Raw genomic sequence first — 71,890 nt, 5'->3', positions numbered from 1 at the left:
AACAATGTCAAGCCGAACCAATGCCAGCTCGAAATACATATTTCTACAAATAGTTATTAATAACGCAAACAATTGTCAAAAACAAAATGTGGTCATAAAAATTTTTGAAAATCTCTCTGTGCTTCTGCAACTAAATGATCATCATCCCATTCATCTCGGTAGCTCTCTGGATGGTCTCTTCTATTCTCTGCAGCTGCCTCATACATCTGCTTCCTCCACTCTTCCACGGCGGGGTATCCGCATTCATGGGCAAGCCAGTCGAAGTACTCAAACTGCAACATTGGAAAGCAAGTGGGGTCAGAAGACCTGCAAAATGTTGCAAAAGGCCAACATTTTCCATGCCACTGACTGGGTGTTCTCTGCATTCTCATTTTGATGACAATCTAATGGTATGTATATTTTGATTAAAGTTAACTCATGCTATATTTTCTGAAAAAAGATTCACTTAATGCTATATATTAGCCAGGATAAGAGCTTTAGACGCTCAGAAATAGAAAAAAACATGATCATGCACAAGATTTTACGAAATAACAGATTACCTTTGCTAATCCTAAAAGCATTCTTTTTCTTAACATTCGGTTTCCATTATTGAGAGTCCTCACAGGAAGAACTCTGATAAAAGCCTGGAAATGAATTTGCAGCATACTATAGCAATAGTATATCTCCTCCCCTTTTTGAAAATGAAGAAAGAAAGAAGGGTCGAAGTTTAGACTGCTCACAGTAGTCCTACCCATAGAAAAGATCATGAAAGAGGCAATAAGAATGGTACCCGAATCCATTTGCAATCCCTGAGACTCATGTCATTATCCTAATAATGCCAGGTTTTTCAGAAATTTCAACAGCTCAATGATTGTCCATATGCATAAGTACCTGAAATTTTGTGAGGTTATGTGTGTATCTTTTGGGCCATCCATCAACTACCATTTGCAAGTAAAAGGCTTTCACATCTTCCATCATTTCCTCCTGGGTTGGAAGTGCGATCCGTCCTGATAAAACACCTGCTACCCACTTGCTTTGCAGTTCAAACGTGGGGAAAGGGAGCACCTGGCACCAAGGTTATGATAATGTTCAACATTATAGTGCCTTAGAAGGAATCTCCAGAAAAAGAAGCAGAAAAATATCTACGAAGTACACCTTCCATGGTGTTCCTATGAAGGAAAGGCATGGGGCCAGCTCTGGGGGGAAAATGTGCTTATAGAGAGGCCCTACACGATTGTCATCCACATTCACAATACCATTGGTCTTGAGGAAAGGAAAACTATACCTGTACCTGAAAGAAAATAAAGAAAAGTGGAATATCATAAGAAAAATATCATCCAAATATTGTCCTTATGAAACTTATTTATAAGTGCCAGACTAGCATATCTTGAAATCACTGAAACAATATAAGATCACATGCTTAGCTGAGATGTGTAAGCAGCAGAAGTAAAACTAGCTAAAGCTTACATCATGCCACACTTTCAGCTTGTCTATGAATGTTTTTAACATAAAAACCGGTACATAAATTAGTGCATGCTTTTTCTAAGCACTATATACTTCTTCCACAATAACCATCATAATTTTTGAAAGAAAGAGGGTTGAGGCATGTTGTCAATATAAGTCAGGATTTATCCAGCAAAGAAAACAAATAGCAAACCAACAGCAAAACAAAAACAAGCATTTTGACAACTTTCAGCATGTTTTCACTTCTTGAAAATCAAATTAAAATGTTAAACAATGTGAACAGTCCACCATCTACTTTCTTTAATTTTTAAAGACTTCTATTACCCTCTGCTATATAATCAACTTTGCTAAGCCATCCCTCACCCAAAATTAAAGATTTTATAGGAATTGAATTCTGCAACAAATGTCTGTATGCATACCCAGTACAATGCATAATGACATCAACGTGGACTGAGCTGCCATCTTGAAAGACCACATGACCATCTTCATTAGCACTTTCTACCTGTGATAATTCAACTGACATTAGAACTTATCTACATTCAGAATATTACACTCAATGGACACGATCATCCCGATTCTCCCTCACGTGACTCACCAGGGGAAAGAATATTTACCATGGAATGAAGCCACACATTGCCATAACCAGGCAGCTTATTGGGAGTTCCGACAAGTGCTGATCTACTTGCAATATGAACCTCTTTAGCAGATCCAGAGATGTCCCTTGAAATGTCATGAGCACTAGCTGAGCTCCCAATTACAACCACCACCTGTCAAAAACATAAAGTGTCCGACATGACACTGGCTACAGTTTGCAGATCTTTTGGAGCTAGATCAAGATAGTATTATCTATTTAGGACAAAATTTGTCATACCGGTCAGTATCAGTATATACCGACCATACTGCACCGTATCGATACCGAACCGCTATATGGTACAGAGAACGTATCAATACTCGGTACGTCCTAACCAGCCCCTGTACCAAATGTACCGATACTATAATAGGATGGTACTGGTACGAGGTCGTTACCTAGATGGCAAACCTTGATCTAGGATGTTGTAATGACTTCTTATAGATGATTTTCCCCCAAAACACATTTTATAGATGATGTTTTGTGAGAGAATAAATCTTCAGGGAAATTTAGCTGAATGCATACTTGGTCAATGAATGGCTTTGGGACACGATAGTTGTGGCTGTGAATTTGCTTTCCGGGCCATGCATCAATACCTGAAAATATCACATATTACCGATCAACAGCAAGTTTAAGGAGCAAATCAGAAACCCTACAGTGAATATGGATAGATTATTTGTCCAGCATTACATATAAGAGCACTTCCTTGGAAGGTTTTGATGATAATAAGCAAAACTTTTGATAGTTCAAAACAATGAAAACATTTATCATCTTTTGTTTCCTTACCTCTCTAGGTGTATCAATGTATATTGCTAAGCAGCACTTCTAAATAACAAGTGAATTTGGTCAAACTGTGAGTAGGGCTTTAGAGGCGAAAGAATTTTTTTAAAAAAGAATCTTGTGGAAGACATAGCAAAAGTAATATTAGTGCCAACCGATATAGTAAAAGTCATAAGAAACAGCAAAATGGATTTAATATGAGAAACATAAATCAATGGGTAGTTGGATGTCATAAACACTGGCTTCAGTAACCCATAAAACAATTGACAAAATTATTATGTTAGGTTATTTTTTGAAATTGCATATATGTATATGCTTGTGCATGCATATGTATGTATATATAATGCATGGTACATAATATGCATTTAACAATAATGAATTAAATGAGATAAATGTGAATTATTTGCCACATATATCTTTAGCAAGCTTAGTACCATCAATTCTATCCACTCTTTACACAGAAGTTCTGGAAACATTGCTATAATTATAATAAATTAGAAATAATATGAAACTATGGAACGTCTTTGTCTACACTCGAAGTGGAAAAGAAAACTATGCAATGGCACACAAGAAGTTTTTTTTCAAGTGAGGCAACCAAAATAGGGTGAAGTACTCTACAAATAACAATTAGACGACAGATTTAATGACTCTAAACTGAAAAGATTTCATAAAGGCAGTTCATGATGAAGATGTAAAATTATCGACAAAAAAATTTCCTCAACAAGACAAGAGTTTTCTCGAGGAAGGAATATAAGTAATAATATAGTGACTCGCTGGGTTGCATGCGTTGAGATGCGACTTCAAAAATGAACGAAAAACAATACCAAATTAACAATTTTACCAAAGGAGGGGGAAAAAAATGAAATGGAACGTCTATGACACCTAGCTATTGCACCTACTAACGTTCCATTCTTAACTGGAATTGCCTAACAAGAAATAGTGAAAAAAATAATCCAGCATCGAAAGATAGCAGTACATTTTCATTAGACCACGACTATATAAGAGAGACAAGGACTCTATGGAAAAGAGTTAACAAGTTCCTATCAAAAATAACACCAATCATCACTAATATTTGTGATACCAGGATGTTCCAAAGTGAACTTTAAGTAATTTTATGATGTTCTAGTTAAAACAATTCCGATTCTCTCATCAGGGACAGGGGACACCCTGGAAGAAACATCCCAAATCAGAAACAGAGGTCAGAAATAACTTCACTTCAAGATTATTATTATGTGGAGTGCTTGTGATCATACTTCCTTGTATAACTAGAACGGTTTCATCAAGAAAAAAAATTATATGAAGTCTTAGCATTTTAACACGAGTCAATCTTCTGGTTATCCTTCAGCAATAACATGAAGTCAAGAACAGAGTAAACATCGACGGAGAAGGAAAGAGTACCAGGAATGTCGGCGACCCGAGGCTCCGTAAAGTGGCCATTGCAAACGACCACCGCATCATAGACCTCGCTCTCGTCACCTCCATCGCCGCCTCTGACCCTCCTTGACCTCACCGCCCACCTCCCGTCCTCTTCCCTCTCCACCTGGCCAACCTCCGTCCAGAACCGGACCAGCCCGTAGAGATCGAAATCCCGAGCGAAATCCTCCAGGTAGCGCAGCACTTCGGCGTGGCTGGGGAACCGCCGAGGGTCCCCCTCGCCGTCGTCGTTGCCGCGGCGGTGGTGGGTGACGAAGGGGTAGTCAAGGAAGCCCATGGACTCGCGGGGGAGGTTGGTGCGGAGGGACTCGTAGAGGCTGGAGTGGACGACCTCGCGGGCGGGGTCGAGGCTGAGGGGGTCGGACTCGACGGCGGGAGTGTAGACCCAGGTCCCGCCGACCGAACCGCCACGCTCGAAGACGACGACGCGGTGGCCCTCCCGCCGAAGTTCGCGTGCGGAAACGAGGCCGGCGGCGCCGGCGCCAATTACAGCGACGCGGCGGGGGGTCATCGGGGGGAGGGAGGCGGAGAGGAGGTGGCGGGGAGCGAGAGGCGAGGAGGAGGGCATGGCAGATAGAGAGGGCGAGAGACGAAGCGAGATGGAACCTTGGCGTCGCAGCGCCAGGGGGGAATAGCGCCAGGGATTGCGTCTAAATACGAAGGCGTCAAAAGGGGCAGGAGAGGCGTCTTGGTCCGCGAGATGAATTGTCCAATCTCTCCTATTCATCACCCCGAAAAAAGAAATGGTGAGCGCGGGGAAGGATGACCACAGACCAAACTCGTATTCAACGTGCGCGAGCAAGCTGGATGTGTTCAATCGATGCAAGCAAACTGGATGCTATGATGATTACGAAAGGTATTGGTGCATCATGGATCGTAGCGGCTGTGTGCGCTAGCAGAGAGAGAGAGAGAGAGAGAGAGAGAGAGAGAGAGAGAGAGAGAGAGAGAGAGCAGGAAGAGGCGAGTACTGTAGGAGAAGATATCAGAGGTGACCCAATACATTTAAAGGCCTAAGATAGATTCAGTGAATGAGATTTTTTTTTTTCTAATAAAAAATTTCAATAAATATAAAATACTTAAAAAAAAATAAGAAAATAAATAGCCATCAAGTATATTATTTCAACAGGAATGCATGAATGCAACAAAAATAGATAAAAACTGATTAAATAACTGAGATAATGCTTGGCAGTACTGTTTACCATGTCAAGCAAGAGCAGAATAGGAAAAGGTTATCCCATGGCACTTCATGGTCAAGGTAAAGGAAAAAATTTGGCCAGAAAGGAACCTCTCAATAAGAGAAAGTAGAGAGAGAGGAGCAAGGAGAGGCACCCCGGAGGGAAAAAAAGGTCGCCGGGTGGGGTGGGGATCTGTGGGGAGGTGATCGCCGGGTGGTGATCTGTGGGGAGCTTTGAGATTAGTGCGGGTGGGGTGGGGATCTGTGGGGAGTTAGGTCGAACAGTTGTGGGGTGTGGACCATGGTCGGTCCTGGAGTTGGGCGGGAGTCGCCGGAGGTGGGGAAGGTTGGTGGGGATGCTCCCAAGTCTACGACGATGGGCCCGTCGTGGGCGGATGTGGCAAGGGGTGCGTCGCGGGGAGCGACGAGGCAGCCGGAATGGACGAGCCATCGGATTTCTCCCCGCGAACTAGAGGTAATGAAGAACCGCTTTACTGAGGTGGTGGTGGTGCCGGAGGAGGAGCTGGAGGCGGCACGTCTGGAATGGAGAAGCACCACTGTCTTGGTGAGGAGCTTGGGGAGGATCGTTTCCGGTGAGTGGGTGGCGAGGGAGATGCAACGAGTCGGGAAGCTGGGTTACAGGGTTGGGTGTTTCCCGTTGGCGGAGGGCTTCACGGCCATCAGATTCGCAAATGAGGCGGATAGGGAGGCAGCTTTGCGGAATGGACCTTGGATGGTCGGCGGCCAGATGATGGCCGTGGAACGGTGGCGGCCCAATTTCATTCCGGTTGCCGGAGGAATCGGGCGTGTAGTTGTTTGGGTCCGCTTGCCGGGTCTCCCTCTGGATTACTGGAAGAAGGAAACTATCCTTCGGATTGCAGCGAGGGCCGGCAACCCATTGGCATTAGATGGTTTCACAGAGAAGGGTAGCAGGTTCGGCTTTGCTCGGGTGAAGATTGAGCTGGACGGCTCCGCCCCGCTCACACCGGGAACCTTCATGATGGGGAGCTCGGCAGGGGTAGAGACGAAATTTTGGCAAGGTTTTGTGTATGAAAACTTGCCGGAACCGTGCTTTAACTGTGGGAGGATTGGCCATTCAGAGGTGCAGTGCACCTTCAGGTCTCCGGCGAGGGAGGCGGTGGAGGAAACGGAGATGGAGGAGGGGAGGAAAACTGGTGTTGAGAAGGAGGTTATGGAGGCTACTGGGCAGGAGGTCAGGGAGGAAGAGGGATCCGGGGGGGTGGAGCGGGCTTATGGTCCGTGGCTGGTCACTAACCGGACCGAATTCCGACGGGCTCCGATGCCGTCTAGCCGGAGGAAGGAGGTGAATGAACCTAGGGCGGGGAAGAGTTCGGTGCCCACAGTTTCCTCTCCTGGTCCGAGTGTGGTGGGGGCTGGCTCGTCTTCGGCGACCTCTCCGGTGGATCTTGAGGGGTGGCAGAAGCCAACCAAGGTGGCTCGCCGGCGGACACCGGAGAAGGACGTCTCCTTGGGAGCGGCCACGGGAGGACCGAGTCAACTCGCGCCCGAATCCGAGTCGGGTGCCGAGTTGGGAGAGAAGCCGGAGGGGCAGGCCGATGTCGAGTTGGGCCCGGGTGTGGGGAAGCCCAGTTCCGGAGTTGGGCAGTGCTCGGGTGGACCGAGCCCGAGTCCGTCTAAACGGGCGAGGAGCCCACCTAAGACGGTGGGCCAAGAGATGGGAGGTTCGTCCACGGGAGGGAAACTTCTCTCTGTTCCCTCTGTGGTGAAGCCAGGGCGGCCGGGGATTATCTTCCGCCGGAGGTCCAAGAGCTCCCCTCCGCCTCTTGCGACGGTGCGCGGCCGGCCTCCCCGGAGGGAAAAGGTGCTCCGGGCTGGTAGCAATGGTCCGCAGGCATCGGGGGGAGCGGAGTCGTTTGGGAGGCGTTTGGCTCCGATGCCTACAGCGGCGGCAGCTTCGGCCGAGATGAAGGCGGCGGGGTTGTCCGGTGCCGGCAAGGGTCTGATGGTGGAGTCCGATGGTGGAGCGGCTGGTTCGGATGCTGGTGTAAAAGCTCCAGGTGGTGTGGGGAATAGTCCGAAGCAAGGTGTGTGCCGTGCGACATGGGGGCACAGCGGTGAGGTTGCTCCGATCCTACCAAACCACCCTTCTTCTGATTTGGGATTGGGGAAGAAGGTGGCGGGTGAGTCAGGCTCCATCAAGCTTGGTGATGCTGCCAACATTGAGGTAAGAGAGGGGCTGACAGGGGAACTTGTGGTGGATGAGGATGCTACTGGAGACCGTGGGTGCCATTTGGCACAAGCTGGTGGCGGGAAGGAGCACCACCGAATGGTTGCTCGGTTGATGAATGCAGCAAAGGGGGCGAGGATGGCAGGCTCGGAGAGTGAAGGGACTAATGATGATGCTGTGTTTCATGATTGCAGCCCCGGGGTAGGGGGTTGTGATGTTTCCTTGGGTGACCCATGAAGGTCATCTTATGGAATTGCCGTGGCGCGGGGAAGCCCTCTTTTGCGCCGGCTTTCCGCAGGATGGTGTAGTTGCATAGTCCGGAGATATGTGTGTTGTTTGAAACCCGGCTATCCGGAAGGAGCCTACAGAAGGCTAGGAGAGCGGTTCCCCGGTCGTGGGGATTTTATGCAGTGGAGTCCCAGGGGCTGGCGGGTGGTATTATAGTCACTTGGGCGCAGGGCTCTTGCAGGGTGGATGTGTTCCATGTATGTACACAGGAGGTTGTTGTAGTGATTTCGGAGGGCAGCAGAGTTTCATGGGTGCTTGCTGCAGTGTATGCCAGTACTGACTTCAGGGAGAGGCGGAGACTGTGGGAGGAGGCGTCTCAGTTGATTAGTCAGGGGTATCCTATGATGGTGGCTGGTGATTTCAATTGCATTGCTGATCCTCAGGAAAAGATGGGGGGGAAGCCTTTCTCTTATGAGAGGAAGGTTAGGGAATTCCAAGACTTTCTGACATCGAATGGTTTGATAGATCTGGGGTTCTCCGGTTCCAGGTTTACATGGTGCAACAATCAGCAGGGCCAGGCGAGAGTTTGGGAGCGACTTGATAGGGCCTGTGCGACCGCTGGGTGGGTTCAGTGCTTCCCGGATCATCGTGTGAGCCACTTGCCCAGGATTGCGTCGGATCATAATCCATTACTGGTGAGTACAGACACTTATATTCCAGTACGATCTCCCTTTAGATTTGAGAAAATATGGCTTTGTTATCCGAGATCATGGGAGATTGTGAGGGAGGCCTGGAGTGCACCAGTTAGAGGAGATGCCATGTATCGGGTGTCTCGTAGATTGGAGTTGACGAGGAGGAGGCTGAGGAGGTGGAACCGTGAGGAGGTGGGAGACATTTTTAGGAGGATTGAGGAGTCTGAGGAGGCTATTGCTAGGTTGCAGGCTCAGGAGGACCAGGGGGGTGGCCTTGCGGATGGGGAGATGGGGGAGCTCAGATCATTATTGACATTGCATGATGGCCTTCTTAGACAGCAGGAGATTTTTTGGAGACAGAAATCGAGGGTATAATGGATTGTGGAGGGGGATAGAAACACTAGATTTTTCTACCAGGCGACAGTTATCAAGAGGCATCAGAACAGAATCAGAGTTATCAGGGATGAGGGGGGGCAGCTGTCGGAGGATCCGGAGAAGATTCAGAGGGTTATGGAGAGTTTTTTCAGGGCCAGGTGGACAGAGCAGCCTACAGGTGGGAGCATAGTGGATATCCTTTCGCCTGAGGTAGGGGTATCAGAGGAGGAGACTGCAGATTTGACTAGACCAGTATCGGAGGTGGAGATCAGAGAGGCAGTGAGGTCCCTCGCAGGGGACAAGGCTCCAGGGCCGGATGGCTTTCCACCCTTATTCTTTCAGAGATATTGGATGATAGTGGGTCGAGATGTGACGGCGGCTATACAGCAGTTTTTCAGCACAGCTGTGATGTCAGCAGAGTGGCAGAGGACTTTCATTACCTTGATACCGAAGCGGCAGGATGCCACGGAGCCTAGTCACTTTCGTCCGATTAGCCTTTGTACGACCATGTACAAGGCGACGGTGAAGATCCTTGCGGCCCGATTGCGGTGTGTTCTTCCTAGGTTGATTAGCCCAGAGCAGGGGGCCTTTTTGGAGGGGCGGAGTATCTCTGACAATGTACTTATTGCCCAGGAGTTTATGTTCGATCTTCGTAGGGCTCCGGTGAGGAGGAGTTTGATGGGGATCAAGCTAGATATGGAGAGGGCCTATGACAGGGTGAGATGGGATTTCTTGCAGCAGTCCTTGCGGAGTTTTGGTTTTTCTGAGACGTGGATCAGGTGGGTGATGGGCTGTGTGTGTGCCCCTTCTTTTGCTATCCTGGTGAACGGGACGCCATCTCGGTTTTTTGTGTCGGCAGGGGGGTTGCGTCAGGGCTGCCCCCTTTCTCCCCTATTGTTCATCATGTGTTCAGATGCACTGTCCAGAGCACTACGACGGGCAGTGGCCTCTCAGGAGTTGGAGGTTTATAGACCGGTGGTGAGAGCTTCTCCGATTTCCCATTTGTTATTTGCTGATGACTGTTTGCTCTTGGCCAGGTCGTCGGTGCAGACGGCCCGGATCATCTGTGGGATTATTCGGGACTATTGTGCAGTATCATGACAGCGGGTCAATTTGACCAAGTCATCTATTATCTTCAGCCCAAAGACCAAGGTGGCAGTGAGGAGGTCTATAGTGGAGACCCTGGGGGTGGGGGAGCAGGAGGGCATGATGACATATCTAGGGGTCCCACTCTACGGTCAGCGGTTGCGGCGGAGGGATTGTATAGCTATGGAGCTCAGCATCAGACGTAGACTAGAGGGGTGGCAGATGCATACACTCTCGATGATGGGTAGGATCACTCTGGTTCGCTCAGTTCTTACCTCGGTTCCTATCTATCTACTTTCTAATACTCTCATTCCAGTGACAGTCCTGAGGTCTCTTGAGCAGCTGTTCAGGAACTTTATTTGGGGGAGATGCAGTGGCAGGGGGGGTATCTATTTATTGTCTTGGGATGTTGTGTGCCAGCCGGTTAGCTATGGAGGTTTGGGGGTGCAGTCCCTAGTGTCGACACGGGAGGCACTGATTGCTAGGCATGCAGCTAGACTTGTGCTTGAGCCAGAGGGTATGTGGTCCTCGTTGATGAGGGCCAAATATGGTGCCTTGGTTCCTGGGATGCGAGCTGGTCGTCACCATTCTCCGATTTGGAGGGAGATTTGTACTCGAGCAGGGGTGGTACTTCCAGAGATTAGATGGATCATAGGCGATGGGCGATCTATTGATGTGCTGGAGGATAGCTGGGTGACCGAGATACCGATCTGTCGTATGCCGACTATGGTTGATGCGACGAGTTTAGAGGGCTGTAGGGTTAGCGAGCTGCTGACATCAGAGGGGGCCCGATGGAGGGAGGAGATGGTCCGGGAGGTCTTCGGGGAGCAGTTGGCGGAGTCGGTTTTGTCTCTTCCGGTTCCCATCGATGGGGGGGGCGACAGGCCAGTATGGGGCCCGACGGGACGGACACGCGTGCGTGTTAGAGATCTCCGTGCATTGTTCGGTAGGGAGCCAGCTCGTCAGATTGAGGGAGGTTGGATATGGAGATTGCGGATTCACCCGCGAGTGGCTTTATTCATCTGGAAGGTGGCCTGGGGCTGCCTTCCTACGAGGAGTCTGTTAGCCTCGCGCGGTATGGCGGTCTCTCAGTGCTGTGAGGAGTGTGCAGATAGTGAGGAGACGATCGAGCATGTCATCTTGCAGTGTCCCAGAGCCAGAGAGATATGGAGGAGATCACCGGTCCTACTACCCGACTCGATAGTCTCTGTGCAGGATATGATACAGATGGTGAGAGCATCCATTTCGAGCCCTCGATCTGTGGAGGTAGGGATTTTGGTGGCATACCTGTCCTATCACATTTGGTTGGATAGGAATGCTGGCCTATTTGAGGGGAGGAGGTCGTCCCCGAAGAGGGTAGTGGATAGAGCGACGCTATCTGCGAGGGAGGTTTTTGCGGCTACTATACGGTTTTCTTCTGGGATAGTCAGGGACATCTGGGGTACTCTCCACGCTGATTCAGCGCCCCGTTTTGCCCTTGTTTCTTGGGTACCCCCACCCCTTGGCTATCTCAAAGTAAACTTCGACGGCAGCCGGTCAGTGGATGGTGTGGCTGGAGGGGTTGGTTTTGTGGTTAGGGATCATCTTGGTAGGATGATAGCAGTAGGAGGACGGCGCACGCCTGGACTCACAGTGGTGGGAGCAGAGTTGCGGGCGGCTTGGGAGGGATTAACCTATGTGCGGCGGGTACTTGGTGTGGAGCGGATTTACCTTGAGGGAGATTCATCTGTGGTTGTCGACTGGCTTCGAGGGGCGGATCGGTTCGGGGATGGTCATCCCCTTATTCGGGAGGCCCGGAGGATGGTGCGGTTGATGCACGATGTTCAGATAGGACATGTGTTCAGGGAGGCGAACAGGGCTGCAGATTGGGTCGCCTCTTATGTTGCCCGGCATTCCGGAGATTTTACTTGGACGTCTGATTATGACGTTCCTCCTTCTTTGCTTTCTTTACTTTCTCGCGATTTAGCAGGTTGTACTCACGTTAGAGTTATATGAAATGAGTAGCCGTTTTTTACCAAAAAAAAAAAATAAGAGAAAGTAGGGGCATTATGGAAAATTCATTTGATCTAACTAATAAAAATCTCATCCCAATCCCCCCATCTTTCTTCCTGATGGCCCAGCTGGATCAGGAGTAATGCGAGGGAAGGAAAAACAAGACCAAAACCAAAAAAGAGAAGGGATGAAAGATAAGAGTGGCTTCACACGTGTATCATGCCAACCAAATCCCTCCCCTCTCTTTCTCTCCACCCAAAACAAAACTACTGCCCCCAACTTCCCAAATTGCCCCTCTGCCGGCCAGGAAACTCTCCACCTCCCTTCCATCAAGAGGGAAGGCTCGTAGCCAGCTCATGTTCCCGTTTTATATGGGCCTTTGCTTCCTTTTAGTCACGGTCAACACAGAAAACAAGACAAGGAACCTTCTTCTCTCCCTCTCTCTCTCTCAATCTCTCTCTCTCCTCTTCTCTCTTTATTTCATCGCAAGGAACCATCTCTTTCCTTTGCCTCCCGGAGGCCTTCTATTGGCCCGAGGCCTTAGGCGACCGCCTCGGTCGCCTAGGGCTCGGGCCGGCCCTGGGAGGTATCGAAGCTATCACGGTAAGGATACCTAGTGGTCATTGCTGGGGACTTCAACTATATCGACGGACTGCAGGAAAAGTTGGGAGGGAAGAGCTTCACCAACAAGAGAAAGGTCAGAGAATTCCAAGATTTCATCACTGGGAATAGACTGATAGATCTTGGCTTCACAAGGCCGAGATACACATGGTGCAACAATCGGCATGGGCAGGCTAAAGTATGGGAGAGACTGGACAGAGTCTTCGCCACGGCAGAGTGGATCCAGAGCTATATAGACTACTGGGTGGACCACCTACCTTGCATTGCTTCTAATCACTGTCCGCTACTAGTGAGTACCTCTTCCCAACTTGCTTATTGTTGTCCATTTAGATTTGAAAAAATCTAGTTGTCGTACCCTCGATCGTGAGAGATTGTTTGGGAGACGTGGAAGGTGCCGGTACGGGTGGGGCTATGTACAGGGTGTCCTGTAGATTGAAAATAACCAAGTGACACTTGAGGCAGTGGAATAGGGAGGAGGTGGGGAACATATTTAGAAAGATAGAGGAGGCAGAAGCTGCTATTGCTGAGTTGCAGACACAGGAGACACAAAGGGGAGGGTTGACAGATGGGGAGATGGAAAAGCTTAGGAGTCAGTTATTCCTGCATGATTCGCTGCTTTGGCAACAGGAGACTATGTGGAGGCAGAAATCAAAAGTTTAGTAGATTAGGGAAGGTGATCGGAATACCAGATTCTTTCATCAATCGACGATCATCCAGAGGCAGAGAAACAGAATTAGAGCCATTAGGGGCGAGGATGGGGGAGGATCCGGAGGCTATTAAGGGGGTATTCGAGCAGTTCTTCCGCACCAAGTGGAGGGAACATGGAAGGAGTGAGAACTCGCCAATCATGCAGCCGCCAGGGACTAGAATTTCAGAAGAGAAAAATGAAGCATTGACTAGGCCGGTCACAGCTAACGAGATTCAAGCGGCGGTTTGGTCCCTTGCTGAGGATAAGGCCCCGGGTTCCGATGGATTTACTCCAGTTTCTTTAAGAGATACTGGTCACTGATCGGGCGGGATGTGGTGAAGGCGATTCAGCAGTTTTTTAGCACAGCACTGATGTTGACGAACTAGAAGAGGACATTTGTTGTCCTGCTTCCAAAGAGACAAGATGCCACGGAGTCGGCCCACTTTTGATCGATCAACCTGTGTACGATCTTGTACAAGGTTACGGTGAAGATTTTAGTAACTAGACTGAGGAGCATACTGCCGAGACTCATCAGCCCAGAGCACGGAGCATTTCTCAGAGGACGTAGCATATCTAACAATGTTCTTATTGCCTAGGAGTTTATGCATGACCTCCAGAGAGCACCGAGCAAGAGGAGTTTTGTAGGGATTAAGCTGGACATGAAGAAGGCCTACGACAGGATGCGATGGGACTTTATGTTGAGATCATCAGGTACCTTTTTTTCGTCATATTGGTGAATGGCACGCCCACACATTTCTCTAAATCCACTGTTGGATTGTGGCAGGGCTGTCCACTATCTCCACTGTTCTTTATATTATGCTTGGATGTTCTGTCCAAAGCTATTCGGCATGCAGCGGGCACTCATATTTTGGAGGCATACAAACCGGTGGTGGGGTCTATTTAGATATCTCACCTTTTATTCACTGATGACAGCATGCTACTGGTGCGGGCCACGAGGAAGGCATCTAGGACTCTACGGGGGATCATGTGGGACTATTGTGCAGCTTCTGGACAAAGGGTAAATGTGGCCAAGTTTGCGATTACTTTCAGCCCAAAGACCAAGATGCAGGTGGAGGCATCCATCAGGGAGATCCTAGGTGTGGGTGAACAGGAGGGCCCTCTACAGTATTTGGGAGTTTTCATCACTGGGCATCGATTGTGGTAGGGACTGCGCGGATGCTGAGATGAGCATTAGGCGTAGGCTTGAGGGGAGGCAGATGAGAGCACTTTCTATGATAGATAGGATTACTTTGGTGCAGTCGGTCCTCAGCTCTATCCAAGTTTACTTATTGTCGAACACAATTGTGTCGGTGGCGTTGTTGAGGTCCCTGGATTAAATGCTCAAGAATTTCATATGGGGTAGATGAGGGGACAGAGGGGGCATCCACCTGTTAGCATGGGAGGTGATCTAGCAGTCGACCAGGCGGGGTAGATTGGGGGTTCACTCACTGTTGGCGAGGCGAGGGGGTGCTGACGGCGAGACATGCGGCCATGTATATTTTGGAGCCGAATAGTCTATGGAGTGCCTTACTGAGAGCCAAATATGGTGCCCACAGAAGAGTAGCAGACTTCTAGGTCGGGCGACAGAGTTCCTTTAGTTGGAGGGAGATATGCCTACATGCTCCTCGGATACTCGCGGAGATTAGATGGGCAATCCATAGATGTACTAGGGGACAGCTGGGTGACCGAGCAACCGCTTAGTTGCTTGCCAACCTTGAGGGGAGCAGAGTTCGGGATTTGATGGTTACAGAGGAGAACAGATGGAACAAGATACTGATTAGGGAGACCTTTGGGGAGCAGCTGGTGGAGAGGATATTGGCTATTCCACTGCCTATGGGCGACCACTAGGAGGCCCAAGGTGTGTGCTCGGAACATTCAAGGGATTTTGGGTGGGGGCACTGATTGGCAATTGGAAGGCAGATGGATTTGGAGATCGCTGACCCATCCTCGGGTGGCCTTATTCCTACGGAAGGTTAATTGAGAATGCCTTCTGACGAGGAGCATGTTGTGCAGGAGAGGCGTCAGGATTTCTTCATGTTGCGCCAAATGTCCTAATGTGGAGGAAACCATTAACCACGTTCTGTTAGAGTGCTCGTGGGCAGTGCAAATATGGAGGATGGCCTCCTTTCCCTTATCTCAGGTTGGTAGCTCCGCTAACGACTTTCTCCGTCAGATGAGGAAGGCCATGCACCCAAGAAGGATTGAGTGGAGGATTACTTGCGCCTACATGGTGTACCATATATGGCTGGATAAGAATGCCCAAATTTTTGAGGATGTACGGGTGTTCTTAGGGAGTGTGGTGGAGAGAGCCCTTCTTCAAGTAGCTGAGATCACCAGGGTCATCACGACGACACCATCGAGGATGACTAGGGACATATGGGACCCCCCTTCTGCTATTACAGCGCCTAGGATTGTTCTTGTCTCGTGGGAGCCCCTACCTCCTGGCTATCTGAAGGTAAATTTCGATGGAAGTGTGTCCGGTGGTGTGGAGAATATAGGTGTGGGGTTTGTGATCAGGAGTCATGACTCGCGACTGATTGCGGTGGGAGACGACAGGTGGCCGGACTGATTGCCACCGACGCGGAGCTCAGGGCAGCATGGGAAGGTATTACCTATTCGAGACGGGTGTTAGGGATAGAGCGTATCTTGCTGGAAGAGGACTCAACCACAGTGATCGATTGGATTGGTCTGGGGGGTCGAGGAGGAGGGACAACCCTCTGTTACATGACATCTGGGAGATGGCAGGCGACTGCAGGGCATTTCAGGCAATACATGCATACCATGAGGCGAACAGAATAGCGGACTGGGTCACCTCCTTTGCTCCGCAGTACTCCGGCGAGGTTCTTTGGACACATCAGGGGGGATCCCCTCCTATTACTTTGGCATTTCTTGTCTTTGGATTTTGTTGGTTGTACTCAAGCTAGAGTAGTGTAAATAACCGTTGTAACCAAAAAAAAATGATGACGAGAATTCATATTGCGGTTCCTGGGTTCCACGAGGCCTAGATGTTTTGAGGGCCTGGTGGACTAAGATTTCCATCATGGTGATGAAGCACTGATGTGGCTTTTTTTTTTTTTACAGTAGTAACTTACACCATACAAGCATAAGTACACCTATAAAAGTCAAAAAGAAGAAGTCGAATGAGGGAGGTGAGAGCAGACATAAGGCTCTGCCAGCGAAACTATCTTAAGTGATGTGCAACAAAAGAGGCAACCCAGTCAGTAGTATTGTTCGTCTTTCGATAAACATAAGTGGCCTGAAATCCTACAAGCCCTCCCTCAAGCTCACATATATCTCGCCGTAGTGGGTGCTTGTTAAGACGGCTATGTATATCAACACATTTCTAAATCCAATCGATCACCATGGCCGCGTCACCTTCAAGATGAATACAATCCGCCCTTAGTATCAATCTGGCATAGATAATGCCCTCTCATGCAGCTCTCAACTCTGCACTACTAAGTGACTCATCAAAAATTTTTCATCTCCCGGCTGCTATAAGCCTAGACTCATGATCCCTAATCATATAACCCACTCCTCTACCTCTATTGCTAGTGATGTTATTTTCAAAGTTAGCCCTGAGGAAGCCAGGAGGTGGGGGCTCCCAGAAGACCAAAATGGTCCTAGGCGTTGCACGAGCTAAGTGGGAGCCCCAGATGTCCCTGGCCGATCTAGGCATCGACATAGCAAAGGTGCTGGTGACCTCCACAATATGAAGTAAAGCACTGTCCGCCACAGTCCTCAGGTGCATTCCTCTGCCCTCAAATATCCATACGTTTTTGTTCAGCTAGCACTGATGCCCTACTTCATAATGCTCGGTCATCGTCGGGATTCCTTTAACTGGCCTAGAAAGTCCTCCAAAATCATACCTTGCAGTGAATCCATGACACAACCCTACACCTGAAATGCACGGGGCAACCAAATGGTACATGACTAATGATCTCCTCCACACCGGGGCATTCCTCACATCTTGAAGTGACTCACACCCCCCACCTTGCCAACACACCTCTCGTCAGTAAGAAACCCCATGTCACCTTCCAAAGAAAAATGGCGATAGGGGGATGGATGCGTGGTCTCCAAATTCATCCTCCATCAATTCGTCGACTGATCCCTTGTTGACCAAGGCATGCAGGTCTCGTGCACCCACCCTCGTCCCCTCAGTCGTGCTCCACACCATCCTGTCCATGGCCACCCTAGTGGAAATCGGCAAGGCCAAGACCCTCTCCACCAGCTGCTCTCCAAAAGCTCTACGAACGTGGTCCACATCCCATCTTTTCTTCCTAGGAATGAACAAGTCACATACTCTTCTTCCTGCGAGGCATCTCGGGTCAAACATGGTAGGCCAACGACCAAGAGGCACCTCAGACACCCAACTATCCTCCAGTGCATTAATAGCTCGGCCGTCCCCAATGGCCCATCTGACCAGGGAAAGTACCATCGGGGTACGGGAGCAGATTTCTCTCCAGATGGAGCAATGATGTCCAGTACGGAAGATTGACCTAGCCACGAGCTCTCCATATTTTGCCCTCATCAGGGTGCACCATAAGCTCTCGGATTCTAGAAGATACCTAGCTACATGTCTAGTCGCCATAATATCTCCCCCCCCCCCCCTACAGAGTGAATACCCAAACCTCCTCAAGTGGCTAGTTGACTAATCACATCCCAAGTAAGTAGTTGGTTGACAGATCAACAGTTCCATAACAACAAGATCTTCATACATTTAATTTGGAGATCTGGCCACGACCCTCATTCCACACACCAACCCCCCCCCCCAGAGTGAATACCCAAACCTCCTCAAGTGGCTAGTTGACTAATCACATCCCAAGTAAGTAGTTGGTTGACAGATCAACAGTTCCATAGCAACAAGATCTTCATACATTTAATTTGGAGATCTGGCCACGACCCTCATTCCACACACCAACCCACCCCCCGCGTCTCCCTGACTACCACCTTTACCGAGTCCTGCCTCTCCGCCAGTCCTTGAAGGGTCTATTTCAACTGTGACACCACTTCGCCGTGATCTGCTGACTCGGGTTTACTCCAGCCAAAGCAGCAGCCGTACTATCCCCAGGGCTTCCCCTGCCCTCCATGCCCCTTCCGACCAACGCCTTCCTCTCACATGCAGGCCCCTGCAGCCCGTCCTTCCCCCACTCCGCGAGTGGTACCTCCAAATCCTCGCCGTCACCCCATCTTGACCATCTTCCCCCGCTGCGCTGCTGCGGGGTCACCCGCCTCATGCCATGTGGACGACCACCGTGCACCACTTGCTTGGACCCGCCACCATCCCCCGCCGCGGCCCCACTTGACCGAGAAACGGGAGGGCTTCTGCTTCGCCGGCGTCCACCGTCGCCACCAACACCCACATCCGCCGTGCCGGAGCCGAGGCAAGCAAGCCGGCCCGCGTAGCTTTGCCTCTAGTTGCCGATGCTCCATCCTAGATCGCGATCGACCCTCGGTCACTGCTCGGACACCATCATCCCCCTCCTCGCCTCCATTGGGTCCTGCCTCCGCCGCCTTAAGAGAGGACGGAGGGCTCCTGGATCGCAGCTGGTCGGGCCCTCTTCCCTGAGTTCGTCCTCCGTCTTCTGAAGAAGAGGCCTACATACAAGCCCCTGAGGGCATGTTTCGCCCACCAACGGCCCGCCCTCCCCGCAGGCTCCACTTGGGCCCCCACGGCCAAGCCCAATCTCCGATCCCCCGCCCTCCACGTGCCCAATGGGCTTGCTCAACTGGCCTAACCTCGCCTCCACCGACCCCTCCTTCGTGTGAGCTTTGGGCGGGCTCCTAGCCCTTTTCAACGGGCCCAGCCCAGTGCCCGCCTCCACCTTGGCCACATCACTTTGGGTCGTCTCAGCACGGCCCGCCAGGCCCAACACCTGCGCCTGGCCTAGGCCGTAGCCCTGACTCGACCCCAACTTAGAGCTAGGAGCCTTCGCCCTCACCTTGTCTTCCGACGTTGTCGAGTTGCCGGTCGAGACATCTTTCACCGGCGACCTCCTCTGCACCACCTTCAAGGGCTTTTGCCAACCATCCGAGTCCGACGATGACTCAGATGAGCTCGGTCAGACCCTCGGAGAACTCGGTCTGAAGTGGCTCAATGACGGGCCGGATGTCGACTCAGGAGTCGACGCATCCATCCTCCTCAGCTGCATCCCAGCAGCATCGGCCGCCCTTGGCTGCTTGATTTGATTAGTTGCCAACCACGACCTGAAGACCGACCAGCATCCCTCACCAGACCCCTCCCTCCAAGGCTCTGAAGGGGTCTCCACAAGCATTGGCTTAGGGGGAGGGAAGCAACATTCCCCCTCTAGATGCTCGATCTGGGCACACCTGAAGCAGAACGTCGACAGGTTTTCGTAAATAAAAGCCTGCCAGCAGCTCAGCTCCTCCCCTTTGATGAAAATCTTCGGCTTGAGCAGCTTGAGAGCATCCACTTCCACCTTGACCTGGGCGTACTCTAGCTTCTGCAGTTGATTAACAAACCTGTCCAAGGCCAACGGTTGGTCGGCTGCCGCCGCAATCTCCTAGATCGACTCTTTATCCCAGTACGCCAGCGGGAGGAAGGGAGTCAAATCCACACCACTAGCTGATTCACCATCTTGATGCTAGGGACGAAGTTCGGCATCATTGTTCCATAGCCAAAAGTTGGCCGGCCACCAGTCACGGACCGTTGGCCATCGCCGCCTCCCTATCCCCTTGCACCTAAACCAGAAGGTCAGGTGCTCCTCTGCTATTAAGGCTGCAAATGGGTTGAGTCGATCCATGACCTGACCCGACTTGCGTAGACCTGACCTGAATATTAGGACCCGCAGGTTCGGGTCGGGTCCTAAAATTGGACCCGAACCATTTTCTGGGTCGGGTCTGGGTTTACTGAATCTGGACCCGACCCTACTCGACCCATTATTTTTTTGGGTTTATTTCAGGTTTATTGAATCTGGACCCGATCCCGACCCGAAGAGCCGACCCGAACCCAAAATGGAGCATGGGTTTTGGATGAGCTTAGATCTAAATTCTTGGAAAATAGTTTGATTCGTTTGCTGCTTTGTTTATCATATGATTCCAATGGTAGGGATTAGCTAGATAGTGGTTTGAGTTAGGGAGTGCACTTATGAGCATACTCTTTTCTAGTAAGCTAGAAGGATACCTGATGAGGCCGAGGGTATCCCCCGAACCCTAGAACTCAGTCCCCACTGGGCTCAAACAACGGAAGCGACTGCTTCTCCTCAGAGGTATTGTCCGCTTTGAAGGGGGTTTCATAGTCTCTTCCTAACGCACGGTTTTGTCCCACAAAAGGTGCCTCTGAAGAGAAAGGGGTAGCCCCCATCCATTTAAGGAACAGACCTCTCTACTATCAAGTCGATGTGGGACTAGGTTCGGACCCTTTATTCCCATAACATAGCCCCCCAGCGAAGGGGTCTGTGCCGGGGTTAAGAGCTCTCAATGAAAGCACCATTGATGAGGCCGAGGATATCCCTCGAACCCTAGAGCTTAGTCCCTATCGGGCTCAGATAGCGGAAGGTACTGCTTCTCCTCAGAGGTATTGTCCGCTTTGAAGGGGGTTTCATAGTCTCTTTTCCAGCGCACGGTTTTACCTCACAAAAGGCGCCTCTGAAGAAAAAGGGGTAGCTCCCCTCCATTTAAAAAACAGACCTCTCCGTTATCTAGTCGATGTGGGACTAAGCTCGGACCCTTTATTCCCATAACAATACCCATTACGGGCTCGTTTGGTTCGCGGGAAAAGAAGGGGGAAAGTGTGGTCAACGGGAAAGTAATGAGATGCCTCTTGTTTGGTTGGAGTTTTCAAAGGAGAGAGAAGGAAAAGTTGTATTCCCATGGGAATGTGATTCCCACATTTCATGGGAAAGTCTTTCCCATGAGAAACATGGGAAAGTTACTTTCCCATGAGGCGGGAATCACTCCATTTTTACTTTTTCCCAAAAAGTCCCTTCAGCATTAAAGAAGCATTAAAGAGGTATTAAAAACCTAATTTTTATTAAGGGCATAATAGGAATTATATATAACTTTCCTAGGAAAGTGGATAGCCAACCAAACATAAGCACCTTGGAAATTTGTCACTTTCCCATGGTCAACCAAACATGCCAAAAGTACTTTCCTAGGCATCCTCTTCCTAGGAATTTGTTTTCCAGGAATCATATTCCTAGGAAGGAAAATGCTTCCCGCGAACCAAACGAGCCCTACGTGCCTAGGACCAATTGAAATTGTTACTGTTCAAATTTTATGACATTAATCATGATTGTACTACTTCGAAAAGCAACATCAAAGATAGCTCTAAACTACAGCATTTGGCAAATGATATATATAGGATAAACCCAACTCTTGATAGTCAGCCGAAGGGTGGACGGTCATGATTATGATATGGCTTTATTGGTTCTGCCTACAGCTAAGTAACATAACCACATCTAATATGAGAGAATATGAAAGATTATATTTTCCAAAAGCATAAAAAAAGTGGTAACATCTGATCCAGATCCGACTCGAACCTGACTCGAACCTAGCTCAGACCCGACTCGACCTGAATGACCCGTTGGGTCAAAAATTGTAAGCATGGACCCGACCCGACCCGACCCCGCCCATTTGCACCTCTATCCGCCATCGGGAACACCTCGACGTCATAGTCGAGCTTCCCTCAGAGTCTCAGTTCCAGCCGGGACCCTCCTTCCCAAGCTCCGAACGATACCCGTCGCAGACGCCCATGCTCTTCACGCCTTTTCCACTCGTTCTGACGGCAGCTCGAGCTCCTCTTCCGATATGTGGTGGCCGGTCCACATCGGCTGCCGAGGCAGTGTTTGGGCCACTGTCGACCACGACGAAAGCTTCCTCGCATCTCTTGGAATCGGCTGTTCGACCCCAATGCCTTTTCCCTTGGCCTCGCTGACCTGCCTATCCTCCTCCACCATCGTCTTCCCCTTTCTCCGTTGACTCATCTTGTGGACTGCCAAGTGTTCGATAGAAAGTCACTGAAGTTGCACGAATATCGACGCATATACCCACTAGTCGCACTTGGCGTTCTAACCTCAGGTCCAGACGTGGCATTTCATGAATGGCATCAAAGTGATCCTGCGCATGCATGATTATTATAAAAGGATTAGCTTCTAACCCCCCACAATGCGTGGGTGCAATTTTTTATTTTCTAAAATTCATTTTATTTTATTTACCTATTCACTCTCTACGTGTATTTCAAAAATAGTTAGAAAAATTAAAAAAAATTACATCCTATGCATCATAGGTTATAAATTGGTTAATCTTTTTATAAATTTGGTGTTTCTCTAACTCTCCAGACCCTCATCTTACCGTGGATGGGAGGTGTTATTTTTAATTAATATTTATTTAAAAGGTTTTTCAACATTTTTATATTCTATTGTTGGGAGTTAGAAAAATATTAGAACTCAACTCATCTGCATTGGAGTCATTCAGATCCGCATCAGTCGTTGCATTATTTTATATATTTTTCTTTAAGAAGATGTGTATTCATGAATCATGGCTGGTTTAATTGGTCGGTCACCGCATTTGCATTCCTTTTACATGAAATTAGTCCAAAATTTTAAAAACTTTCATTGCTGATAATTAATAAATATAGGAATGAAGCTGACAGTCTAAAATGATGTTCACCATATTAGCATGTTAATCTTAGTTATTCTTATAAAATATCAGAATAAGTTTACCGATAGCCGCACCCAATTTGATAAGTTCAAAATCTTATCTAGTCCAGTATCCATGTTTTCCCATTCTAATTCCTGGCTTTTAAAACATAAATTGATGGCATTTGATGCTGATAAGTAGCAATAAATACACCAGATACTACTGGATTACAGAAAAACATCCGAGTGCGCGGTCTCGTTGAAGCATGGCACTCATGCTGATCGTCCTTATACGTGGCTACGTAATATAAACATTTTATAAGACTGAAAACGGATAGAATAAAAATCAAATATTAGTATATTTATATTCATATTTATATTTTTAATAAAATATAAATATAAATATAAAATAAATATTATTATTAATATTTATATTTATTATAAACAGATACAGATATGGATCCTCTCGCCGTTTGATCTCATTCGTCCACTTGTACTGCATTCACTGGCGTCAATCTTGGAGCCCAGGGCCCCGTCAAACCCTAGTTCAAGTGCGGCGACCCGGTCGCTGAGGTTTCGAAGGCAGCGCTCCGTCTCCGCCCACTTCTGGATCCGCCGGGTGGTCGATCTGGATCAGATTGGCCACGCCGTCGAAGAAGTCGAACGAGGGTAGCACGGTTGGAATGGGGCTAAAATTCTATCGAAGTGGCTCAAGTTCGAAACGCACGGGCGTTGATTAAATGCGGAGACCGGATGGCCCCCGTCTGGTTTGTCCGGTGGAGTCGCCATCTGGTCTGCCGATACTTAGATGGTGCTGGTGTGACATACTCACATGTGGAAGGGGCTGCCACGTTGGTGGGGCTCCCCCGCGGGTGGGGAGGGTATGGATAAAACTTGTCTATCCATATCAAAAAATTCTCATATTTTAAAGACCCAACATACATTTTGTTGCATGGGGCTCTTTTTTTTTTTTTTTTTTTGCTTAAAAAAAGGGGGAAGGGGGGAGGAAGGGACAAGCCCACCCCCGCGTAGCAGCCCCGACCACTGGGCCCCCACCCCGCCAGGAGAATGTTCGATGCGGGTAGACCGAGTCGTGTGTTGGGCACCCCGACCTATTTTACTCATACCCTCCCCACCCGTGGGCCGGCTCAGTTATCCGACCCGACCCTCCGTGTGAGTACGTCACACCAGGCACCACCCAGGCTACCAGCCGACCAGTAGCGCTTCCAGACCCCGTGTCCAGGCGTGGGGCATCCGGTCCCCGAATTTAATCGACGCCCGTGCGTTTCGAACCTGGAACCACTTGGTTGGAAGCAAACGCCCCGTTCCAACTGGGCTACCACCTTGGTGGCTGCATGGGGCTCTTTCATAAACTGATGTAAAGATCAGTTAGTCCACCATATTTTTCTTTACAGGAAAATAATAAGATGGCTCCATGTGCTCTAATTCATCATTTGTATTCTGATCTAGAAGCAATACCAAAGTGTTTCAAAGAAGGGTTACCTTGAATTAGGTCTGCGCAGAAAGGGGCCCAGTGGGGGTTGCTACGCAGGTGATGAGGTCTCCTCACCGCCTTTTTTTTTTGTTTTAGCAAAAAAAAAAAAAAAAAAAAAAGAAGAAGAAGCCGAGCGGGGAGATGGACGGAGGGAAGGGGAGTAGGCTGTAGGCATTGGAGGGGGAGATCAAGGGGGCTTGGGCTAGGGTTCAGGCCGAGGTGCTCCTCGACGAGCTCGACGGCGTCCGCGAAGGGGAGGGAATGAGGAAGAGAGCTCTTGGCCGGGAGAACAAGGAGGTCTCTCTGTAGAAGAGAGAAGAAGAAGACGAAGAAGGATCGAGGAGGTCGAATCGCTGGAAGCCGCTCATTTTTAAAGAGGGAGAGAAGGATCGGGAGACGACGGTTATTGTGGGAAGAGAAGGAGATGAAGAGCAGGGAAAAGAAAAGAAGAAATGGCGGAGGACGAGAGGAGGGAGGGTCCGAATATGGGTAGTTGGGCGCAACGTGTAAGGAGGACCGGGCGGATCGCCGCATATTTCTGACCCGTTTGGGATTTGATGGAAGGACGACCTCCATATTTGGAAAAATTACGGGAATGTCCGGTAGAAATTACGGTTGGGGGGGTGGTTTCGGGGAAGAAGAGGGGCTTTTGTGGAGATACAAGAGCGACCTGAGCATGTGGTCAGTGACACATGGAGGGAAGGAACTGGGCTCGGGCGGATGTATTGATGAAAAAGACCGGGACTGTTGGAACGGGAAGCGGGAAATTCTGAGGAAAATAAGGACATACTCCGTAGCGCGGCGGGGTATTGCTATTGGACGAATGAACGGCTCAAGAAAAGTATGGCATTAATCGATCAACGCTCGAGAAAGGGTGGGCACGGAATCCCACGTGGCGAAGTGGTCAGAGGAAAGCAGGGAATGGTGAATTAGTCAAATCGTTCGGTATTTTTCTCGATGATAAAGTTTTTTGGAATGTGACTTTTAGAGCGGGGTCCGGTGGTAGGAGAGTTTCCGTGCATCCGTGATACATGTTTTTGTACACTGCTCCAGATGAACTCGAAAATGGTCTGAAGGAACCTGGCGGAGGACCTCCGGTGCACCGCCATAAGAAATATTCCACTTATACAGAAGGCGATATTACGAGGCAATGGAAGTGAGTCACATAGAAATTAAGCCATGTACTAAACCCAAGAAGAAACGGCATATATATCTTCAAGTTCAAGCCACCCACCGGCTTGGAAAAAGGTGACGAGTAGTTGGGCGAGGCTGGGTGGATGGGCCATGCATCCCGTTTCAAAGGTGGAGGTGGAGAAGCTCCAATGCCTGCTCTCAGTGGTCCTCGAGCTACCAGAGAACCCGTACAAGGCTTCGCAACGGGAATGGGAGGACCAAGCGGTGGTGATCCGGAACTTGAGTCATTGGGTGCTGGCGGAATGAGTGGCGAAGGATGTCACCGCTCGGACGAAGACGGAGGCCAAGGTGGTGTCGCTCACCGACGACCATCTGGTCCTCCGATTCAAGTCGTTGACTAACAGGGATCGGGTGTTGACCGACGGGCCATGGGTGGTGGTGGGCCAGCTGCTTGCCAAGGAGCTTTGAGCTCCTGATTTTGTGATAGGGCAGGACGCTGTCAAAATGGCAGGGGTCTAGTTCCGAATGCCACATCTCCGAGTGGAGTACTGGTCAAGCAAGACAGTGCCTCAGATCGCGATGGTGGCGGGTTAGGCGATTGTCGTCGATGGGTTCACGGATCAGGCACGTGGAGGAATCCTGGACATTTCCACCGCCGGCGTTGGAGGAGGACGGGCTGGATCGGACGCCCATGGTGATGGAGACCGGCGCCTCCCGTTGGGAGCCGGGAACTAGTTTTGGAGAGGACACGGGGCGGCCGACCTTTGGGCCATGGCTTGTGGCCACTGGATCCAGCCACCGCGGGTGGCGAAGGGGCCGCCGCGTCCGAGGAAGGTGATTGAGTCGACTTCCGAGTCGTCGTCCTCGAGGCCGCACTCACCACCTAATTGTTTGAGCTCCCCTGGCTCATCGCCGAATTCGGATGGGTGGCAGAAACCAACGAATGTGGCTAGGCATCGGTCCCTGCCCAAGGATAGGTCGGCCGGCAAAGGTGAGTTCGGCACTGGGTGCGAGCAGCCCCAGAAATTCACATGGCAGACGTTGGCCTGTCAAATAAGCGGCCCAGAACCCCGGCCAACTCCACCAGCGTGGATCTAGGCCAGACCGTTGTGGGGCAGCTCGGGAGTCTGGGCCGAGCATCCAGCCACAACTTCAGGAGCGGGAGGGCCTGCCCTCCCCAGCGGACGATTTGGCGCCGGCTCCGCCTGGGCCATGGTGACCCCCACCCCCATCCGGGCCTCCACCGGGGGGGGGGAGGTGGCAGGGCCCCTAGGTCAGCCTCCAAAGGTGAGGTGTTGTGCGTCGGCATCCCGGGTGGCACAAACATGGGTCCTCAAGAGTCCGAGCCGAGGAAGGGGGTTGTCAGGGTGACGACCAAGGACGATGCGCCCAGCAGTCGGCTAGCCGATCCCCCACGGGGCAGTCAAGCAATCGGACCACTCCTCGATGGTGAGGAAGCTCTTGGCGGTCGTGATAGGGAAAGCGTCCGGCCATGATGGTGGTTATGGTGTAGATGATTGGCCAGCCCAACTCGAGGGGAAGGTGGGTGAGCCCCTGTTGGGAGTGGAGAAGGGGCTGATACCTGGTACAATGCGAAGATGGTGGTGATGGGGGATGGATCGGGCTCTACCGAGGGCACAAGCGTCGGTGAGGGGTTGGTCCGTGTGGGGACGAAGGTAGCCGAGTGGCCTCGTATGTGGCCAACCACTTCGGAGGTACTATTTGGGTTGAGGAGAGGGAGTTGCCTAGTGCACTCCAAGATCTATATTTTTTTAAAATTTTTGGTTGGATCTGTACCCGTACTGTATGATACATCCATTTTAATTAAAAAAAAAGCTCAAAAAAATACATATTTCTACAAATAGCTATTAATAAGTGAAACAATTGTCAAAAACAACATGCGGTCATAAAAACTTTTGAAAATCTCTATGTGCCTCTGCAACTAAATGATCGTCATCCCATTCATCTCGGAAGCTCTCTGGATGGTCTCTCCTGTACTTCGTATTTTCCACAAACATCTGCTTCCTCCACTCCTCCACGGCCGGGTACCCGCATTCATGGGCAAGCCAGTCGAGGTACTCAAACTGCAACATTGGAAAGCAAGTGGGTTCAGGAGACCTGGAAAATGTTGCAGAGGGCCAACATTTTCCATGCCACCGACTGGGTGTTCTCTGCATTCTCATTTTGATGACTACCTAATGGTATGTATATTTTGATTAAAGTTAACTCATACTAACTACATTTTCTCAAAAATTCACTTAATGCTATATATTAGCCAGGATAAGAGCTTTAGACGCTTAGAAATAGAAAAAAAACGGGATCATGCACAAGATTTTACGAAACAGCAGGTTATCTTTGCTAATCCTAAAAGCTTTCTTTTTCTTAACATTCGTTTTCCTTTATTGAGATTCCTGACAGGAAGAACTCTGATAAAAGCCTGTAAATGAATTTGCAGCATACTATAGCAATAGTATATCTCCTCCCCTTTTTGAAAATGAAGAAAGAGAGAAAGGTCGAAGTTTAGACCGCTCACAGTAGTCCTACCCATAGAAAAGATCATGAAAGTGGCAATAAGAATGGTACCCGAATCCATTTGCGATCCCTGAGACTCATGTCATTATTCTAATAATGCCAGGTTCTTTAGAAATTTCAACAGCTCAATGATTGTCCGTATGCATAAGTACCTGAAATTTTGAGAGGTTATGTGTGTATCTTTTGGGCCATCCATCAACTTCCATTTGCAAGTAAAAGGCTTTCACATCTTCCATCATTTCCTCCTGGGTTGGAAGTGCGATCCGTCCTGATAAAACACCTGCTACCCACTTGCTTTGCAGTTCAAACGTGGGAAAAGGGAGCACCTGGCACCAAGGTTATGATCATGTTAAACATTACAGTGCCTTAGAAGGAATCTCCGGAAAAAGAAGCAGAAAAATATCTATGAAGTACACCTTCTGTGGTATTCCAATGAAGGAAAGGCATGGGGCCAGCTCTGGGGGGAAAATGTGCTTATAGAGAGGCCCTACACGATTGTCATCCACATTCACAATACCATTGGTCTTGAGGAAAGGAAAACTATACCTGTACCTGAAAGAAAATAAAGAAAAGTGGAATATCATAAGAAAAATACCATCCAAATATTGTCCTTATGAAACTTATTTATAAGTGCCAGACTAGCATATCTTGAAATCACTGAAACAATATAAGATCACATGCTTAGCTGATCAGATGTGTAAGCAGCAGAAGTAAAACTAGCTAAAGCTTACATCATGCCGCACTTTCAGTTTGTCTATGAATGTTTTTAACGTAAAAACCCGTACATAAATTAGTGCATGTCTTTTCTAAGCACTATATACTTCTTCCACAATAACCGTCATAATTTTTGAAAAAAAAAAAAAAAGGGTTGAGGCATGTTGTCAAAATAAGTCGAGATTTATCCAGCAAAGAAAACAAATAGCAAACAAACAGCAAAACGAAAACAAGCATTTCCACAACTTTCAGCAACTTTAGTGATGTAGCTGGCTGTGCTCGTGTGAGAGCCGTTTGAGCAACCGACCTACCAAAAAAAAGAAGAAATAGGAAATAGAAAAAAGAATTAAAATGCTAAACAATGTGAACAGCCCACCATCTATTCTCTTTAATTTTTAAAGATTTTTATTACCCTCTGCTGTATAATCAACTTTGCTGATCCACCCCTCACCCAAAATTAAAGATTTTATAGGAATTGAATTCTCAACAAATGTCTGTATGCATACCCAGTACAATGTATAATGACATCAACATGGACTGAACTGCCGTCTTGAAACACCACATGACCATCTTCATTAGCCCTTTCTACCTGTGATAATTCAACCGGCATTAGAACTTCTTATCTACATTCAGAATATCACACTCAATGGACACGATCACCCCGATTCTCCCTCACGTGACTCACCAGGGGAAAGAATATTTACCATGGAATGAAGCCACACATTACCATAACCAGGCAGCTTATTGGGAGTTCCGACAAGTGCTGATCTACTTGCAATATGAACCTCTTTAGCAGATCCAGAGATGTCCCTTGAAATGTCATGAGCACTAGTTGAGCTCCCAATTATAACAACCACCTGTCAAAAACATAAAGGGTCCGACATGACAGTGGTTACAGTTTGTAGATCTTTTCGAGCTAGATCAAGATAGTATTATCTATTTAGGACAAAATTTGTTGTACCAGTCAGTATCAGTATATACCGACCGTACCGTACCATATCGATACGAAACAGCCGTACAATATAGAGTATGTATCAATACTCGTTACGTCCTAACTAAGGGTGTAAATAGGTCGGTTTGACCCATGATCCGACCTGCTTAGACCCAACTCAATCCGTTTTGAAGGATCTATGGGCCGGGTCGAGTCCTAAAATTGGACTCGTTTTATTTTTTAGGTCGGATATGGGTTTATTGGATTTAGATCCAACCCAACGTGACCTGACCCATTTAAAATTTGGCTAATTTGATGTTTTCAATCCTACGACCTGATCCGATCCTATCCAAATCTGTAAAATTATTTGGGCTGCAGTCTACGGGGATGTAAACACAAGTTCTGAAACCATGGATGGGTTGACCCAAACCGAACCCAAATATTTTGTGTTGGATCCGAGTTATACATAGATCCGACCCAACTCGAATGACCCGTTGAGTCAAAAATTATAGTTGTGGATCTGACTCGACCAGATCTTCTATCAAGTCGGGTCTGAGTTAGAATCCAAACAAGAAACCGGGTCGGATCGGGTCGGGTCGGGTTTGGATCCAAATTGGGACCCTAATAACAAAACTGGTTGAGTTAGGGTCACTTATTAACCGACCCGACCTATTTGCACCTCTAATCCTAACTGGCCCCATGTCAGACGTGCCGATGTTGTAATAGGATGGTACTAGCATGAGGTCATTACCTAGACGGCAAACCTTGATCTAGGATGTTGTAATGACTTCTTATAGGTGATTTCCCCCAATATACATATTCTAGATGATGTTTTGTGTGAGAATAAATCTTTAGGGAAATTTAGCTGAATGCATACTTGGTCAATGAATGGCTTCGGGGCACGATAGTTGTGGCTGTGAATTTGCTTCCCAGGCCATGCATCAATACCTGAAAAAAAACACATACTACCAATCAGCAGCAAGTTTAAGGAGCAAATTAGAAACCCTACAGTGAATATGGATAGATTATTTGTCCAACATTACACATAAGAGCACTTCCTTGGAAGGTTTTGACGATAATTAGCAAAACTTTTGATAGTTCAAAACAATGAAAACATTTATCATCTTTTGTTTCCTTACCTCTCTAGGTGTATCAATGTATATTGCTAAGCAGCACGTCCAAATAACAAGTGAATTTGGTCAAACTGTGAGTAGGGCTTTAGAGGCGAAAGAATTTTTTAAAAAAAGAATCTTGTGGAAGACATGGCAAAAGTAATATTAGTGCCAACTGATATAGTAAAAATCATGAGAAACAGCAAGATGGATTTAATATGAGAAACATAAATCAATGGGTAGTTGGATGTCATAAACACTGGCTTCAGTAACCCATAAAACAATTGACAAAATTATTATGTCAGGTTATTTTTTGAAATTGCATATATATATATATATATATATATATATATATATATATATATATATATATATATATATATATATATATATATATATGCGTGTGTATGCATATGCACGTATATATAATGCATGGTACATAATATGCATTAACAATAATAAATTAAATGAGATAAATGTGAATTATTTGCCACATATATCTTTAGCAAGCTTGGTACCAACAATTCTGTCCACTCTTTACACACAAGTTCTGGAAACATTGCTATAATTATAATAAATTAGAAATAATAAGAAACTATAGAAAATCTTTGTCTACACACGAAGTGGAAAAGAAAACTATGCAATGGCACACAAGAAGTTTTTTTTCAAGCGAGGCAACCAAAATAGGGTGAAGTACTCTACAAATAACAATTAGATGACAGAATGAATGACTCTAAACTGAAAAGATTTCATAAAGGCGGTTCATGATGCTGTTTTAAAAATTATCGACAAAAAAAATCCTCAACAAGACAAGAGTTTTCTTGAGGAAGGAATATAAGTAATAATATAGTGACTCGGTGGGTTGCATCCGTTGAGATGTGACTTCAAAATAGGTGACCCAAGTCAATCTTCTGGTTATCCTTCAGCAATAACATGAAGTCAAGAACAGAGTAAAAATAGGCGGAGAAGAATATGTTAGCATGTGTTAGGAGACTTGATATGGCCCACTTGATCAAGCTTATCCCACATCAAAATAAACCTCGTTTAAATGGTGACTTAATCCAATCTGATTAGAGGTTATTTGGAGTTTATCTTATCTGGTAGTTTCTGTGATGGATGGAAACTAATGAGCCTGTAGATCCATCACCTAAGACACTCAAATCCTGCATAGGTTGGAAACTCCGGATCTTCTCTCTCTCCTCTTCTTCCCTCTCGTGTGCTTAATCTCAAGGGTACTTAATCAATAATAGCCGGAGATTAATAAAATTTATTTACTTTATAAAATATTCCACTGTGCGTAGTTATCCTACATTGTGGTATCAAAGGCATGTTGGTTGGCATTCGTTCAGAACCCATGTTATTTATGCATGCATAAGTTTTTTGTTTGGGCGATGTGGGACTAAAATTCTCACACATGTCAAAATTCTATTGCCGTATTTGTGAAAACACTTAACAAAGTCGGCCTCCGACTCATACTTTTGACATGAAGTAAGAGGGCTATGTTAGTTAAGCATGTGTAGATTTTTTGTTTGGGTAATGTGGGACTAAACCCATCTATTTCTTCTTACCATGCTTAAAGGAAATAGAGGAGTTAGCCATGGCGCAGCTGCTGTGGCCCGCTGCCCAGCGAGCCCGCAACGGCTGCGACCCGCCATGGCCACCACGGGCGAAGAAGAACAAAAAAAAAAAATATGAAGGGATTAACAGGTTTCGGGTTATTGGGTTTCAACCCGAAACCCACAAATTTGAATCCGTTTGGCCTAAACTGTGCTTTTATAGTTAACCCCCTGACAGTATATTAATTCAGATAAAGGGGCTTTAGAAATTTATATTTAATCCCCAGAGGAAATCTGAATTACATAAAGGTCTCTAAATATGTTTAATAGACCCCTGACATATGTTATTTCACAAAAAGGGTCTTCAGAAACGTACATATGGTCCACAGATGTAAGTTTTATTACATATAGGTCCTCCAATATATTTATTTAGTCCATGTACTCAAGTTTCATTACAGAATAGTACACTGATAATTATATATTGCTCCCTATAATGAATTGTATTGTGTAAATAATCAATTTAGATGCTTTCTTATGATTAATCATGATTATTTAAATTGTTTATATTTTCATGGTCAAGGGTGATATATGCATAAGACAAAGATGATTAAATTTTTGCATATTTGTGATAACAGCCAAAGCATCCCATAAATTTTTGAATGCTTTAATTTAGTCAATAAAAGGTCTTTTATCACCATTTCATGAAATTGAACACTTGCATCATACATAATGATCCGGCCCCAAAGGGAACTCATTATATAAGGTTAATGATGGGATAAAATAATATTATTAGTATGATATTTATGATGAGATCTTATTGGATATCAAGTAAAATTATCCATTGAATAACGGTGCCCAAGAAAAGCTTATCAAAAAGGCATACGTGCCTAAGAAAGGCTGGTACTTAAGTGAACCTAATGCTACACCACCGATCTGGAGCTGATCTGGCTGTTATTTTTTGGATTTTTTAACTAGACATCTAAAGTTCATTAACTATTATACTTAATGCATTAGTTTTATCATAAAGGGGTAAATCATATAAAGTTATTATTTGGGATAATTAAGATGAATTATAATAATTCATATAAAGTATTTATTCCATTAAAGCTTTATTTTGATACCGTTTATAAAGAAAAATGTCATGATAATTTGGAAGTAGCCACAGCATCTTAAATTATTATGATGTGTAATTTTGGATCACATTCAGAGTCGTGAGACAAAATTAAGAGATTAAAATGTTATCTAATATTGCAATTAAGTTAGTGAAATAATTATTATGCCCACAGAAAAATAATTATTTTATTATTTTAATTGAAATAAGATAGTGAATTCATCACTAAATAAGAATTTTTTATGTCCACAGATAATGAAAATTTCTTATTTTTGGTGTGTGATATTTACTAGTCTTATTAATAAAGTTTAAGTGAATTCAGTGCATGTTGCAACCTTTGCCCATAGGGAGGTTTGAATTTACTTTAATTTTGGAAATATTTCATAGCATAATATATTCTTGGTATTTGCAGCTGTTCCTACTACATTTTTGAGTATTGAATCATCTAGAGTTCCATTATTGAGTAGTGATAATTTTTTTGTCTGGAAAGATAAAATTTTGTTGACTTTGGGGTGCATGGACCTTGATTTGGTGTTTCGTGTGGATGAACCACCCATCCCCACAAAATCAAGTTCGCCAACTGATAAGGCTTCTTATGAGCGGTGGGAGCGATCTAATCGCTTAAGTTTAATGCTCATTAAGTCTTATATCAGTAAGAGCATCAGGAGTTTGATCCCTGATTGCCATAAGGCAAAGGATTTCATGAAGGCCATAGAAGAGCAGTTTATCAGCTCTGATAAGGCATTGGCTAGCACCCTGATAAAAAAGCTTTCAGACATGAAGCATAACGGTTCTAAACGTGTGCGTGAATACATTATGAAGATGCGTGACATTGCTGCTCGACTCAGAGTCTTAGAGATAGAGATTTCAGAGTCATTTTTGGGACATTTCATTTTGAACTCTCTTCCTAAAAAATATAGTCCTTTTCAAATTTTCTATAACACACATAAGGAAAAATGGTCAATTAATGAACTTCTGACCATGTGTGTTCAAGAGGAAGAGAGATTAAAGTGTGAGACTCTTGAAGTTGCTAATTTGGCATCTCAAGGTAAAGGAAAGGCTCATAAACGAAAAGGTGCCCTTAAAGGGAAGAATACTAAAGTGTCTTCCAAGCATGAAGATAATAAGGTTGTATGCTTCTTTTGCAAAAAAAAGGGATACATGAAGAAGGATTGTACCAAATACAGAAAATGGCTCGAGAGAAAAGGTAATCTACTATCTCTTGTGTGTTATGAGTCTAATTTTGTCAATATTCCTAATAATACATGGTGGATTGACTCTGATACTACAATTCGCATTGCCAATATCATGTAGGGCTTCCTCTCCCTAAAAAAACCAATGACAAATGAACGATGCATCTATTCGGAAAATGGGATGAGTTCATCGGTCGAAGGAGTTGGAACATTTAGATTAGTTTTGCATTTTGGTTATGTTTTGGATCTAGAAAGAACCTTTTATATTCCATCCTTTTCTAGTAATTTAATTTTTGTTTCAAGATTGTTGCCATTTGGTTATCAATTCAATTTCAGTAATGAGAAATTTGTTTTGATGAAAAACAATGATGTTGTTGGTGATGGTTTTCAGACAAATGGATTATTCAAAATTAATTTAGATCCTTCATATAAAACTAATTTTTCAAACCTGCATGATGAGATTGGCATAAAGAGGAACATTATTAAGGAGAACTCCTCGTTATTATGGCATAGGCGACTGGGACATATCTCAATGGCAAGAATAAATAGATTAGTAAATGAAGGAGTACTAGATACTCTTGATTTTACTGACTTTGGTAATTGTGAGGATTACATAAAGGGAAAGCAAACCAACAAGATCACTAAAGGAGCCAAAAGGAGTTCTGAGACTTTTCAGATAATGCATACAAATCTTTGTGGACCAATTATCCCACCTTGTCTGAATGGTCAGAGATATTTTATCTTATTCATTGATGACCATACTCGGTATATGTATATCTATCTTTTATATGATAAGGCTGAGGCACTTAATGCTTTTAAAACATATAAAGCAGAGGTAGAGAAACAAAATGAAAAGAAAATTAAAATTGTAAGGTCAAACAGGGATGGAGTATTATGGAAGGTACATAAAATCTGGACAGATGCCTGGGCTATTTGCTACATTCCTTAAAGAAGATGCAATAATTGCTCAATATTCAAAGCAGAAAATACCACAATAAAATGGTGTGGCAGAAAGAAGGAATCGTACGCTAATGGACATGGTAAGAAGCATGCTTAGTCGTTCGAATATCCCTATCAAGCTATGATGTGAAGCTTTAAAAACCGCTGTATATGTACTAAATAGGGTTCCATCTAAGACTATTCCTAAAACTCCTTTTGAGTTGTGGAGAGAATGGAAACCAAGTTTAGGATATTTACATATATAGGGTTTTCCAGTTGTGGTGAGGATTTATAATCCACACATGAAGAAATTAGACCCCAGGACGGTTAGCGGTTTCTTTATTGGGTATGCTGAAAACTCCAAAAAATTCAAATTCTATTGTCCCGCACACACACCTAGAATCAAAAGGAAGGAATTGATTTTCATGAAACCTTCTCTCCAGTTTCTAAGAAGAACTCTTTTAGGATAGTCATGGCATTAGTAGCTCATTTTGACTTAGAGCTATATCAGATGGATGTGAAAACAGCTTTTTTGAATGGTGATCTTGAGAAAATAGTATACATGGATCAGCTTGAAGGATTTTATCTAAGGATAGTCATCTAGTTTGTAAGTTAAAAAAATCCATATATGGATTTAAACAGGCCTCCCGCCAATGGTATATTAAGTTTTCCAACATTGTTACTTCATATAGTTTTACCGAGAACATTGTTGATCAAGATATATACCTTAGGGTCAGTGAGAGTAAATATATATCTTTCTAGTCCTATATGTGGATGATATTTTAAGTGCAATTAGTGACTTGGGTTTGCTACGTGAAACTAAAGATTTTCTTTCTAAACACTTTGAGATGAAGGATTTGGGTGAAGCTTCATATGTCATTAGCATAGAGATTCATAGAAATAGATCCCGAATGATATTGGGATTGTCTCAAAGGGCCTACATCGAAAGAGTTTTAGAAAGATTTAATATGAAATTTTGTTCATCTTCAGTAGCACCCATTGTCAAAGGAGACAAATTCAGTTTAAGACAATCACGATAAAATAGTTTGGAACTAGAGAATATGAAAAGCATACCTTATGCTTCTGCAGTTGGTAGATTGATGTATGCTCAAGTATATACTTGTCCAGACATTGCATTTGCAGTAGGAATGTTGGAAAGATACCAAAGCAATCCAGGGCAGGAACATTGGAAAGCTGCTAAGAAAGTGATGCGGTATCTACGAGGAATCAAAAACTTCAAGCTTACTTATAGACATACAGATTTCTTGGAAGTTGTTGGATATTTAGATTCAGATTTTGTTGGGTGTCCGGATACAAGGAAGTCTACTTCAGGATATGTTTTTCTCTTGGCTGGGGGAGCTATATCTTGGAGAAGCATCAAGCAGTCTATAACTGCTTCATTAACTATGGAAGCAGAATTGTTGCATGCTATGAAGTGACTTATCATGCTATATGGCTAAGGAATTTCATCGCAGGACTAACGGTCGTCGATTCTATATCAAAGCCAATAAAGATATATTGTAATAATTTGGCTGCAGTTTTCTTCTCTAAGGATAATAAAAGTGGCAGCCGTAATGAATACATAGATATAAAGTATTTGGTTGTGAGAGATAAAGTAACATATAGAGATGTGTTTATTGATCATATCAGTACGGAGCTGATGATTGCTGATCATGTGACCAAAGCATTGCCGACTAAAGTTTATACTGATCATGTGGATCATATGGGACTTGTTAGCTCATTTGATGTATGATTTTTCTCTTATTTTGATATTTACATTTGTGAATAATGCTTACAGCTTTGATGAATAATATATGACTATGGTTGTGCACATAAAGTTTATTTTTGTCATATATGGTATCTTTTGATACATAAAGAAAGAACCCTAAGGGACTATTATTTAGTCATTTGGTAAGATATGGATATATCTTATAAAGTACACATCAATAGATACCTTACATTGTAATACATGGAAGGAAATGTCTTCATAATAAGATATAACTGTTATGATTCTTATAATGGTATTTATTGATAAAGGATACAAGATTGGATAAATTTAATGGCCATAATACAGTTTTGTCACCTATATGTTACGTGGGCCAGGTGGGGGAATGTTAACATGTCTTCTGATTTTAGGAGACTTGATGTGGCCCACTTGATCAAGCTTATCCCACATCAAGATAAACCTCGTTTAAATTGTGACTTAATCCAATCTGATTAGAGGTTATTTAGAGTTTATCTTATCTGATAGTTTCTGTGATGGATGGAAACTAATTAGAGACAAACCTTAAAGATAAGGATTCGGATCCCTAACCTAGCACTATAAATAAACCCGTGGATCTATCACCTAAGGCACTCATAGGTTGGAAGCTTCAGAACTTCTCTCTCTTCTGCAAGTCTCTTCTTTTCTTCCCCCAACGATGGCGGGAGGTTAGTAAAATTTATTTAATTTATAAAATATTCCGTTGGGCATTAGTTATCCTACAGAAAACAGTACCAGGAATGTCGGCGACCCGAGGCTCCGTATAGTGGCCATTGCAAACGACCACCGCATCATATACCTCGCTCTCGTCACCGCCATCGCCGCCTCTGACCCTCCTCGACCTGACCGCCCACCTCCCGTCCTTTTCCCTCTCCACCTGGCCAACCTCCGTCCAGAACCGGACCAGCCCGTAGAGATCGAAATCCCGAGCGAAATCCTCCAGGTAGCGCAGCACTTCGGGGTGTCCGGGGAACCGCCGGGGGTCCCCCTTGCCGTTGCCGTTGCCGCGGCGGTGGCGGGCGACGAAGGGGTAGTCGAGGAAGCCCATGGATTCGCGGGGGATGTTGGTGCGGAGGGACTCGTAGAGGCTGGATTGGACGACCTCGCGGCCGGGGTCGAGGCTGAGGGGGTCAGACTCGACGGCGGGGGTGTAGACCCAGGTCCCGCCGACCGAACCGCCGCGCTCGAGGATGACGACGCGCTGGCCCTCCCGCCGAAGCTCGCGAGCGGAAACGAGGCCGGAGGCGCCAGCGCCAAGTACAGCGACGCGGCGGCGGGTCTTCGGATGGAGGGAGGCGGAGGGGAGGTGGCGGGGAGCGAGAGGCGAGGAGGAGGGCATGGCAGATGGAGGGCGAGAGACGACGAGTGATGGAACCTTGGTGAGGAAAGAAATCTTATCGCGGTTCCTGGGCTCCGCGAAGCCTGACGTGGCATCTCCTGAATGGCATGAAAGCGATCCTGCACCATGCATTGATTATTATAAAAGAATTACAACCCACAATGCGTGGTTGTAATTTTTTGTTTTCTAAAATTTATTTTATTTTATTTACCTATTCATTCTACGTGTATTTCAAAAATAGTTAGAAAAAATTTATAAAAAAATCATCCTATGCATCATATTATTCTTTTTTTAAATTTGGTGTTCCTCTAACTCACTCTCCAGACCCTCATCATCTTATCGTGGATGGCAGGTGTTATTTTCAATTAATATTTATTTAAAAGGTTTTTCAATATTTTTATATTTTATTGCTGGGAACTTAGAAAAATATTAGAACTCAACTCATCTGCATTGGAATCATTCAGATCCGCATCATTCGTCGCAATTTTTTTTATTTTCTTTAAAAAAATGTGCATTCATGGCTGATTTAATTGGTCGATCGCCGCATTTGCATTTTTTTTACGTGAAATTAGTCCAAATTTTTAAAAAGCTTTCATTGCTGATATTTAATGAATATGGGAATGAAGCTGGCAGTGTAAGTGTAAAATGTCAGCATGTTAATCTTAGTTATTCTTACAAAATATCAGAATAAGTTTACCAATAGCGAGAAGTTCAAAATCTTATCTGGTCCGGTATCCATGTTTTCCTATTCTAATTCCTGGTTTTAAGAAGAAAAATTGATGGTATTTGATGCTGATAAGTACAACAGATGCACTAGATATTACTGAATTACACCATCACAGGAAATATGTCCGTTTACCGCAGAGTGCGCAGTCACGTTGAAGCATGATACTCAGGCTGATCGTCCTTATACATGACTACATAATATGAGCATTTTATAGGACTGAAAACCGACAAAAGATGAATCAAATATTAATATATTCATATTATTTAATAAATACGGATATGAATAAAAAATAAATATTAAAATTAATATCTATATTTGTTCTAAACTGATATGGATATGAATCGAATATCAAACATTTTCATATTTGTTATAAACATATACGGATACTAATCACATTTAAACATATTCATAATTTCTTATCTAATATAAATCAGATATTTTTTCAGATATTAATCAAATTTGAACGAAATTCAAGAATAAAAATTAGCAATAAAGACATGATCCCAAAAAAAAAAATTAATTTAAAAAATATAATTTTAATAAGTATTTATTAATAATAAAAACTAATAATTTCATAAAGGATATGCCGCTCAAAGTTCATCGTTACTGAAGTAGACAGAATCTATGACACCTTCAAGACATCTCACAACTGTCATCGGTTACAATTGCCAGGTGAAAACTAAGAAATAGACGGGACCTTAGAAACCCTAGTTGTTTAAAGATGGCGAAGAGGAAAGAGAGACGAAATGGACAAATGAGAGATTTGAGTTTTTCAGGCATGCAAGGTGATTCGAAGAATTTTATTTGAATCGGATATTCCGTATTCGGATTACTGTCTTAAGTAGCAGTCATTCGATATCTTGTTTCTTTTAGTTTAAGTTTGGTTAATCACTTAATTGGTTCCTTGATTTAACTTAACTTAAATTTATTCTTTTCATTTATTCTTATTATATAGATATGCAGATCTAGATCCGAATCCGAAAAAATCAGGTGCATCTGCATCCATATCCGTATCTGGGAGTTTTGTAACTGATTATCTGAATTCATATCCGGATCTGATTGGACCAAAAAATTAGTATTCGAATCCGATCCAAATTAGATACGAATATGAATATGGTTGGATATAATGCGACCCGGTTTTAGCCCTAACATTTTGTTTACAAAATTTGAAAAGTATTTTACAATCTATTTTGTTTTCAACTTTCGTATCCCCGATCAGAGCATCCATGGACAAAAGAGCGGCTTGTCATGGAACAAAAAATGGCCATGTTTTGTTAAACTATTTGTAGAGGAAAACAAAAAGATAGAGAGGGGAAAAAAAATTATTTCTCTATTTCATCATATTCGGTACATCTTGTGAGTTATATATACTCATATACAAACTTCATATAAGAAAAATAATATAGATTGATATATGATGATGCTAACCAAGAAAAATATTATGGGTAATAAGATTGTTGTATGATTCCTAAAATCACTCTAACAAGATCATGCTAACAAAAAAAATAATATAGGTCGATGCAGGATCATGCTAATAAAGAAAAATATTATGGGTGATGTAGGTTGTTACATGATCCCTATAATTATATTAATATCTCTTCTCAAACTCAAAATGGTACTGTAGGTGCTAATTTGAGTTTGAAAACTAGATCACGAATGTACCCAGAAACTGATGTGTTAGATCAAGAGCCAAAGTAATAGCTCAAAAACTGACGTGATTGACTAAAAACTAACATAGCAGCTCAGAGGCTGACATGGTGGTAGATCAAGAGTTGATGTTGCAGCATAGAGCCTGCTGTGGCAGAACACGAGCTAGTATAGTAGCCTAGAAACTGATGTAATAAATTAGAAGTTGACATAACAACCTAGAAGCCGATATGACAGACTGATGTGTTAAAATGATGTGACAATATAGAATTTGATATGGCAGAACAGAAGCTGACATAGTAGCTTAGAAACTAATGTAGCAAATCAGAAAGCTAACGCAACAAACTGATGTGTTTAGCAATGCTGATGTAGCAAACTGATACGTCCACTAACATGACTGACTAACATACTGAACTGATGTTTGTTGATGTATTTGACTGACATGACTAATTGATGTATCTGTCGATGTGCCTGATTGACTTGTCTGATGATGTGGCAGCAAGAAAATACATAGCGAGGAGAGGGCTAAGAGAGAAAGCAACTGAAGGTCAAAAATTCTCATAGATGGAGACACCATGGAAGAGGAGTAAGAGACCTCGAATTGGATGGTGAAGGAGCCAGAGGCAGCAAATAAAAGCAGAGAAAGAGAAAATGGTTGAGTGACAGTGAGAAATGATGACCAAATATCTGATGCTGAGAAGACAAGTAGTAGAAAGGAGCTGTAGATCCATAAAAAATTAAAAAAATTCAGGCGTTAATCTACTAGAAATAGAGGATATCTAGATCTACAAAGGAATATGGGATATTCGAATGCTGATTAACTAGAAAATAGAGGATCTATGGAAAAATAGAGGATCTGCGGATCCATCAAAAAATAGAGAATCTTCGGATGTTGATTCACTCGGAAACAGAGATCGATAGATTGGCAATGGAGGTCTTCAGACATAGCAGCGATGGCCATAGCAATGACGAAAAAGATGGTGGCGGTAGATTAGGTGATCTGTGGCTCTAATACCAAGTTAAAATATTTGCAGAAGAGAAAAACAAAAATACTAATAATAATTTTATTTCTCTATTTCGTCACATTCGGTATATTTTAGGGGTTATATATACTCCTGTACATCCTTAATATAAAAAAAAAATTAATATAGAATGATATATTATCACACTAAAAAAAAATATTATGGATGATACAAGTCGTTATGTGATCTCTAAAATCAGTCTAACAAGACCATGCTTACACAAGAAAATAATATAGATCGATATAAGATCACGTTAATAAAGAAAAATATTATGGATGATGCAGGTTGTTACATGATCTCTAAAATTATACTAACATATTTATTGAATACCAGATATGATAATCTATCTCCTTGGCTAATGGAGGGATACTTTAAAGGCATCGCAGAGAATATGCCTTGGCTACTTCCATCCGACATCTAAAATCCGTTAGCTTTAGTACGTAGAAGAAACCGATTAGAAGAAAAACCACTACTTGGTGCATGGAGAAAGTAATTGGTTGGTGGGTAACCATGCAACCTGGCAGCTAGTGATATATTCATTTTAAAACCAATTCTAATCAAAGTCTATAGGTAGCCTTTTGGTCCCCTAAAGTTACGCGTATGTCTGTCATACTTCTTTAGCTGTGGTTTTTCCTCTTGTAGGAAGATTCAAGATTACCCTCTTACTGGTGCCCTCTACTGGTCTTGCAGGAATTTCTGCCTGTTTGCCAGGGAACATGCCATAGGACAAACTTTGGATCCACCCTCAAGATTTTTGTCAAAGTTATGACACATTGTACATATCTATGATTCCTACTTTCATTTTATTTATTCCTACTTTTATTCCATTGGTTATGGGTTCATTGTTCTCTTTACCCATGGGATGATTGTCCCCTTGCAATCCTATATATTTATACCCAATATCTGAATTAAAGCTGCACAACCCTTTAGCAATTCAAATTTTAAATCCAAATTTCAAAATTTAGATGGTATCAAGCTTGGCGATTTCATCCAACACATCTTCTTTTCCTCATTCTCTAGCTCCCTTCTTACTACCACTTATTTTCCTCTCTTTTTTTTGTGTTATTGTGTATCTTGCTTTTTGCGTGAACTTCTACCATACCAAATCACCAAAGCATCTCAATACTCCCGTGGATGGAAAGGCAAAAAAAAAAAAATTGGAGCCCTTCCTATGTACATCATTTAGATAACCCAGAAACTCTCATGGTGTCTCAAGTTATGCCATATTTAAACTTGTACCATAGGATCATAGGCATAAATTATACTAGATATAAGTGTCAAATGAGAATTTGACTGGACAAAGGGTAAAATTATCTAGCTAATAGCTGAAGGTGTATGTACGTTATCCCCAATATATAAACAGGGATAAACCCCATTTATCCTCTAAAGTGTCACATGCGTCGAGATTTCAGGTGGGATATTTTATACTCATTATCCAATCAAACTCCCAGGACTATACTTTTATCGAGTATAATTTATACATAAAGTCTCATGGTACAAGTTTAAACCGATTAAACAATTGATTTAGGCCTTCTACAATATAAATATAACAAAATAATATTAGTAATATTAGTAGTATTATATGAAACTATTATAATAATACCATATCACATGATATTATAATATTGTAATATTATTATGAAATTATTAAGTCATAGTATTATATCATAACATTATAGTATAATATATAGTATAATTTTCTAATTTACAGTGTATTATGTGACATTATTATCGTACAGTTGTATTATTATATTACGGAGATTGGAAGGGCAAACTTGTTCAATTTTATGAAATGCCATTTTTTTTCCTCCACTTATTCCCAAGTAATATCATAACAGCACTTCTTATTCTCAGTTAGCATCCAACCATACAAACAGCATAAGTGTAAATATTGCTTGGGACAACAACATATTTTTCCAAACATAAAATAAGATTTTTTTCGCTGGAAACAGAAAATAAGGTTTAAAGCCACTAAACTCAATATAAACTAAATGGCTTAATATAGCTTTTCTTATCCCCATCAAACTGATTCCCCATCCAAATGCAGCCTAAGGCCTATTTTAGATACAGGAGAAGGAATGAGATCAGATGTTAATCATGCTCCATCCCTGGGATAAATACCAGATATATTAAAAAATGGCCTGGATTTCTTATATGACCAAAAAATGAAGGCTTTTTTGCCTTTTCACCCATGAATAATCATCATAATCTACTATAATGCAAATGTAAGGGTTGATTATGACTTATCCAAGAAGACAAAATGCTTAATCACCTCATCCCAGCTTATCTTGGAATTAAAGAACCCCATTATGGATAACAATAACTTACCGCCCAATTGGTTATCCTGCGTTTTTTTTTTTTTTTTAGTACAACCAAGATAAGAGAAGATCTTAACAAAGTCACTAAACAGAGTAAAGACAAGCACACCAACACAATAACAGGGATAGACTGAATAGTTTACATCGCCTCCGATGACCAAATTGGTTATCCTGCTTCCAAGCAAGAGTATTAGACTTCTTTATCCCTGCCACTGGAATTTTATGCAACAAATTTTGTGCTGCGTTTGCTCAAAAACAGAGTCGAATTAGATAATTTTAACCTATTTATTCTAATTTAACCAATCAACTTTCCTTCGATTCTCTCTGCAAGATGAGGTTGGCACTTTAAAAAGTACACAATTACTTTTTGAGAGTCATAATCAATTTGATCTTAGAATGAAACACGATTTTAAAGTTGTGCTGCTCGAAGGGGGAATAAAAAAAAAGTCACTCCTCTAGACTGTAGTGGTTTGTGACAACGCCTCATTTGTACCTGGAGGGAAGGTGATGGGATAAAGAAAAATGTCAGCTTCCTTGGCACTCTTGCCGACTTTAGACGTGGCAATCAGATCAGATACGGATCAGGTGTGGATCCATGTATAATAGGTTAAAAATCTAACAAACCGAACCGATCTTTTAATTAAACAGATTAGAAGTCCACTCTCGAACCTGGCTGTTTTATTAAATAGATGATTCGATCCGATTTACAATAGGTTGAAACAACTCAAATAGATTAAACGGTTAAGCATTGCCATCTCTAGGACTCAAGTTGATCTGGTAGGCTAGTTTGAAATAAACAATCAGCGGTGACTCCTCCCCGAATACAAATCATGTAGGTCCAACACAAATTGAGTTCACCGCATATATGTGTAATCCGGCAAACTATCAGCTACTCAAGTCCAAAGACTTCAGAAAATCAGAGAGGCTTCATGCCGGCTAGGACATGCATACTTGCTTTCTTTCTTTTTCTTTTTGTTCTTGGAGGTCAGTGGATGACATATTCTGGTCCACATGAATCTCATGCATGAGTCCGTCTGACCTATACTTTTATCTTAATTTATAAACTATATATGTTGCTATATGTGAAGAAAATATTTAAGCTTTTTTTTCCTGATACAGCGGCGACTCGCATTGGTCAAGCATGAATACAACCAATAAAATTAAAAAAAAGAATATGATGGTGAGAGAAAGGGACAGACTCATGACTCTTCCAGAGGATCTCTTTCAAATAATGTGCAACATAAAATGCGACCCAGTTCACCGCAAAATTTATTTTGAGATGAGTGAAGCAGCTAGCTTGGTTTCATTCGAAAAGGCTCTCTTGCTCTCTCTCACGTGACGGCATGGTGCTAGTAATGGTAGGAGTACGGAATGAAATTATTTGGAACAAAAAGTGTATATATATCTTTCCTGATAGGTAAAGAGTTTGAGACCCTACAATAGAAGTTTTTGCGGCAGTTTATTTTATTTTTTCAATAAATTTAGACTATATTTTTTCACAATCTAATCTATTTATAAATATTTTTGATTTTTTTTTTCTTCTTGACCCTGGTCAATATGGTCCAGTCATATATTTTAATATAGTTAAAACCAATTTTATATTCCAATAATGAACAACATACTGAGTAATAAATATATTCTTGTACAGGTTCTTATATTTACCCAGCATTGTAGTGCATATTTATGAACTCAGTTTTTTTTCAGAAGCAAGCATGTTGGGAAAAAACTAAAATACCTTTTTCTAAAAAAAAAAATTTCGGTCCACAAAACTAAGAAATAACTTGAAACATTTTTATAAAAATATTCAAAAAAAAGGAGCATCCATGCATGCTAATTCAATAACAATTTTCTGCCATATAACTCTATACCAAATGCAGCTGCTCCTGCTTGATGTGTGTTTGAAAACCCACTTTATTTTTATTTTTTATAGAAATATCTTTTTTTTTTTTGCTGAAGTATAGAAATATCTTTTCATGAATAGTTATGCATCTCTAAATAAACTAGTTGTGCATCTACTGGCTAAAGACGTCATTTCCTATTACAACAGCAGTACAAAATTCCAAATAAATTATTCTATAAAATACAAAATAATAATTGTCTCTTTTAAGACTCCATATTAATATTATCTACAATGAAAAGTCTTGGAGGCCAGCTCTCAACAAGAAAACAAAATACTAATATATTTCCTTTGCATGCTCCGGGTCCACTGCCCCACTGGAGAATGGAACCACGGTCCTACCTCATTCCACTGGAAATAAGGCGAACTTTTCTTCAAGACAACCCTGCGAGCGAGTCGCAGGCCTTTCTCTTTCTGCACTGGTAGATGACCAATCCTATCCTTGGCTCCATGAAACCCCACAAAAATTTCCAGCGCCGAGGCAGCAGCCTGTCTGAAAGCATTCGCTTGAGTGAACCTACGCCCACCTCACAGCTTGGAGTTTTTGGAAAGGCCGGGAGGCCTGGAGTTCTTGAATTTTGTACTGGTCCCACTTGACGGCGACCAACCAATGACACACCTACCGGTTTGCCACGGATGATGCCCTCAGAGTAGTTCTACGAGGGAGGAAGGCATAGCATCAAAGATTTCATGGTCGGATTCCAGTCCTAGCCGTCGTGTTGGTTGCTTAACGAGCGGAATCCTGTTTAGATGCAGATGAAAGGATATAAGAAGTTTTTGAATACTATCACGAAATCATTTTAATGCTTGTGTAATCCACATGTCATATGGACGAAGTTTAATTTCTTTCTACCAGAAGAAAAGCAGGATTCTTCACTGTACATTAGAAATTGCCCGGCACCTATTCAGGATAGGATGAAATTGGAGAGGTCTAAAGTTGATAGGTGCATGAACTCCTCGTAAAGCTTCATGGAGATTGGTACACAACGAGCTTTCATGATGTTTTGCAAGACAATCTAACCATTGGAATCCCTGTCATTCATCGCAAGGTCCTTGAATAAACCATGCGCACTGAGTTTATGGATATTTAGTGATCTTTTTCACCCTCTTGCCTGTGGTGAATGTGCCCTAGTATTTCAATTTATTTCTTATATATTGAACTAATAGGGCCACTCTCACCACTCTGACCATGCCTAGACCAAACATATTTGTATGCAATCTATAACAATCCAGGACCTTACCTAAAATGGCTAACCAGAAGATATGATTTAAGTTCCTTGATCCTGTATAAGTATTCAAGATCTACCCAGTGAATAACCGATGTGGGATTAAACACACGCCTGCATGGATCCTCATATACTTCCCCCGTTCAAGCCCTGACGTCCTCGTCAGGCTAAGAAATTAAATTCATTCAAATCTAATCACAAATACCACAATCGGCTCGTGGTCAGCTTCAATGGATCTGTGCTGCAGTATCCCCTAGTCCACATAGATTATGGGATGGATCCGCTCTGATATCATTTGTAACAATTTAGGACCTCGTCCAAAATGGTTAGCCCGAAGATATTATTTAGGTTCCTTGATCCTGTATAAGTACCCAAGATCTCCTTGGCAAATAACCGATGTGGGACTAAACAGACGCCCGCACAGGTCCTCACATACTTTCTCCGTTCAAGCCCGAACGTCCTCGTCAGGCTAAGGGTTCAAATCCATTCAAATTTAATTACAAACACCGCGATAGGTCTGTGGTCGGCCTCCATGAATCCGGCTACAGTGTTTTTTAATCTACGTAGGCTATGGGCCGAGTTTGCTTTAATACTATTTGTAACAATCTAGAACCTCACCCAAAATGGCTAGCCGGAAGGTATTATTTGGGTCCCTTGATCCTGTATAAGCACCCAAGATCTATCCAGCAAATAACTGATGTGGAACTAAACACACATTTGCACGTGTCCTCACACAATCATAAATGTATGTATACATTTATTTGCATGCCGCAATATTTTATTTTCATAATCGTTATGCTGCCTAGCAACAGGCAGCTATAATTGGCGTGTGTGGCAAGCATTACTACATTTTTAACATGTTATAACTCCTGTGTTTTCATTTCACACTAAATTTATTTAGAGAAATGATCATGTTTAGTTAGTTGTTTTATTTGATAAGGAGGGGCCATATATATGTCTATCAAAAATAAACTCTTCTAAGATTCATAAGACTCACGGGGTTCATGCATGCACTTAGTATCAACCATTTATACATAGATAATACTATGGAACATCCATTTCAAAAGTGTTTCATGCCATGTAGTATGAGGGGATCAGACTAATTAACAATATATAGAGATGGTTAAAAGCTGAGTTGGTAATCTAGTATTATGAGGGTCCAAGGAACATTTTCTATGCACTATGAGATGCCCAAAAACATTTTTTTTTAGACTAATCTAATTTGTAATGCATTTGCAGAGAACTAATGCTAGTATAGTTACTAACACCAGAATTTCCGCCCTTAGAAAATTGCAGAGGCCGCCATGAGTGTTTCCAAGCCAAACGAATTGCATGAGGCCATGCCTCCTGACTGATCGATACGCATGTCAAAGCACTTAGTAGCGGCAACTGTTAGGGACCATGTATTTTGCTAGTGCACTTCTTCATGTTGGGTACCAAAGGCGTATAAGTGAATTGCACTTTCTCCTTTTGAGGTCCAAGCCAACTTGAAAAGAATTCTTCGATCAAAAGGAGGGGAATCCTTTAAATTGTCAAGTTAGTTCAAATCCCAATCTATACTTGATTTCTAAGAGTGAAAGTGCTCGTCCAAACTCTGTCTCGGGCTGCAGCTTGATCACCGTATTTGGTTCAAATTAGTGAAGATGTCAATGTAAAGAGTAGTTTTATGAAGTAATCTACAATTATGATAAATATGCATTGTTGCGTTTTAGCATTACCCCGAAAAAACAATATACATCTATTAATTATAGTTATTTTTCTTTAGATATTGCGGACATGGGCTAGCTTTCTGGTTCAATTGGAGAGATTCAGATACATTCAAGATTCCTGAGGTATACGCCAATATTCCCTATGAATTCACTTGGCCAATGCATTGCTTAAAGCCAGCAATTTTGCACCTTGACTTGCTTTGCATATGTGATGAATGAAATTCCTACTCGCACTAGGCAGTCGAATGACCTATCTCATTTGTCATGAGGCTTGCAGAAGAGGAAGTGTGGTTAAATTACTCTAGGTTTTGATGAGTGGGCGCATGAAGTGATAGAAGAAAGGTGCAAGGATTAAGATAGGGGTCTTGTCAAGATAAAAGGTTGAAGACTGGTTTAAGAAATATCCGCCTCCCATTATATTCTGGTGCATTATCATTGTATGACAAGGAAGATTATTTTTCTTAAGATTTGAAGCTACCCCTTCAAGCATTTGTTGAAATTTTCATTTATCTACTGATGCAAAATTTGGAGATGGCATTGTTTGAAAACACGTAAAAACTCCAATTTAACTACTGTTCACCAAAACTAATTTTTTGAGAAAGCAATCAAAACTACTTTACCCTTTAATTTCATGTCTATTTCGTAACAGAACTAATTCACACCACTTAAAGAGTAAAAATACCGTCTTTTTTGAGGGAATAAGGTTAGTAATATACTATAACTTTTGTAAATGTGATGACATAAAGGCTTTTCAAATCTCATATATGCCCTTACCAATTTCGAAGGCTAAACTTTCAATCCGGAGTTTTTTTTTTTTTTTTTTTTTTTGGGAGAGTTAAAAGAGCACACGCTTTTATGGTATTTACTTTCGACTCTATCCCAAAAAGATTAAAAAAATAGGAAGACGAAAATGATATAGGCAAGAAGGAGAAAAAGGAAATCCTAGGAACGCATGTAGATGTACATATATGCACAGAAGAATTGGCAATTTAGTGCTTTGAGTTTGGTATTAGAATTGGAGCAACTTTTTTTTTTTAAGAAAAAGGAAAGAGAGTTTAAACTCCAACATTCCCAAAAATACAACTAGTTGCAGATTTTTATGAAGGATGGACCCTTCTTTATCATTATACAACCCATGGGAATCAGAGTCAATCCTCGTGGCTCAGTAACTGCCAAACATTCTAGTCCATGTCAATTTCATTTGTTCTCAAACTGCCAATGACTCGTATCTTCCATGGCTTTGTTCTAACCTTGACCGAGCAGCAAACCTAGTAGATTGTGCTCCCCAAGTGTTTGAAAGAAAGGAACCATCCATTCTCTTCCACCACAATCTAATTATTTTCTTAAAGCTTGGTTTAAAGGCCAGGGAAAAAGGATACGAAGCCACTCTCTTTTTTAAATGACAGGATAATGATAGGGTAGGTTTAGGCAGCATCCACATGAGCACTGGAAAAATTCCAACATCATCCTCCATGTCCGAAAGTCCTCGCATTTCTTTATCCTTTCGAATCTTTCCCTTTCCCAGGCCGGTCAACGAGTGTCTTCATGTCGTGTCCTCGTCGTAGCGTAGTTCCCATTTAAAGTCCGTCATCCGAGACCTCAGAAAAGAACCCGTAAAGACACCCAACAAAGCCGTAGTTGGACCCACATAACGGTGAAAAGGCGGTGGTGTCATGCATGGGTTCAGACGTAGGGTCCTAAAGGCAAGTACGAAGCATTTGTCCTGTTCCCATTAAGGACCGACCTCATTAAAAACGCTCCCAGATTCGATACTGCGCCCCTTTTAGATCGCGGCAGGAGGAAATAAAAGGGACAAAGAAATAAGGAACTCCCTTATTTTTGTTTTTTTTAATAAAAAACAAATATTAAAAGACTTTCGTGCGTTAGCTTGGGTTCTGCGGTCCCCACTCTAGTGGGGCCCGCGCCGCGGATCACGACGCTCACGTTCCAATAAATGCACCGGCCGTGTTTTCCAAATTGCCCCTTGCTTAATCCCCGTAACGGACATTTGAGTCCGGGGGCATTCCGGGAATGGTCGGGTGGGGGTAGTATGGGAAGAAGGTTCGTTTTCGTCGAGGACAGAGGGTTTGGATGGGGTAGTTCTAAATACACCCCCCGATTGCTCAGGACACCCCCCAAAAACAAAAAAAAAAAATACCCAAACTAACCTTTAGTGTAATTACCATATTGCCCTTGAAATTTTCTCAGTACACCCCCCTTCCTCCTCCTCCGTCTCCTCCTCTGTTTCGTTTTGAAAAGGAAAAAAAAAACCACCCCTCAAACCCCCCTTAAACCCCTCGATCCATTTACATCGTTTAGGCGATCTTTGAAGGAGATTTAAGCCCCATTCGAAGCATGGACAAGCAACTAGTGATTTGGGACGAAGAATCGGCCGCAAAGATACGTGTTCCACCTTGTTTCGAAAGTTTTTTTTTTTCACGGTTCGTGCTCCGTTCGGCACTGGATCGCCGAACAAAAGGCTTCTGTTCGGCTGCACAGTGCCAAACAGAAGCCTTCTGTTCGGCAACGCTCTACCGAACAGAAGGCTTCTGTTCGGCTGCACAGTGCCGAACATAAGGCTTCTGTCCGGCACACTGCAGCCGAACAGAAGGCTTCTGTTCGGCACTCTGCAGCCGAACAGAAGCCTTCTCGTGCCAAATCGCGTGCCGTGCTGAATTTTGTGCCGAACAGATCCTCTGATTCATTAATTCTTGGTGATAAATTATTTTATATGTAGGGCTATGCTACAACCGAATCGAGTATAATTGGATCAGAATTTGTACTGGATTACACAAGCGAATTTACAACTTACGAGGTATTATAATATATTGTGCAATTTTGTATTAGTTTAGCGAGCTATTTTTACAACTGTGTACTTACATAAATTGTTTAATGTATAGATCTTCAAGAGTAGAGAGGACTTATGTAATTGGTGTCGTGAAGCTGGGAGGCGAAATGGTTTTGTTGTTGTAATCAAATCATCCGATGCAGGTACCATTTCTAAGAAACCCAGAATTACGTTAGGTTGTGAGAGGGGTGGGACGTACCGAACCACAAAAGAAAAGCGAATAAAGACTGCCTGTGGGACAAAGAAGTGTGGATGCCCTTTTGCATTAAGAGGAAAGAAATTGGATACTGCGGATAATTGGATATTACTGGTCGTATGTGGAGTGCACAATCATCCCGCTGCAGAGAATCTGGAGGGGCACTCATATGCAGGGAGATTATCTGAGCAGGAGACGGAATTGTTAGTGGATATGTCGAAGAGTTTGGTTCGTCCAAAGGACATATTATCCACATTGAAGGAAAGAGATGCCCTCAATGTTACGACTATCAAGACTATCTACAATGTACGTCAACGGTTTAAGGTTGCAGAGAAAGCCGGGAGGTCTGAAATGCAACATCTATTAGGTAAATTATCAGAGGCTAAATATATTGAGTGGCATAGGAATTGTACTAATACGGATGTTGTGCATGACTTATTTTGGGCACACCCTGGCAGCATTGATTTGTTCCGTGCATTTCCCCGTGTGTTGATAATGGATTGCACGTACAAGACGAATAGGTATCGTCTTCCGCTCTTAGAGATTGTGGGGGTGACATCTACTGACATGACATTTTCAGTTGCTTTTGTATACTTAAATTCTGAGGGGGAAGAAAGCTATACTTGGGCATTAGAGAGATTGCGCAGTGTCATAGCTGATGATGTTTTGCCTGAGTTGATTGTTACAGATAGAGACTTGGCTTTGATGAATGCAATTCATAGAGTATTTCCTACTGCTAGACATTTATTATGTAGATGGCATATTAGTAGGAATGTTTTGGCCAAGTGCAAAAAATTTTTCGAATTGAAGGAGAAATGGGATAAATTTATTATGAGTTGGAATGTACTAGTGCTGTCCTCCACGAAAGACGAGTATAATGATCGCTGGAGTGCACTGCAGAGAGAGTTCGGTACCTATCCAGATGCACTACAGTATATGTCAGATACTTGGCTGAGCAAATACAAGGAAAGATTTGTTGCGGCGTGGACTGATACATGCAGGCACTACGGAAATGTGACGACAAATAGGTATCACAAATAAAGACTCATTTAAATTTAATTTGCCTCAATTCTTATATCTAACTTTCATTTGTTTACTAGGGTCGAGAGTGCACATGCAAAGCTCAAAAAGCAGCTTGGATCAAGCCAAGGAAGTTTCGAGTCATCTTGGACTAGAATACATGGATTGATTGAGTTGCAGCACAGCTCCGTTAAAGCCTCATTGGAGAAGAGTTTATTGGTAGTGCAGCACAACTTCAAGCCAGCTGAATTCAAAGAGTTGCGAGGTTTCATATCTATAAGTGCGTTAAATCATGTCCTCGCCCAATCGAAACGAGCCAATTCAGTTGGGTTTGATGATTCAAATTGTGGGTGCGCTATTCGACGCACACATGGTATACCATGTGCTCACCAGATTGCGCGGTACAGGGTGGAAGGTCGGCCCATTCCTCTCGACTGCATAGATCCTCATTGGAGGAAACTTGATATTCTGCCTACCCCCCCCGTGCAGCCAATTCAGTTGAGTTGTGATGCAGAGTTAGATTTGATTGCGCTACGATTCAAGAAGTTAGATGGGGCTTCTCAATTGCAGATGATCAAGAAGTTACGAGAGATTGCAAGTCCAGATAGTACACCTCTTTTAGAGCCTGCAAAACGGAAGACCGGTTCACGTGGGCGCGCTTCACTGAAGGTTGATACGTCTACTCGACGTGACCCGTCTGCGTTTGAGTTGGTTCTATCTGGACAGGATAGTTATTCACCTGGTGTTGAGAAAGTTACCATCCGCAATCCATCTACTCAGATTCAAAAGAGACAGCCCAAGCAAAAGGTAAGTACCAAATATTTATTTCCTTACAATAGGTATCACAACGTCTACGGGACGGTCCGTGCCGTGCCGGTATGTCATGTGCCGATACGGGACATGTCGGGACGTGCCGTGCCGAGATGTGCCGATACGGGACATGTCGGGACGTGCCGTGCCGAGATGTGCCGATACGGGATGTGCCGTGCCGAGATGTGCCGATACGGGATGTGCCGTGCCGAGATGTGCCGATACGGGACATGTTCTGCCATTGTTACATATTTTCTATCATTTGATATTATTTGCAGATTTTTCGTACTAGAGCCCAGTCACATACGCCCATTATCTATATTGATGCTATTCCTTCTGCCTTGAGACCATACATCCAGCATATCAAGGATGTAAAAGCTGATGGGAATTGCGGATTTAGGGCAATAGCTGACTTACTGGGATTTGGAGAAGATGACTGGGTGCGTGTTAGGAAGGATTTATTGCAAGAGTTGCAATGTCATTCGGACCACTATCGCACATTATATGGTGTGGAAGGGACGATTGCTGAGATCACTCATGCATTATCATATTATGATGATTGTCCACCATATGACAGATGGATGACTATGCCGGACATGGGTCATCTTATAGCATCCTGCTATAATGTTGTCCTATACCATCTCTCGTTGCAACAATGTCTGACCTTCCTACCTCTCCGTTCTGTGCCAGTACCTCTTCTATCCCGCAAAGATATCGCTATCGGATTCGTAAATGGAAATCATTTTGTTGAGGTACTACGTTCACAACACTTGCGAATATTTAATTTTGCTTATTTAATTTTGCTTATTTATAATTTTGTAGCTATTAATATTTTCTTATTTCTAATTTTGAAGGTGTTCTTGTTGCCGGGACATCCCGTTCCGCCAGTAGCGACCAACTGGCGAAAATATCATCTTCCTTGTGCTACTGGATGGGAAAATTCATATGAAGCACGGATTCAACAGTTCAAAGAGAGCATCTCACCTAATGTTATAATTAGCGAGACAGTAGAGTTAGATTGATTATTTATATATGTACAATTTTTGAAAGTTGTAAATTTTTTGGGGCTCTTAGAGTCATGTACTGTGAAACTCCATCATCAGCTGGGAATACATATGACGACTGTTGTTTCCGTTGAGATTTCAGATGTAAACAGAAACATACTTAAGAGCTGGTGGGAGCAAACAAATCAAACAGGGGAACTAATAGACCTTTCTGATGTACAAGAACTTAACGGTGACAAGCTTGAGCAGATGATTAACACATTTGTTGGAAAAGAGGGCTCTGTGATGTTCTTGGTTAAGAGGTTAATCGGCTGCCCTCTCCTTGCAAGGCCAGGTCTTGCCACTGGCACCCTCTTAGGCTTTGCTGCCTTTTTTGGAGGGGAACTTTGTCCAGGGTCAGCTTTGATTGGAACAACATTTGGAGGTACCTCAGGGGGAGGTGGAGGCAGAACATCAGTCATATCAGATTCAGGGTCAAACCCCCCACGGGACTCCATCTCCTCAGGGGGAGGTGGAGGCAAGACAGTAGAGTTAGATTGATTGTTTATATATGTACAATTTTTGAAACTCCATCATCAATATAAATCAAAAAATATCTGTCTTCGCATTGTTAGATTGATTGTTATGTGCACTGTTATATTTGTGTAAAATAGAACGGGCCAGGCTTTACAAAGATTACACGTAAATGTACCAAAAATATATATTTTTCATTAATATCAAAGGCTTTACAAAGATTACAAAGGCTCCATCATCAATCCCTATGACGCCATCGTCGACGCGTGTACTGCTGTACGTCCGAATGAGAGGGTCCTGGATCCGAATGAGAGGGTGCTGTACTCGGGCCAGGCTCATCACCCAGAAGTACCTGATGCATCTGAGAAATAGCATCATATAGGTGCCCGGCACCTAGTGACGTAGCCTCTGAGGGACCCATCCGTACAATGTCGGTACTGATACCGAGTGCAGCTGCATTACGCCGCCGGTGCATGTCAGCATCATCATGACCTCCCCTAGCTCCAGAATGAGTACTCGAGCGCAGATGAGGAGGCTGAACTGCAACGTGCGTGATACGGAGATACCACTCCATGTATCCCGGTACGCTGTCTGATGGCCGGGTAACTGGGTGGCTCCTGCTCGCCTGGCTCAGCACGTGGTCCTCCCACCGCTCCCAAAGCTGATCCATATAGGAGTAATGTATCCGGTACGAGCCTGCTGTGGAACCTCTGTTGGCTCGCGTAGGGGCTAGTGGCGCTCGAGGGATGGTCTGAATACGACCAAACTGTCTAAGAACCCTTTCTGGATGATAGGGTTCTACGATATCAAGGCACTTGATGGAGCCACTAAAAAATGCGACGGGTATATATGGGCGATCTCCCCGAAGCCGATGATGGGGATCCCAAATAACCTGTAAAACAAAAGGTCCATTTCAGTTTTATACTATATCGCATATTAAATGTACTGACAAACACAAGCAAATGGTAATATGATACGTACCTCATCGATGCTCAAAAGGTCCAATGACTCACGTAGAACCACTAAATGGTCCATCGTGGTACGGGATGGAGTACCGGGCATCCAGCGGTGCACGCGGGGACTGGCATCAGTATACTCGAGCGACGGGTGAGGACTGAGTGCTGGAAAATGCTCATAAATCCATGCCTGCAGAAGCGTCATATAACCACTGATCTGTCTCACTGATGACCTCGACGCAATCCCCAACTGCCGATACAAATATGCTAAGGCAGCTGTACCCCAGGCATATGTGCTCACCCTATCCAGATCCCGCAGTAAACACAGATACGCTATAGGCACCCTGGTCCCACTCTTATCAGCAAAGAGTGTGCAGCCTAACAAAAATAACAAATAGGCTCGTGCTGCACACTCTATCCTCTGCTGCCTGTCTCTATCAGATACAGAGTGAAACTGAGTCCTCAGCCACTCCATCCTCACAGACTGACCGCGCGATGACAGTACCTCCTGACGCGCGTCTCCAGCTGACACCCCCAACAACTCCACAAGTAGCTCCTCAGCATCCCGATCACTCATCCTCTCAGGAGAAACTGATACTGAGGAACCTGCGACAGGAATCCCTAAAATGGCGGATACATCATCCAACGTGATAGTGATCTCGCCAAATGGTATATGGAAGGTGTTCGTCTCGGGCTGCCATCTCTCTACGAAGCCCGAAATCAGAATCTTATCGATGAATCGATAAGAGCACTGTACTAACTCTACGAGGCCCGACTGCCTCAATAGTGCTCTGAACCTGGTATTTGGTTGGTTTGAAGACCACCACTTCCATTCACCAACCTTGGCAGTATGGTTCATGCACTTTAGTGGAGCTCGTTCCTGTAATATAAATGTATAATTACTACTACTTTATAAAACATCAATAAACAAAATATAATGCTATAACAAATAAACAATACCTGTTGCCTCCAGATGGAAGCTGCTATATGCGTCCTGAAACTGATCAGGACGGACTCATCCTCTGGACCTCCTGGACATGGTCCAACGGACTCATCGTCTTCGCCCCTAGCGGGCATATCATCATGCTCTGACTCAGGAGAGTCCGATGGCATATGAGCAGGCTCGGGAGAAGCAATCCTAGCACGACGTCTCCTAGCTGACGCCGTAGGTCTAACTCTGGCGGGACGGGGATCCATGTCTGAAAATATAGAAATTCAATGTTAGGCTATATCAAAGAAAATAATTCAATTGCATACATAAATGTTCGGCACAAAATTCAGCACGGCATGCACCAGAACCCTTCTGTTCGGCTGCACAGTGCCGAACAGAAGGCTTCTGTTCGGCTGCACAGAGCCGGACAGAAGGCTTCTGTTCGGCTGCTCAGAGCCGGACAGAACCATTCTGTTCGGCACTGTGCAGCCGAACAGAAGGCTTCTGTTCGGCACCGTGCAGCCGAACAGAAGGCTTCTGTTCGGTTGAGTGTTGTCGAACAGAGGGCTTCTGTTCGGCACTGTTCAGCCGAACAGAACCCTTCTGTTCGGCGATCCAGTGCCGAACGGAGCACTGGAGGCGGGGGGGCGGGGAGCTACCTCGACGTGGTCGTGGAGGCGCCGGCGAGGTGCTCGTTGCTCGGGAGATGGCCGGGGAGGTGGTTCCGGGAGAATGCCGGCGACGAGAGGGAGAAGGGGAGAATGCCGGCGACGAGAGGGAGAAGGGGGAACGGGGGGGTTTTGGGCGAGGGAGAAGGGGGAGACGGAGGGGGTTTGGCCGCCGGCGAGGTGCTTGAGGTGCTTGAGGCGAAGTTTTTTGGGCGGAAGGGAGAAGCCGGCTGGAGTGGAGTTTTGGAGGGGAAGAGCGGGGTTGGGGGGGGGGGTTTGGGGGGTGTAGAGAGCAATTTAGGTGAGGGGGTGGGGAGGGTGAAGGGTAATTTAGGATTTTTTATTTTTTTAGGGGTGTCCTTAGCAAATGGGGGGGTGTAGAGAGTATTTAATTTTTTTTTAATTTTTGGGGGGTGTCCTGAGCAATCGGGGGGGTGTATTTAGAACTACCCGTTTGGATGGCCCTCATCATCATCATCCTTCGCAACTCATTTACTTTTAGAGAAGGCTGGAAATCGGAAAGCCCACAGCTTTGCCGGCCATTTTTTTTATACTACTAGAAAATATCAACGGGGACACGTAAACATGAAAACGAAATTTGAAAATTGTAACAAAAAAATATAAAAAATAATGGAAAAATGAAAATAAATCCTGCTGCAGTGGACGATGTATTTACTTCTATTTTATGCAAATTCTATCGCAAATATCAATCCATCAAATTTCTTGTGTGAAAAGTACACAACGAGCTTTCAAGGTGTCACAGATAGAGATATACAGCAAACTGTCACGACGCAGACGGTGGTCCATCCCGTCCCAGTAACTTGATCGTTTACTACGCTCTGCTATGGCTAAGTGAATTAAATGGGCAACACCAGCATCCTGTACAATATGATGGTCGAAGGCTCTGAAATAATTATCTTTAAACACGAGTTGGACATCACACCATACATGGGCAACGATGAACATGTTACATTTTAGACCTTTCATATTTTCCGGAAGATCATTCTCTCCTTTCAGTAAATTTAGTGCAGATCTTATTGCATATATATGATAACCAACACTGTCGGGTTTCTATATATAAACATATAGGGTCATATCAATTCCTCTTTCAAGTTCGGAAAATATACATGCATGCACGGTCCCCCTTACTGATTTGTTTAATCGAGCACTCTATATGCTACTTGACACAGGCTTTTTGGTTACTACAATGCAGGATACTTTTAGGAAAATTGGCTACATGGTCCAAAAGCGTCACATTCGCTGGGCCACTCCTGATTAAGATACTCGAAGCGTAATAGCGCATGAACTATTCGACCTTTACCGTCCCCTCTCCTTACTGGTCCAGCATGTATCGTCCCATTGGCATCTAATGATCAATGCTTAGTGCTGCCCGCAAGCTGACCGACTTCAAATGTGTGGATAACAGTTGACACAGTGACAGGAAGGCTAGGCCGGCCTAACCTGCCCATGGGACACGCACATGTGACATGCCTCTGTTGTCATTCGAGAAATTATATCCTACGCCTGGTGTACAAGCTCAGCAGTACATTGGACCAATTTTTTTTAATTATGTGTATCTATCTAGTCACCTCAGCATAAGAAAGAAACGAAACGCGAAAACTCCACCTCTTCTTCTAGGCAAACGAAACCCTAGCTGCCTCCATCTTCCAAGTGCGGCTCTTTGATCCTCTTCTAAGCATTTGGGTCTATCTGCCACCTTAGAGTAAGAAAAAAAAAGGAAGCGAGCGTTGTGAGAACCCGTATGGGCGTGTGTTTTGTCCCAGAGTGGACCAATTTTTTTTAATCGATCACGTGTTTCTATCTAGCCACCTCAGCATAAGAAAGAAACGAAACGCGAAAACTCCGCCTCTTCTTCTGGGCAAATGAAACCCTAGCTGCCTCCATCTTCTGAGTACTGCTCCTCTTTGTCAAGTGCTTCGCTCTTCGATCCTCTTCCAAGCATTTGGGTCTATCTGCTACCTCAGAGTAAGAAAAAAAAGAAAACGAGCGCTCTGCCCCTTCTCCCGAATCATCGAGGGAGTGAGGGCAATGGCATCGATGAAGGATTACTTGAAATGGAGGAGGAGGGCATTGACCTTGAAACATGTGGCCAGCTCCGACGGTAAAAAGTGCGAGGAGATCGGTGGAAAGAGAATGAAGGAGGAGGAGGGTCTTGTTTTTTTTTTTTTTCTTTAGTTTTTCTTGTTTTTGTATTTTATGTTTATTGAAAAAAAAAAAAGAAAATATTTGGCGGAAAAGAATTGGTCTAATGTACTGCTGAGCTGGGACAGTGGGTGTAAGATATAATCATGCGCGATATCCAGGCTTGGAGGCCGCAATTGGCGAAGAATTGGATCCAAACCCACGCCCGAAGCCGGCAATCCGTTGGAGCTCCGCTTTTGCGGTCCCACGTCCAGTCTCCGTTTGGTTTCATCAGACAGAGTCACGGAGTCCATCATAGAAAGAAATGAGGAAAGCATGCTCTCCCATGGGACAAAACAACAAGGCGGGCATTTAAGGAAGAACAGAGTCCAAAAATAGTTAAAGGGACAGACAGTGGGCAAAATAGGGAAGGAGTGGGGGCAGAAGGGGAAATAGACACGCAGATGGTTATACTCGCGCGAAGCTTTTTGCAGTACTGATTTTTTTTAATAAAGTTAGGAAGCCATCTCCAGTGGTGGGAGCAGCAGCCGATCCTGCCGTGTCACTGGTCGCGTGTGTGTGTGTTTGTGTCACTGCAAGTCGATAAATTTCCCCCCGCAGAGCACGAAGAGGGGAGAAGAGAAGAAAAAAAGGGAATCGATCCAATCCATCATCCATGATCGATTCATCCCTTCCCTTCGCTTCCCGCAGCTCTCTACATCTCTTCTCTTTTCCTTTTCGCAGGAATAGCGGCAGGGGCTGCCGCGCAGCTGTTTGATAAAAGAAAAGGAGAGGCAAAAGAAAGCGAGAGAGCAGAGCCTCAGGCCCAATTATTCCGATCCCTCCTCATCTCTTTCCTCCGAAAGCTTGATTTCCGCCCCCCAGATCCTCCCTCCCTTCTCTCCCTTTTTGTCCCTCCCCCCTCGACCCTTTCTTCCCCGCTCCAATGGGATTCGCTCGCCGCCATCGGAACCCAAGCTTGCCTCCGATCTTCTTCTTACAAGGTTCGGCCTTAACTCTCTCTCTCTCTCTCTCTCTCTCTCTCTCTCTCTCTCTCTCTCTATATATATATATATATATATAGACATATATATGGATATATAAACCCTGGTGTTTTTCCTGATCGTTATATAGTTTTTGCTCGTCGCAGCAATAGTTGTAGGGAAAGATTGGTGACGGGATGGAGGATGGGAATCCGGTTTGAGTGAGGATTTTTGATCCATGAGAGGGGTCGAGGGATGATGACGACGACGACGATGATGCTGAGGAGAGGAGGAGATTTGAACCTGAACAGCTCGGTACAGACGTACGGGGATTCGATAAAGGAGGGATTGAAGCAGGCAATGCTTCAGCATGAAGTCATCTTTAGGAATCAGGTTCGGAGATTTCTTCTTTCTTTTTATGGGAAAAAAGAAAGTTGTTTAGAATTTCATGAATAGATCCCCTTTTCGATTTCCTTCTTTTTCCGATTCGATAATGTAAGCATGGGGTGTTTTCCGGTTATGGAATTTTTAGGTCCAGGAACTGCATCGGCTGTACTGGACCCAGAAGAACCTGATGAGCGAACTCGGCCGGAAAGAATCTGGCGTATATACTCAATTTTCGCTGCCCCCTCGAAAGGGCTCGGCGGAGTGCAGCGGATCCGCGGGGGAGAAAAGAGTTGGTAATACTGCTCAGTCCGGATTGCTGATGGTAAGAAATTTTATTTTCGCCCACTCTCTTTTAAGTTCTGATCTTGGCAATGCATGGGTGAGAATTTCTGAAAGGAGAGCAATGTGCAGGCGAGCTCGACGCGGGCACAGGGTAACATCAATGAAGTCCATAAGAATGGGGTGAGGAATTTTGATCTGGAGCTCCCTGCGGAGGAATTTATGAGACATCCAGGGAAAGAGAATGGTGGCGGATGCTTGGGAGTAAAGGGTTCTGTGTGTGGTGAGAATGCCACGAATTCAGAGTGGCTGAAGGCTAATATGCATGCCAAAGTGGCTGATGATCTCAACAAGGGCAGTTGTTCGAACGCCCGTGTTGTTATTGATTTAGAAGAAGAGCCTGTGGAATTGGAGTCTAATGGGGAAGCGCATCTCATTTCCTCCTCTGGATTGGTGGCTCCGATCAATAATGCTGCAGATAAATGTGGTTCGCCGCCAACCATCTCATCTGATCGCGTCCATGCACAGAATCATTTGCATGTGGATCGTAGCGGCAGATGGGGAGGGCTGAAATCTACGTACCGTCTCGCTGGTAAGCTTTTTCGTAATGAGTTTGATGGGTTTATTCATTGCATCTGTTGATAGGTATCTGCTAGTTATCTAGGACTTGCACATTAAGAGCATTCCATTTTGCATTGCCAATTGGACTAAAAGCCACCACGGAATTGCAGTTAAAGCCTCCTGCTGGCGTTGCATTATAATCTCAAAATGTTGTTAACCTCTAGTTGGAAATAGGGGATACTCATATCCTAAAACTACCGCAAGATTCTGGATAGTTTACAGCAGAGGATGCCATCTGGATTTTGGAACTAGATTCTATAAATCCAATATGTTCACGTGGGAGTTCTGCCCGTAGGTTTTAGCTTCCACAGTGGACATGTGAACATATTGGATATATAGAATCTGGTTCCAAAATCCAAATGGCATCCTCTGCTGTAAACTATCAAGAATCTTGTGATAGTTTCAGGATATGAGTATCCTCTGCTGTAGGTTTTTGCTTCCACATTGAACATGTGAATTGGATGCATTTGCTGGTAGAAGGAAACTTAACGGCATTAAATTGTTATTTGGTCACTCTCTCCAATCATCACTGATTCAGTATGTTTGTTGCATGCGTTTCATTTTTTATTTGCACTAATTAGTAGCATATTGGACTTACAAAAAAAACAACATGATCAACTTCTGCATTGATACTGCTGTGGACCCGCCCACAAAATTAGACCATAATTTGTAAGCCACAAGTTGTCGTTCCAGCATTGAGAATTTGCCAACAATGAGAATGTTGAAATCAAATCTCCATGAACTTTCAACTGGTTGCTTAATATTCTCTGTGATTAAAAAGAATATCTAATAACTTAATAGATTCCCAGTATGTATATTATATAAAATGCAGTAGTGCATACTGTTTTACCAGTTTTATTGTACAGCATGCTGAAGCAAACAGGGTCTCTAATGCAATTTCAGTTTGGATAGTGTATGCGAGTTAATAGTTATCACATACGGACCACCAACCACTTAATAAGGTGGTGCTTGCTTGCTCGCCTTGTCTATAAGTCGTTCCAGCATTGAGAATTTGCCAACAATGAGAATGTTGAAATCAAATCTCCATGAACTTTCAACTGGTTGCTTAATATTCTCTGTGATTAAAAAGAATATCTAATAACTTAATAGATTCCCAGTATGTATATTATATAAAATGCAGTAGTGCATACTGTTTTACCAGTTTTATTGTACAGCATGCTGAAGCAAACAGGGTCTCTAATGCAATTTCAGTTTGGATAGTGTATGCGAGTTAATAGTTATCACATACGGACCACCAACCACTTAATAAGGTGGTGCTTGCTTGCTCGCCTTGTCTATAATTTGCTTACCTGCTGCATGACATGAATCCTTAATCATCTTCTATAATTATCCGTTCTCATTTCTCAATCAACATAACTGCCCACTGCTTCGATGCAATTTTTGAAACATGTTCTCTTTTTTTTTTTCTCAAACCATTTTTTCTCTTTGTCAGACTAAATTTGTTGGGATCGTGCAATTTATTTAAACTACTTGTAGTGCTGCTCATCTTTCGCTCTGTTTGATGCTGGAAAATCTTATCCATGCGATAAGAGATTTCTGGGCGGACATTCTGGTTTGAAATTATTGTGAAAGATGGATGATTCAAATAGACTGGGGCTGCTTTGGCATCAGCTGATCCTCATTTTAAGAGAGAACTAATTCAGTTGTGGAGGTGATTTATCTTATCCCTATTTTTTAGGGACTAATTGCCACCCCACCTTCACTATACATTTAGGGGTTGTTTGGATGCCGGCACAGTTTATACCCTGGATATTTCTATTCCTGGATAAGGATAAGAAGATCTTAACCGTTCTGGGATGGGGATTAGAAGAAATTTAGGGTCAGTTTGAGAAAATCTCGGGCTCACTAATCCCCATTGAGGAGAAATACCTTGTGGATGGCACCCTTATTTCAAAAAACCAGAATCCTTGAGTGCTTGGAGGCCCTCTCTTACCATTTTGGTACAGTGGACAGCCACCATTCATGGATGGAGCATCTGGGCATCCAAATAGATCCTGAGTTGAAACCCATCAAGAAACTTGCGGGGAAGATCTTATCACGGTGGTAAGATCTTCCGCATCCAAACAAGCCCTAAGTCTTGCTGGCTTGCTGATCACAACAGTTAATGCAAATTAATATCGTATATATGCAATCATAAAGGGAGCAGTTTCAGGCCTAGTATTCTGTCAAAGTTGAATCTGGATCTGTTCTCAGTTGGGCTGGCTTGCAGAGGGTGTAACTTTCAGCTGCCAAGCAAAACTGCAGAATAACAAATAAATTTAAAGTTATCTTCAATTATTTAGATTTTGTGATTTATCTGCAATCTGAAATGAATAAATTAATTTACACCAGGTCTTCTAGAAGATTTTAGATGGTATACTGGGTATTTAAGAATGACAGATCTTCTATCATTTGTTTTGCTTGGAGTCCGTGTGGGGAAAAGCTTCTGAAAGTTCAAAATTCCTAACGTAATAAAATATTTGTTAGATTAAATTTGGTTGTGGAAATTCAACTGTTGATAAGGTAAGAGAGGGGCCTGACTATTTGGACATTTGGCATAAGTATCAAAAGTGAATGTGTCCAAACTTTTTGACAAATTGGTTCTGATAGTTTGTCATTTGATAAATATCATTTTTTTTTCTTCGAAACGTTCTGACAATTCACTAGAAGTATCTTAACCATTCAGATTGATTTTGTTTGACACTTGGGAATGATTAGTTTATAATGCTAATTCTTACCTTGTAGTGTTATCATAAACGACATTTCAATTATGATGCCAAGTACTAAGTACGAACATTCTAGGCTGATGTATGAAAAAGTGTCTAGCATATTATGTACAAATGTATAAGATTTAGAAATGTACAAATATATAAGTTTTAGAAATCAAAGTATCTAATTAGTTAAGGTGGAAAGTTGTTGGTGGGTAGCAACACGTTCTTAATTACAAGACTTAAGCTTGTTTTGCTTTTGAATAACCTTCCACTTTTTCATGAACTTGGTGAACGGAGTGCAATGTTTAGTATAGGAAATATTCATTTCACATATAATTTGATGTCCAATTTATGTTAGTTAGAACTTTTAGAGTGATTGGAAGGACAAGAATGCTGCACAATCAATGATGCAGTTGAATATTGTCCGAACAATAAGATAGCTTGAATATGATTCTAAAGCATGCGAGAAACAGCAATAACAGCTTACGATATAAGCTGCATAGCATTCACACTATATATTGTCTCATTATTAGAGCATGATTTTGTCACAACACAGGACTTCATCCAAAAAAAGCTAGTCAGAAAGTATTATTTGGGTTTCTTGTACCTAAGATCTACACAGTGAAAGTGTTATTTCGATTGACCATAGATTGATTATGATGTTTATGATTGGATTTGTGGTACTTGAGATTGGATTTGAATGGTTTTGGTCCCTTAGCATGGTAGAATGCTAGGACTTGAATAAGGAAGTATGTGAGGATCTGTGCATGCGTGTGTTTAGTCCCATCTAAACTAAGCATCGGGCAAATCTTGTGTACTTGTACATGGCCAAGGAACCCAAGCAACACTTTTTGGCTAACCTTTTGGGTAAAGTCCTAGGTTGTTACAGATTTAAAATGATCTTTGCTTCTAGATTCTTATGTTTCTTGTGCTCTTGCAATGTGTAGCTTCATCCCATATCTATATTTCACATGCAGTTGCAATTTCTATATGAATAGATCTCTGTTGTGCCAAAGAGAAGAAAATTGAAAAAAAAAATTGGTGCAGTTATCATAGAACAAATATCATGGAAGTTGCGAAAAAGAAGAATAAGAAAACTTATGCATGTAATGAACAAATAGGGTGTGTTCCTTGCAGTTCAAGGGAAATGTTATATTTTGAAAATACATCAATATATATGTGTGGTCCTACAGGCACATGGCTGTGCAGGCAGCTGTTTGGGTGCATCTGTGCATGCACATTAATGCATGTACGTGTCTGTCTAGGAAGTATCCACTACGTGGATGTGTTGTATATCTACCTAGGAAGTATCCACCAGTGTTCGGAACATGGTAAATTTTTATCATAAATATTACATGGAATGATAACACTGTTTGGCAGCGAAAAAAGGGAGGGACAATCACCAAGAATGGTGTCGCTTAAATAGGTGGTGGCAGGGAATTTAAAAGAGTCTGTTTTGTCTTGGAGCTTTTGTGGGCTAGTGATCTCACATGCAATGTATGACCATGTTGGCGGTTGTCTGACCTTGATCAGCACCAAGTCATGGAGCTAGATCCATGTCAACTCATTTCTAAATAGATCACACTAGCTCGAATTCAATTTCTTATATAATTTCCCAAGTTCATGGACGAGAATTCTCCTCTCCATCCTTTTATGCTGTATTTAGTTAGGTAGGGTCAGTCCAATCGTGTAATAACCATGGCAATCCAACTATGGATCCACATTTTTTTTGTCTGGGTCGTATTCAGATTGGCTAGAATTTAGGTCTACCTTTCCTATTTGCACTCTAGGTATCTTACTACATATGCAAAAGTTGTGACCGGGGACCATATTTTAGACTACCTGCTTATCCAAATTCTGAGATGTTGAATTATATAGTCTATGCCCAGATGTGGATTTAGGAATACCTTCCATGTTCTGCTCTAGATTACAAGCAAATACATCCTAAATCAATCCATCCTAAATCAATCCTTGAGTTTGTGGCAGATGCTGTACTCGTGATTTGTTGAGTAAGAAGCATGCATTCAATAGCCGTTTTCCCTTGATCTATATTAGATTATTGAATGTGATTTCAATCTGACTAACACTGTCTCTGATTGTTTACTATTCTACTTGCTACCGACTTTAAAACTCCAGCAGTATCAGAACTAGGTACTCTGAGGTACACCCATCGTGACTTGTTTTTTACATCTATCTTCCTGAATCTGGTATCTTGACAGATGTAAAAAATAACATCAAACACCTCTGATGCACAGGGTCCATCTTTCCCTCTCAAAGGATGCACAAAGCCCATGATCTCTCTATTCTTACCTTCGTAATGCTGCTCCCTTTCTATACATTTTTAACTTAATTTGTGTGTGCACCCTGAAGAATTTTATTCCTTTTATGAAATCAACTGTCACTTGACATAGAGAAACTCAAGGCATAAGTATTTCAATTTAATCATGTTTCAATAAACTTACACATCCTTTTATGATCTCGTTTTTGCTTTACAGAGTTAAATGAATCTGTTGGTTATCCCTCTATCAAGCCATCAACCCAAAAGCAGCAAACTACTTTGTGCAAACGAATGCACATTGACCTTAACATAGCTCAAGGTAATGAATCTATCCAAGCTTTGCCTGATACCATGCAAGCATTTCCTTCTCCATCCACAAGTTCATCGGTTGTTCACCATGGAGATGTTTGGAGGGAATCAAGCAGCAGGTGCCCAAAAGAATCCTCTGTGACACTTCAGCCTGATGCTCCATATTTTTGTCAAGAGAGGGAAAAGAATGTCGATTGGTTGTTTCATGGTAGTCAACATTCACATCAAGCTTCTGCAGTGGGTACTAAGGTTTCTGAGTATAATGATAATCAGTATGGGTTGGATCATGAGGTTCAAAGGTCCAGTGCTGAGGGTCCAGCACATTGCTACCAAAACTTAGAGGAAGGTTTTTCTAGTGTTTCTAGTAGAGGAATTCAGTATAGCATAAACATAACGGCCGTCTCATCTAAGGGCTTCCGTAAACCAGGAGATGCAAAAGTAGACTTGTCATCAGTTCAGCCACATTCCAATGTACTTATTGATAGCAGAAAGCCAACCTTAATTACGGCCTGCAGCAACAACATAGAAGATAACAACTTACATGCATCAGTTGGGAGTACCAATCTGCCACCAACAGTAATCAGAGGTTCAGAAGACAAGCAAGCAAATCATGAGGGGAGCGAAGAAGATACTGTATCAAGCCATGCTGTCAGTCGAGGTGAGAAGAAACAGGATGAATGTTTTGAAGAATCTTCCATCAGAAATAAGCCTGAACACGTCACTGGAAATAGACAATGTGCTTCGCTGGACAAAAGTGCCGAAGGGAATGCTGTTCTCTCCATTACAGCGGATTCTGGAACAACTCAGCTGGACACCCCGGTTGCTGAAAGACTTCCTAGCATGAAGGTCCCCATTCCTGAAGTTTCTACTAGTGTCTGCCTACCGGAAAATTCATTCAATGTTAGCAAATCAAAACCTGAAGACAACATCAAGCAGCAGACAACTGAAGCAGTAGAAATGGACCTTATGATTGTCAAGGCAGCAGAGACACTTCTATCTATGTCTTCAAAGAATGTAGCACTTCCTGTGGATCAGTTTGCTAGCAATGGACAGGTAGAAGTCGAGACTGAGGAAGGGAGCGATCAGCCTGCGTATTCTTCTGATTCTTTTGAGGCAATTACTTTGAAGCTACAAGAAATCATAGATGATGGACAGTCAATGCCTGCAAAACCTACTGAGAAGGAAACAGGGAATGATGCTTGTGGGGTGAAGTTACGGAGGGGAAGGAGATTACGAGATTTTCAGAAAGACATATTGCCAGGGCTTGTTTCCCTTTCGAGGCATGAGATTTGTGAAGACTTGCATACCATAGGGTATGAGCTTAGGAGGAACAGGTCCCGCAAGAGCTGTGGGGAGACATGGTTTGCACCAGTTAGAAGCAGGCGATCGAGGCGTTATGCAGTTGGTCGGAGGCGCTGAGAGATGATGATTCAAGACCCTTATATGTGAACTTGTTTTAAAAATTTTATATGACTGAAGTCTCATAGCAGAATGCTTTCTGGTTTGCCAGGAAGTCGATGAAGCTGATTCTGGATAGTTTTGTGAATATATATTACCTGAACTCAGTTACAAATTAGGGCGTCTACAGTTAACAGGTAAGTTTTCAAACCGATGATCTTTCGTGTGCACGAGAACGGAGAGCATGGCTGTGAACTACGGAAATGCACAGTACTCTTACCGATTAGCTACAGGTTGGAGTTCATGAGAGCGCATTGTTGATCAATAAGAGCGTTTTGATGCACCGTATCTGCCGTCAAAACAAAGATTTTGCTATACTTATCTGGTTAAAAGAAAACAATCCTTCTCGACGAGGAGAAAAAAGATTTTGAACGAGTTTGTAGGAACAAAAATGCTGTAGGTAATGATTGGCTCAATACCACATGAGCCATGCTGTTCGATAACAGGCACGTTAATCTCTTCGTAGGCCTGTTTGACCATGACAGAGGTATTACAATTTACAGCAGTTATGTTTATGCTGAGCTCTCGATTCGATTTATGTTTTCTGGGTTTCAAGAAGGGAGAAGGTATTGGAATGAGATGCCAACTGGGTGCAGCCCGTTGGAGTCTGGAGAGGTGAGAGTCCCCTAAAGTATTACAGGTTCAGTAGGGTAAGATCTCGCATTGTGCAGATTATGGCATGATGCCCATTGGTTTCATTTCGGCAGTGTAGGATGGCATGGTATAGAACGGGTTAATACAGGTTGTATCAAGTAGGTATGGATTAGCACAGTTCGTACACCATTTAAGATGAAGCTGACGGCGTGGCTCTTTGGTTTGGTACAGTCAAAATTGGTTTGGCATGGTTGGGGCTTTAGTTGGTTATACCCCATGAGCTCTTGTGGGAGGCTCTTCACACTCCAATGACAGAGATCTCTTGCAGCCTATGAACTAGTTTCTTTTCTTGATGACCATGCTTTCTTCTCTAGAGGACCAATATATCTGAAGTAGCTTGTAGATATGCCAGAGTTTCTAGGATAAAGGGCACCCGTTCTTCGGACGTAGAGGAAAAAGTGTGACTTAGTAACATGCGACTTAACGGGATGCAATCTAAAGAAAAATGCTTGTGATGTCTGACACCCTGATAAGGCTATGAGCACAAGCATGATGCTTCATTGCCTAAGTTCAGGAAACTTATTCGACTCCAAACCTGGCAATCCATGACATTTCATGTGCAACCTCGGCTCTATCTAGGCATTAGTAGTTGAGAAGCTACACACCGTTGGATTACTTGAATCATATTCTTCGAATTTAGTTAGCATTACCTTTTTACAATTACAAATTCTTACAAAATGTTGCATGACTTTGTGGTGCACGCATAACACCCTAGATTTTGCTTTTTATTAGAGAAGCAATCTCAAGAAGACCACGTTAAGTAGGCAGAAATGTTATGCGGCGTCTATCTTATTTATATATTAAAAGTTTTCTCATCTACGGTTGTTTTTTTTTAAAAAATTTTGTTGGCTATACTTACATCGATCGATATGGGCCGTCATTGTAAAATAATAATAATAATAATAAAAGCTTCTCTTTTTTATATTCTGTTTTTTTTTAAAAAAAAACTTTTTAAGGAGAACTCTCTTTTGTCAAGCCTCCAGGGGAAAATCCTTTTCAATACAGTTGGGTCCCATGTTTCTATCCAACCAGCACTTCCCTCTCTCTGAGTGCCCGATGATGTTGACGCCGAGATAGATTTGGGGAAGGTGGGTTGGCTGCGGAAGTTGGGGAACGCCACCCACCAAAGCCGCTCGATCACCAATCTTCTTGTTCCCCACCAATTCCAAATGCAGCTGTCGTCCATTACGAGTACACAAAATGTCCCCTCTTTCTTTTTCTCCCCGCACTCTTAAATCTCTTTCCCTACGACGGCTCGAGACTTCAACTGAAAAGTTATCTCCTTCCCAACGGCGACTCGAAAAGTTGGTTAGAGGATGTTATTAAATCTTTTTTAGCGATATAATTATTCAAAATAAGATACACTATTTTTGGTATTGGATCTCGTATCGATACCATATTAACATTATATTGTTACAGTACGGTATAGAATTTTTTCAATGTACCAAATATTAGTACAGATATCCAGACCGTACTGGTACGATACGGTATGCCTCATACTATTCGGTTCAAACTGATACGATAAAAATCTTTCTAACATATAGCGGATATAAAACTAAACACACGATTATACGAATCCTCACGTACTTTTTTTCATTTAAATTCTACTATTCTTAATAGACTAAAAATCTAGGTTTAACCAAATTCAATCATAAATATCATGGTTAGTTTGTTGTTAGCTTCAAATGAGCATTTATATCCAACATGATGTGCACCACATGATGATATACCACACCAATTATCTAGTTTCGTTTCTATGGGCTTCATTCATCTTGTGCTTGTTTCATATTGTTGTTCTTCTTATCTCATTTT

At 43.4% G+C, this 71,890-nt stretch overlaps 3 protein-coding genes across 5 annotated transcripts in view; 1 reads left to right on the top strand and 2 right to left on the bottom strand.

The window, feature by feature from the left end:
* The window catches only part of LOC103705157 (flavin-containing monooxygenase FMO GS-OX-like 4), a 5,262-nt gene extending 76 nt beyond the window's left edge, over positions 1-5,186 (bottom strand). The window contains exons 1-8 of one of the 2 annotated variants that reach the window (XR_003385284.2): positions 4,250-5,186; positions 2,597-2,667; positions 2,058-2,210; positions 1,863-1,945; positions 1,135-1,270; positions 871-1,044; positions 540-726; positions 135-272 (exon numbers count right to left, since the gene is read on the bottom strand). Coding sequence is in view for 1 of the 2 variants with exons in the window: in XM_017842277.3 (XP_017697766.3) it covers positions 93-272; positions 871-1,044; positions 1,135-1,270; positions 1,863-1,945; positions 2,058-2,210; positions 2,597-2,667; positions 4,250-5,012 (1,560 nt within the window). In the remaining variant the exon portion in view is untranslated. Of the gene's footprint in view, positions 273-539; positions 727-870; positions 1,045-1,134; positions 1,271-1,862; positions 1,946-2,057; positions 2,211-2,596; positions 2,668-4,249 lie in introns of both variants that reach the window. The other variant, XM_017842277.3, reaches the window with a different exon arrangement.
* A 22,152-nt stretch (positions 5,187-27,338) lies between these two features.
* LOC103705156 (flavin-containing monooxygenase FMO GS-OX-like 3) lies at positions 27,339-38,850 on the bottom strand. The gene is made up of 7 exons (XM_026803893.2): positions 38,161-38,850; positions 30,630-30,700; positions 29,526-29,678; positions 29,328-29,410; positions 28,524-28,659; positions 28,260-28,433; positions 27,339-27,659 (listed from the first exon to the last, which is right to left on the bottom strand). The coding sequence occupies exons 1-7, from the start codon at positions 38,762-38,764 to the stop codon at positions 27,480-27,482; spliced, it is 1,401 nt and encodes a 466-aa protein (XP_026659694.2). The 5' UTR covers positions 38,765-38,850; the 3' UTR covers positions 27,339-27,479.
* Positions 38,851-60,921: 22,071 nt separating this feature from the next.
* LOC103705155 lies at positions 60,922-69,594 on the top strand. Of its 2 annotated transcripts, none has more exons than XM_039120898.1 (5): positions 60,922-61,402; positions 61,549-61,774; positions 61,914-62,090; positions 62,180-62,639; positions 67,875-69,594. In XM_039120898.1, exons 2-5 carry the CDS (start codon positions 61,637-61,639, stop codon positions 69,383-69,385), a joined length of 2,286 nt encoding a protein of 761 aa, XP_038976826.1. In that variant the 5' UTR covers positions 60,922-61,402; positions 61,549-61,636; the 3' UTR covers positions 69,386-69,594. The 2 variants fall into 2 exon arrangements, with proteins under 2 accessions (XP_038976826.1, XP_038976832.1); XM_039120904.1 differs by having other exon boundaries at positions 61,533-61,774.
* Positions 69,595-71,890: the final 2,296 nt, after the last annotated feature.

The sequence above is a fragment of the Phoenix dactylifera genome, chromosome 2 (genome assembly GCF_009389715.1).
Source record: "Phoenix dactylifera cultivar Barhee BC4 chromosome 2, palm_55x_up_171113_PBpolish2nd_filt_p, whole genome shotgun sequence".
NCBI classification, from domain to species: Eukaryota; Viridiplantae; Streptophyta; class Magnoliopsida; order Arecales; family Arecaceae; genus Phoenix; species Phoenix dactylifera.
Note: the sequence above shows the minus strand (reverse complement) of the source record. Positions and strands in the feature narration are given on the sequence as shown.

Excerpts from the sequence above, each read along its gene's own strand:
- LOC103705156 (XM_026803893.2), bottom strand. The coding sequence starts at position 38,764 with ATGCCCTCCTCCTCGCCTCTCGCTCCCCGCCACCTCCCCTCCGCCTCC. Across the intron at positions 30,701-38,160 it reads TCGGGTCGCCGACATTCCTG|GTATTGATGCATGGCCTGGG; the intron begins GTACTGTTTTCT and ends GTTTTTTTTCAG. Across the intron at positions 28,660-29,327 it reads GTCATTATACATTGTACTGG|GTACAGGTATAGTTTTCCTT; the intron begins GTATGCATACAG and ends ATTTTCTTTCAG.
- LOC103705155 (XM_039120898.1), top strand. The coding sequence starts at position 61,637 with ATGATGACGACGACGACGATGATGCTGAGGAGAGGAGGAGATTTGAAC. Across the intron at positions 61,775-61,913 it reads AAGTCATCTTTAGGAATCAG|GTCCAGGAACTGCATCGGCT; the intron begins GTTCGGAGATTT and ends TGGAATTTTTAG. Across the intron at positions 62,640-67,874 it reads ATCTACGTACCGTCTCGCTG|AGTTAAATGAATCTGTTGGT; the intron begins GTAAGCTTTTTC and ends TTTGCTTTACAG.